This window comes from Lotus japonicus, chromosome 4, assembly GCF_012489685.1.
Source record: "Lotus japonicus ecotype B-129 chromosome 4, LjGifu_v1.2".
Taxonomy (NCBI): domain Eukaryota; kingdom Viridiplantae; phylum Streptophyta; class Magnoliopsida; order Fabales; family Fabaceae; genus Lotus; species Lotus japonicus.
Genome location: NC_080044.1, coordinates 79,649,164 through 79,702,729, shown reverse-complemented (window position 1 = coordinate 79,702,729; position 53,566 = coordinate 79,649,164). Strand labels below are relative to the sequence as shown.

At 36.8% G+C, this 53,566-nt stretch overlaps 4 protein-coding genes across 7 annotated transcripts; 3 read left to right on the top strand and 1 right to left on the bottom strand.

The window, feature by feature from the left end:
- The first annotated feature begins 3,321 nt into the window (after window positions 1-3,321).
- Window positions 3,322-12,110, top strand: LOC130711676 (ADP-ribosylation factor GTPase-activating protein AGD3-like). 4 transcript variants are annotated; one of them, XM_057561387.1, is made up of 20 exons: window positions 3,326-3,530; window positions 3,666-3,736; window positions 3,837-3,937; window positions 4,050-4,120; window positions 4,187-4,249; window positions 4,715-4,759; window positions 5,198-5,263; window positions 5,373-5,420; window positions 5,507-5,602; window positions 5,679-5,720; window positions 6,493-6,711; window positions 6,856-6,987; window positions 7,075-7,299; window positions 7,379-7,465; window positions 7,549-7,872; window positions 8,801-8,946; window positions 9,013-9,106; window positions 10,594-10,744; window positions 10,845-11,094; window positions 11,625-12,110. In XM_057561387.1, exons 1-20 carry the CDS (start codon window positions 3,486-3,488, stop codon window positions 11,731-11,733), a joined length of 2,385 nt encoding a protein of 794 aa, XP_057417370.1. In that variant the 5' UTR covers window positions 3,326-3,485; the 3' UTR covers window positions 11,734-12,110. The 4 variants fall into 4 exon arrangements, with proteins under 4 accessions (XP_057417372.1, XP_057417370.1, XP_057417369.1 ...); XM_057561386.1 differs by having other exon boundaries at window positions 3,666-3,742; XM_057561389.1 differs by lacking the exons at window positions 10,845-11,094; window positions 11,625-12,110 and adding an exon at window positions 10,386-10,487 and having other exon boundaries at window positions 3,322-3,530; window positions 3,666-3,742; window positions 10,594-10,732.
- A 9,594-nt stretch (window positions 12,111-21,704) lies between these two features.
- Window positions 21,705-24,279, top strand: LOC130713429 (protein FAR1-RELATED SEQUENCE 5-like). Its single transcript, XM_057563197.1, has 3 exons — window positions 21,705-21,758; window positions 21,847-22,072; window positions 22,187-24,279. The coding sequence occupies exons 1-3, from the start codon at window positions 21,705-21,707 to the stop codon at window positions 24,277-24,279; spliced, it is 2,373 nt and encodes a 790-aa protein (XP_057419180.1).
- Window positions 24,280-36,674: 12,395 nt separating this feature from the next.
- On the top strand, window positions 36,675-41,571 carry LOC130710185 (auxin response factor 2A-like). Its single transcript, XM_057559366.1, has 15 exons — window positions 36,675-37,102; window positions 37,183-37,295; window positions 37,449-37,544; window positions 37,632-37,688; window positions 37,801-37,956; window positions 38,052-38,136; window positions 38,265-38,355; window positions 38,448-38,612; window positions 38,809-38,928; window positions 39,031-39,106; window positions 39,200-39,371; window positions 39,462-40,393; window positions 40,474-40,664; window positions 40,767-40,967; window positions 41,070-41,571. Exons 1-14 carry the CDS (start codon window positions 36,964-36,966, stop codon window positions 40,933-40,935), a joined length of 2,562 nt encoding a protein of 853 aa, XP_057415349.1. The 5' UTR covers window positions 36,675-36,963; the 3' UTR covers window positions 40,936-40,967; window positions 41,070-41,571.
- Window positions 41,572-44,070: 2,499 nt separating this feature from the next.
- LOC130715457 (benzyl alcohol O-benzoyltransferase-like) lies at window positions 44,071-52,547 on the bottom strand. Its single transcript, XM_057565555.1, has 3 exons — window positions 51,946-52,547; window positions 49,490-49,917; window positions 44,071-44,704 (listed from the first exon to the last, which is right to left on the bottom strand). The coding sequence occupies exons 1-3, from the start codon at window positions 52,486-52,488 to the stop codon at window positions 44,266-44,268; spliced, it is 1,410 nt and encodes a 469-aa protein (XP_057421538.1). The 5' UTR covers window positions 52,489-52,547; the 3' UTR covers window positions 44,071-44,265.
- Window positions 52,548-53,566: the final 1,019 nt, after the last annotated feature.

Sequence of the window (53,566 nt, the reverse complement as noted above, 5' to 3'; positions counted from 1 at the left end):
ATGACTTCCTCCTGCGAAATTCCCAGCAGCGGTTAGCATCGTGGAAAGCATCTTCCTTGAGCCTGGCAGGTCGGGTAACGCTGACTCAATCAGTCGTGGCAGCTCTCCCAACTTACTGTATGCAGACCATGCTCCTACCAAAGTATGTGTGTGATCGGCTTGAAAGAGATCAGAAGCGTTTCATCTGGGGCGCGGATGCGGGTGGTCGCAGCTATAGCCATGTCTCTTGGAATCGGGTGTGCTCTCCAAAGTCAGTGGGGGGCCTTGGTCTTAGACGTCTTCATGAGTTTAACCAGGCTTTGTTTATGAAGATTAATTAGGGTCTGATTACAGCGCTAAACGCCCTATGGGTTCGGGTTTTGAAGCACAAGTATGGTTGTGGGGAAGGGGTTATGCCTTGGGTTACTCGTAGAAGCCCTGAGTCCTCCATTTGGCATGGTGTCCGCAACACCTGGACAGAGTTTAATCGTGGAATTCGATGGCAGATTGGGAATGGCCAAGCGACTCGCGTTTGGACTGATCGGTGGCTTGTTTCCGGTATCTCCCTAGAGGAAGTAGCTCTCGAACCCGTACCACCTTTAATGCTTGACTGTGTAATTGCTGACTTATACCACGGTACTGGTTTGTGTGACTTGGAGAGGATCAGGGAGTTGGTGCCCGATGTGATCTTTCAGGAGGTTATGTTGGCTCTTCCAACTCACCTTTCCGAGGAACCTGATCGGCCCATTTGGGGTCGCACCAGCAATGGAGTCTTCACCACGAGTTCTGCTTATGAGCTTTTGACAGAAGATATGGAACATGCTGCAGCTGATCCCTTATGGAGGTTGATTTGGAGGTGGAAGGGAGCACCACGGTTTCGGTTCTTTCTTTGGAAGGTCGTTAATGGCGGGTTAATGGTGAATGCCAAGCGGGTTGCCAATCACTTGACGGAGGATGATATCTGCCCAGTTTGTGGCACCTTTTCTGAGACAGTTCTTCATGCTTTGAGAGACTGTTCGTTTGCGAGATCGTGCTGGAACGCATCCCTCCCTGGTACCCTGGATAGCTCGTTTTTCTCTTTGGAGATAGAGGAGTGGCTGCGGTGGAATATGGGAGGTGGCCCTGTTCATAGTGATTCCAACACATGGACCCAGAGATTTGTGATTAGTCTCTCTTGTTTGTGGCGCATGCGGAATGAGGTTGTGTTCAACCATACTCCTTGGGATTTCAGCCAGGTGATTGCGTGGATTAACTCCTGCATCCACGACGAGCGTGCTGCAGCATCCTTTGATGGTTTTACTGGTCCTCAGAGTGAAACGAGTACAGTTTGGCTTTTTCCATCGATTGGGTGGGTGAAATATAACGTCGATGGCTCGGTTTGGGATACTGGAGAGGCTGCATGTGGTGGTGTTCTCAGGAACAGTTCTGGTCACTGGGTACAAGGTTTCTGTAGACGGCTGGGAACGTCGAACCCTTTGATGGCTGAGCTTTGGGCCATCCGATCAGCTGTTGAAGCCATGCCGTGGCCAACATATCCACGCGTGATTGTTGAAAGCGACTCGGCTGAGGCGGTTGAAGCGATCACGGCGTCGAACACTTTCGCAGAACCGTTCTCAGGAATGGTGCGGGCAATTCGGCGTGCGATCCCTAGAGGTGTCGAGGTTAAGTTCCGGTATGCTCCAAGGGAAGCGAATCTTGTGGCGGATAGCCTTGCTAAGGCAGCCCATGTCTTTGGTTTTGGGATTCACTTGTTGCAAACTCCTTTGGCAGAATGTCGCCACTTTCTGTGCCAGGATATGGGTGAAGCGTTGGCTTCTCTCCGTGTTCCTGTTTCTTAGCGTTTTTTCGCTTTTCGGGGCCTTGCCCCTCCATGTAACCAAAAAAAAATATCTTAAAAAAAAATAATATCAATATCAATATCAAATATTAATATTATCGATATCCATATCAATATCAACAATCAACAATATATATTATAAAAGAATAACGACTGATTTGGTGAGGTGATAGCTCCCAGTTCAATCTCATCAAAAAAATTTCACATGTCAATTTGTCACATAGAAAATTCAACTTGTCAATTTATTAGATATTTCTTTTTAACTTTAGAGATTTCTTTATGTATATGTAACGTGAGATTTTGTTTTATATAAAAATATCATTATATTTTTTTAAGCAATCATTAAATAAAATTAAATGGGATAACAACCGAATGTATTCCGGTATTAATGGACAAGAGAAATTTATGCACCTAAAATTTACTAAAAGCCACGTGTCTCTTCCTCATTATAATAAACAGAAATATAATAAATATTATAATTTTTTACGGGAATAAATATTATAATAAATACCATTCAGACTTGAGCGAGATTTTTTGAGTTAATAATATACTACTACTTTGCACTATTTAATTAGGGAGTAATCTTTTTTTACTCCGTAAAAATATATTTCTATAATATATTGGTTCAATAATTAATCGATATATTTGTAGATTTGGTAAAGGTATTACACACCCACAAAACCCTATTTTTAAATAATACTATAACTCAATTATTTTTAAAGGAATAATTAACTCAACATTTTCAAAAAATCTTGAAATTTTTTCTTGAGCGTCCTAACATTTATTAATTCAAAGCAATTATATTTTTTTTAAAAAATAAAACTTGATAGACTCATGTCTTATTTAAGAAAAGGGAAAATATTCGGTGCTTCTGATCCAAGGTATGTCGTATTCACGATTTTTAGACCTCAAATTTTCAATTAACAATTTTACTAATAACATTTGAGCTTTGTAGATAATGAGCTGTTTTTGAGATTTTATATTTTTTTTCCCAAGAATGTACACCATAGAGTTCCAAAAAAGGGGTTTGCCACACGCACATATCCTTTTGTGGCTGAAATCACAACATAAAATCAAAACAAGAGATGACATAGACACATATAAGCATAACTTCCTGACCCGAAACTATATCCAAAGCTATACAAGGCGGTTTTGTCTTACATGATTCACGGGCCATGTGGTGTCATTGATCCGAAATCTGTTTGCATGGTAGATGGCAAGTGTTCTAAGTATTTTTCAAAAATATTCCAGAATTGCACCACTATTGATGACGATTGATTCCCTATATATAAGGAAAACGAGAATTACTATCTCGAAAAAAGGTGTTTCTCTTGACAATGAATTTGTTGTTTCGTAAAATCCTCGAATTTTAATGAAATACCGAGGTCGCATCAATGTTAAGTACTGCAATAATCTAAAGTATAGGACAAGGATAATGCTATGAAGTTCAAAAATAGTGATCGGACATAATAAAATTTTAGATAAAGTATTAGGATAACAATTCCCAACGACTAAGATTATTTGGAGCGAGCGAGAGACATGAAATATCGCAATTCGCAAGAAGCGTTAACTGCGAGCGAGCGACATCAATTAATATACATATACATATACATATACATTCCTTTCCTTTCCCTGCGAAACAGAAGAAGAAGAAGAAGAAATTGGAAAAATGCATTTCGCAAATCTCGATGACACTCCCATGTTCCGCCAACAGGTTCGGTTCTCCATCATCGGTGTTGTTTTGATTCTCGATTTGTTTGTACATATATATTCTGCATATCAAATGTGCGTTTAATTTGTTTGTGGTTGCTTAATTTAAGAAATCATGAATGAATGCTTGTGCTTGCAGCTCCAGTGCTTGGAGGAAAGTGCAGAATCATTGCGCACCAGATGCACCAAGCTTTACAAAGGATGTCGAAAGTATACGTGAGCAGCTTTCCTTATATATATCCAATTATCCACAGATCCACTCCACTCTTAATTAATTTCAATTTCGTAATTTCCTCACTTGTTATGTTAGGGAAGGGCTTGGAGACTCATATCATGGGGACATTGCATTTGCAACTACCCTTGAAAATTTTGGAGGAGGGTATGCCGATCCTCATTTTGTTGCTTTGGGAGGTAAAGCTAAATCTAAATCTAAATCTAAATCACTTCACTTCCTTTCTTATATATATGCTTAGTAAGAAATATGCTTACTTCAATTCAACATTGTACGTTTTCCTATTCCTAGGACCTGTTATGACCAACTTCACTATTGCTCTCAGAGAAATCGCTACATACAAACAACTTCTTCGCTCACAGGTAAACACATTTGAATGTTGGTGAAACTTGCTATATATGCTGACTATAATTGGTAATGCTTCTTAGGTAGAGCACATGCTCGATGAACGGTTACAACACATCGTTAATGTTGACATCAATGAAGTCAAGGTATACTGTGACTAGTAGATATTGACCATATTCCTTTCTCTTTAGGTGTCAAATTTTAGTTGAACAAATTATCTGCAATAATGTAGTCTTGACCATATTCCAAATGCCGCTCATAGTCTTTTAGCATCCATCTTATATGAAGAAAATGAATAATGCTTTACTTCCAGTTCCTAGACTTACAAGGGAAATCACTGTTCTCTGTTAATTTCAATCTAAATGATCAAAACATGTCTTCTCTTTTTGCTTGATAACTGCAATTTCATTTTCGAAATGAGACAGTGGGGAGAAGAGTTGAAATAATGACTGCTCTAAAAACTCTGATTAAATAACTCCGTGATAAGAATATCGCCACAGTTCAGTTTAAAAACTGTGCAGTCCACTATTTAACCTAAGGCTTGATTTTTATATCCAATAACACAGTTATATGTTATTATTTTCATCTAATGCTTCAAGCAATGCTTGCAGGAAGCTCGTAAGTGTTTTGACAAAGCTTCACTTGTATACGACCAGGTACTTCACACTACAACAGTTGCATAGTGTAATGAACCATCCATAGATTTTCCTTACTTCTGCTACATGCTTTTGTGCTTCAAATGTTAACTGGGACTAATATAATTTATTTTCACAATTCACTGTTCCACAAATATTTGTATTGCAAGATGTTTTTTGGTTAATGAACATCAATCTGCATGTCAAATTGCTGAAGATTATTTTGATATGTCAGTTATTCTCATTTGATAGAATTAAGTACTTACAATTTTTTTTTGGTAAACCAACTGTTCATGCAATTCCTGAAGTTGCTACTTTCAGGAAGTATGACAAGTGCACTGCCACAAGTGTACATTTGTGTGTGTGTGACTGTGTGTGTATTTATAGATAGTTTTGAGGAAAGTTCACCTGCATATCTCTTGATCATAACATAAAAGCAATGTGGATTTTGTGCTACAGGCACGGGATAAGTTTATGTCACTGAGAAAAAGCACTAAGATTGATATCGCCTCTGTCATAGAAGAGGTATTTCCAGTAATTTTTCTGTGGCATTTTTCATTCATAAATGAGTGCAATATTGTGTCATGAGTTACTGTGATCCTTTGAAATCTAATTTGGTATAGAAATATTCCAGGAATTGCAAAATGCAAGAACGTCATTTGAGGAGGCCCGTTTCAATCTGGTAATTTAAGTTGCACGAGATATGGTACTTTGAATCGAAGGTGTATATCATTGAGTCTTAACTACGTGACACATTTCATCGTCAAGGTTGGTGCTCTCAATAACATTGAGGTCAAGAAGAGATTTGAGTTTTTAGAGGTTGTTGCTGGAATTATGGATGCTCATCTTCGATACTTTCAACAGGTATATGACATATCACATATATGGCACTTTTTTTCAATATTAGTATTGTACTTTCTGAAAAGTGTTTCTCTTGCAGGGATATCATCTATTAACTCAGATGGGACCTTTCATTAACGAGGTTTTTCTATTCAGACTGTATTTTTTCTTTAACTCCCCCACTTATAGAGTTATTATACACAATTCTTTTCAACAGACAAGCAGATTAATTTTCTTTTTGATTTTTGTAAAATCATAAGAGGAATGATTGGTTTATATGTTAAAAACTCAATACAATCTCTCATAAATTAATAAATTTGTTTTTAAAAAATGTGTCGACATTTTAAGGAATGGATCAACTATGAAGTGTTAAAGAGTGTATCAGAAAGAGAGTACTGCTAGCATTCTTAAAATTATAAACCAAAGGGGATTATGGAGCTGCAACACACAGTTAATGCATATGCCGTCTGACTCTTAGGTTATAAGACTTGTAGAATTGTTAGCATAGTGTACTTAAAAACTCAAAAACATGAATAATTGAAGGGTCATCCAGATGTGAAATCCACCAGTTGGTCACAGTGGAATATATATTTCCAAGTATGGAGTAAAATTTATGGATTGAAATTACGATAGGTGTCCCCTATATGTTTTCTGAATGGATGATTTTCTTTCCTGTATCTGAGGCGCCCTTTTTGTTCTAGATATTATTTTCAATAGCATTAATTAAAATCTTAAAAGTAATTCACTATCATTTTCCTGGCTAAGATAGATATATAAGACCTAATAGTCCTTCATGGGAAGTTCCAAGTTTGGGCATTACGAAACGATTACTGAAATATGTCGACTTTTTCCCTCAACTTGATCCTTCAGAGGTAAGGGTAGAATGGAAAATGTTTGACTCAGCTATGTGGTAGGTATTGGATTTTGTACACCAGTCAAGAGAAAGATACGATACAGAGCAGATTTCACTTTATAAAAGAATGGAAGACTACAAAAGACAAGTTTATCAAGAAAGTAGATTGTCCTTGAATGGCCCTTATGGTGGTTCTCCTAGTGGAGACTCTCGGCATCCTTTTTCTAAAACATCAAATGAAGTGGCAGATGTTGTAATGGAATCAGCTGCAAATGGAAAGGTATTCATAACATTTTTCTCTTTCTCTAAGCTTATGTATTAATTCATTTTACAACTTTTCAATTCTGAGTCCTGTTACTGGCCCAACAAAAAATCTTTTCTAGTTCCTGCTCATTGACATCTTTTCATCTCATACAACATTTAGGTTCAAATCATTCGACAAGGATATCTTTCAAAACGATCCTCCAATTTGAGAGCTGACTGGAAAAGAAGGTATTTTGTCCTTGATAGTCGAGGAATGCTGTACTATTACCGCAAACCATGGCACGTGTCATATGTAAGTCACCATCTAAAACTTGTGTTTGGATACACTGAGCTAGGTAGTGTGCATTCTGCATAATAAATGCTGAGCATACTGTTTCAGGGCAGCAATCAACTATCTCCAAGGAGGAACAGTGCCTCTGAAAATGGTTCTGGGCTACTGAGTCGATGGCTTTCTTCTCATTACCATGGGGGTGTCCATGATGAAAGTTCTGTAGCACGTCATACAGTAAATTTGCTGACATCAACAATCAAGGTTGATGCTGATCAGTCAGATTTAAGATTCTGCTTCAGGATTATTTCGCCATCGAAAAACTATACATTGCAGGTATTTATTCTGAAAGTTTATCAATATATAGTGTGGACTATATGTACTAATGCTGACGATACTAAGGAAAGAAATGCAGGCAGAAAATGCGGTGGACCAGATGGATTGGATGGAAAAGATAAATGGAGTGATTGCCTCCTTGTTGAGTGTCCAGACACTGGGAACGGTGCGTAGTATTTTTTTTAAGCACATGTTTTGATGCCCATATCGATTTTGATTACTATGATTGATAAGACAATCCTGTGGCAGCCTCTTTCAGCTGACTCAGAAAACGATGACTCTTACTCTGCTGACGAGAGTGATATGTTAAAAGATTCTCCATCTGGGACTGAGAAACTTACATCCAAGAATTTCACCCCACATAACCACTTACGTCCGTCTAAAAGTTTGCACGTGCGTAAACACAGTCTAAGAAGTGAAAAGCCAATTGATATTCTTAGAAAGGTGAGCGGGAATGACAAATGTGCTGATTGTGGTAAACCTGAACCAGACTGGGCATCCTTAAACCTTGGCATCCTTATATGCATTGAATGTTCTGGTATTCATCGTAATCTTGGTGTACATATATCAAAAGTAAGTATTTGACATTTAACCTTGCCCTTAATATTGTACATGGTTCATGTCTCGTCAACTTTTACTGAGTAAAAACTACACGCGGGGGGTTAAAGGACCTATGATCTGCTACGTCAAAGCCCTCACCTCTAGCTAATGATGACTACTCATCAGAAAACTAAAAAGAATCAAATCTCATATTTGAAGTTTTTTAGTGTCTTACTAACATTTCTCAACATTTAAATGTAGAAAGATAATGGTAGTTGTCATTCTAGTAAAAGGAAAAAGTAGGTGCAAGTCTTAGACCCATATTTGGACACATTTAGTATTTCGCAATGCTGCCAAATGTGAAACAAGTAGACTATGGGTGTGTTTAGGTAAGTAGTTTAATTGTGCGTTTGTTCATAAGTTTTTTTAGAGAAATTTATTAAAATAAGCTTCAAATAGTTTATAAGTGGGTATAAGTGATTTTTCATAAACTAATATCATAAGCTTGAGAAAATAAGCTCAAAAGAGCTTATAGGTAGGTCATAAGCTATTTTTGTAAGTTTATCCGAACACTTGCTTAAATGTTTATGATATAAGGTAAGCTCAAATAAGCTCTTCTAAACTCATGCAGGAAAGGGTTTGAAGAATGAATGTTACAGTATTAATTTATCATTATGTGAGTAGTAAAAAGTATACTTCAAGAAAAAGCTGATTAATGATTCATCAGATCAGTAAATAGAAATCCTACAAGCAGTTTTACCCATTAATTATAGATTTATTTTAAAATGTTAGTCTACGATTGCTTGCTTTTTGTTTTCTGTCTTTTTCTTTTTTGTTCCCTCTTTTTCAATAGTATCCGTTGCTAATTTCAGTGATTTTATATTGTTAAAAGAGAAAACAAAACCATTTCGTTTTAATTCTCACTCCTGCAGCTAATTAAGGTGGGAAACTTTTTTTGCAGGTAAGATCACTGACACTTGATGTGAAAGTCTGGGATGCTTCTGTCTTAAGTATGTTTAAGTCACTCGGCAACGTTTTTGCAAACTCAGTTTGGGAGGAGCTGTTACATTCAAGGAGTAGTTTGCAAACTGTGGACACTGCTGTTGGGTAAGTATTGCAAAAATTGATGGTATTATCTCTTTGAAGTTAGACTAATAAGCACCTGCAATGTAGTTCATCCAAGGCCAACAGAGTCAAGCTATTTGATGCAAGAAAACCAAAACACGATGATTCTATTTCGTTGAAGGAGAGGTTCATTCACGCAAAGGTAATCTCAGAAAGCCTTTAAGTTTCTTTTATTTTCTGTTTGGTGTTAGAAAGCTTGAACTCTTCAAATAAATGAATAATCCTAAGCCTATTTTTGCAAGTTAAAATGGCAGTAAATAAATATATTTTGTTGTAGTACCTAGGAAGTTTGAAATGCCTAAACATCTACTGGGAAATCTACCCTTGATTATCTATATCAACAGTAACTTCTCTTAGAAGTTGGGCATCCAAGCTCTGCAGCATATATGGTTTGCTGAGATCCTGTTTTGTGACCTATAGTTATAACTTTCAGTTGAGTTCTTAGTTCATTAAAGAAATGAACCACTATGTACTTGTTAAAGGTGTTTAAAATCAGGTGAATCTTCACCTTTTAGAAGAGTTCTTGCATAATGTTAGCCTCTATGATCAACAGGTCAAAATTTTAATTCTCACATCTCTCATTCTCCTGGATAAAAGTTGAATACCATATAAGTGTAAAAAGGGGTTTGAGCATTGTGCACGAAGGGATGTCAGCTGTTCAATAATGTCATTAATACGTTTTCACATAATAGCTTAGAGTTTTTAGGAGGAGTTGGTTCTTACTTCTTAGCAAATTTGTTATATTCATTGATAGAGTAAATGATCACATTGTACTATTTTTGTTCATACTGCCGCTTTGGTCAATAGTAATGCGTTTTGGAGTTGCATACTTCCTTTTCGCCAAAAAAATGAAACAGTAAGACTTATTTTTATAGATTTGACCATGTAAGCTCTACCAATTTACTACTGTCGCCATTTGCTAACTCAAGTTCTCAATCTCTCCTGCTTAAAGTCTCAACTCTTGTATCATATTGTCCCGTGTTAAGTCACTGTAATAGGGGGTGGAGCGGAGAATAGATGCCCGAAAGTGGACCATTTATTCATTATCAGTTTATTTTAGAGAATGTTTGCCCATTGCAGACGCACAGAAAAATGACATCTACCCATCTGTTCCTCTTCTGTTTCTAGAATGTGAAACTAGTGGATGGGTTTGGATAGTTTTTGCACAATTACTTTTGAGAATAATTAGTTTTTGAAGAATTAGTTTATGTTTCAATAGATAATGGCGATATTTGAGATACAAATGAATATGTTTCGTCAATGATATTTAAAATCACTTTTAAATGTGATATTACCTAAATGGATTTGAGTTAGTTGTTAATGAGTACAAAGTAAAGGCGAAAAGTTTTAATGATTAGCCAGTAACTATCTTACTTTTTTGTTTATGGCTCTATGTTTTTATTGCTTTGATTGTATTTCAGATCAAATCCCAGCCAAGCCAACTTTCCTGGATTTTAGACTATCATCCCCCCCTTCCTATAGTGCAAAATGATATTTGAAACTCCAAATGCATTTCCATGATGGTATAAAAAATGCACTTATTGAATATTTGGTAACTGTATTCTTTGAAGTATTACATGACAGAAATTTAATATAAGGGAGATAGAACTTAGTGGTTTCTTATTGCAGTACTCTGAGAAAATATTTGTTTGCCGGACAAAGAAAGACGGCTCTGTCCTTTCACTGGCACAACAGGTGTTAGAAAGCATCTGTGCCAATGATATGAAAGCAGTGTACCAGCATATTGTCAAGTCGTGTGCGGATGTCAAAGCATTATCAGGTATGCCTTCTTATCACAAAGTCTCAAAGTCTCAACTGCAGGAAAGTTTTTTGGTGTTGAAAATTCATTAGTCCCGGGCGAATAATTAGTTGCTGTGCAGGCAACTCTTCCAACGTGGCTTCTTCAGGTAATTTAAATATTTCATCTCAAAGTGAAAAGCAGCTGATTGAGGACATGCAAGATGCTTCTAGTGTGCTTCACATGGCATGCCTAAATAGTGACGTTGGCATGGTGGAGCTGCTCCTCCAGCACGGGGCAGACATTAATGCTTGTGATTCAAGAGGTCGGACACCACTACATTACTGCATTATCAGAGGGAATACAAAAGCTGCAAAAGCGCTTATTATAAGGTACATTGGACACTTTCTTAGATTTTCTAAACATTTTCAATCATTGTATTATATACCCGTATTCACCTTACATTGATCAAATGATCAAATCATACATTTATGCAATGCTGCCAACACAAGAGAAATTATGCTTGGATTCAAAGGAAGAGATGGGATGAAGCAGAATGAAATAGAATCATAATAAGTTCCATTATTTGGATTGTTTAAAATAAAATAAAATGGAATAGAATTAGAATGTATTCCATCCTATTACATTCAATGCCCCAACCTTTTTTCCTCTTCGATATGGGGAAAATGAGATGGAACAAGTTTTTTTCAATTCCATCCTTAAAATATCCAAACAATGAAATAATAAGATTTAAGTTTGAACGTAAAGACCCTTATCACGGTGCCGTGATAAATGCTGCATTTCAATTTCAAACTTCAGTTCCATGGAAAATTTTCTCATATATTATCTCAGATATGCTGTTTCATGATTGATATGTTTTGGTTTTCTTTGGAAAATTCACTGAGATGCCAATCATTTACAGGGGGGCTAATTCACGTGTCGCGGATAAAGAAGGCAACACTCCTCTTAAGCTTGCATCAGAATCTGGCTCTGTTGGCAAAGAAGTCCTCGCTCTCTTGGCCAGCAGATGACACTTTCTATAAGCACCTAAGCTCTGATTAAATACATTTCTCAGGGTGAAAACCAGTGGTAAGTGTCTTCTCGATAAAATTGAGGACCTCCTAGCCAAGTAGCCACGCATGGAGAGAAGCAAGTACCCGTTTGGAACCAAAGAGCACTTATTGGAGCTTATTTAGTGCATTTTCTAGTAGATAATATAAGTTCCAATAAACTAAAGTAAACCCGTATCCAAACGGGCTACAAGTAGCGCAAGGGGGGTTGAAGCTCGTGGGTTGGTTTTTGGGATCATGTTTTTCAATTTTACAGCCTCAATCCTCTTAAAAATTTTGGGACTGGAATCAAAGCCTTGATTAAATATATAAGTTGCAGGTGTCTTATTATTCAACAATGTGTAAGTTTCTTTCCAAAATGAATAAAAAAATTAATATGAGAAGGGAGAGGCTAGTGGAAAAAGAAGAATAAACGGAAATGTATGATTGTTTTAGGAAAATGATTTTATTTTTATTTTCTATTTCTATTCATGATTACAAAATTAATAAACTATTATTACTTTTTTTATTTTAAAGAACTTAAATACGAAATTGTAGATGTAATCTTTTTAATGGCTTTAATATTTTTGGTATTAATTTTTGAAAACAATATAAAATTCAAATTACAATTTTTTAATTATTGATAAAAGACATTTTCTAAATGAAAGATGGTTAAGTTTTTGTTTTGATTATTCAAATTAAGGGACAAAATTACAATAATGTAAGGCTCAATTACATAAGAGAAACGTGTTATTGTATTAATATAACAAAGGGTGTACAATGTTCTGCACGTGACTGGTTGATTTGTATTATTAAGCACTGCCCAAATTAGGGTAGTTGTCTGACTAACAATAGTTGCTTGATATGTTCCCTCATATGTGATTCTACTGTCATTCACCCACCTCTTGCTACCCTCTTGGTCTCAGTCAAAGCTGCATTTCACTTTCAAACTTTTATGTTGTTTACTAGGGATATTGGATATTCATGACTTGAAATTTGAAGCAAAACCTTGACTAGTTCAATACTCCGTTAAGAGCCATCGCAATGGACGTATGAAGGGAATAATATCAACATATTCTTCAGCATACTTATTCTAATTATTTTATAGGGATAAATATTTTCCAAATCCCTTACTTATAGTGTCACATTCAAATAGGTCCTTAAAAAAATTCCATGCCTTTTGTTACTTGAAAAAACTAAAAATCAAATTAGGTAAAGTCACTACTTCAAAGTAGTGACTTATGTCACTAAGTTTTACTCAATTATTATTTTAAGTGTTATTACACGTTTTCACCTCATTTCGAATATTTCACTTTTAAACCGATACAAAAACTAAAAAATGATATAGCGTCTTTTTTTTGCGCGAGTCTATTATCATTGAAGTTACGCTAAACATTCTAAAAATATATCTTAATTTTCACATTTTTCTCTAATCTTACTTTCTACTTATTTTCTCTCAAATTTTGTTCACTCCTTGACTAAACTAAGCCTTTGTCCATATAACTAGTGAGCAGGGCCGGCCCTGAACCTGTGCAAGCAGACCCACAGCCCAGGACCTCCAAAAAGAAGGGGCCCAAAAAAAATCCATTAAACTTTCCCCTGAAATAAAATTTAGTTATAATAATTAATGTTCAAGATGTTAATAATGACTTGAGCTGGTCTAGTGGCTAGTAACTATGTATGTTACTTTTATGTATCGGGACATTTTGACTTTTGACATGTTATTTGTTAATTAATTTGAATTGAAAGAATTCAAAAATTAAAGCAAAATGTCACGTTGCTTGAATTCGAACACGCGACCTCTGGGCGGGTTGCAAGAGGTCAGTTGCCAAACGAACCAACATAATGGTTCGAGTAATGATATATACACACCTCATTTTTAAAACACTTCATTTTCACCTCTTTTTGTTTCTATCTCTCCCCTCTTATCATCTATCACATCTCATACTTTCTCTCCCTTACTTTTTCTTTTCTTCTTATCTCTCTCATCATTCCACCTCACACACCTCAAAAGAGAGGTGTGTGAGTAACATTATTCTAATGGTTCTGATGAAACTTCAAACATTAAAATTATTAGGGGTCCATTTTTATTATTTTCTCAGGACCTCCAAAATGTCGGGACCGGCCCTGCTAGTGAGCTATATAATTAACTTGTGTTAAGTAGAGAAGGAATGTGAAAAGTAGAGAGGGGTTGGCATAGCAATCACATGGGTGGGTTAGTGACGTAACGCTGCCCCATCTCTACCCAACCAAACACACGCAACCAGGCTCAGTGGTTAGATTAGGATGTAACCAATTCAGTTCTGCCACGCACGCCAACTCAAATATTAAAATAATTAAAACAGCATTCATTCATTCTTGTACCATACCACCACCTATCCGGCCACTATTCTCAACCATAACACAAAATCAATCAACGCCAACAAACATTATCACACACAAATAGAATTCTATTCAAACCCCGTTTCAACTCCGTAGCCGTCCGTTCTTATCGTAATAACGGAGGGAGGACCATTTCTCAAATCACCAATAATAAATTCATGTCAACATGTGTCAATCAGCAACGGGCCGGGCTTGTTAGATATGTAATGAAGAAAATTTTAGGTCACAGCATGCATAGTAGATCAAATATATCATTCATTTTAATACAAAGAAAGCAGAAATCAAATACGTCTTTTTTTAAAGAAAGTGGTGTGCGGATCCAGAAATTTGATGTAATAGGGCAATATATATATATAAATTCATAACAAAAAAATAGCATATGCTATTAAAAGTGATAACATTTTTAACCAGAGAGGACACAAGTGAGCTTTTTTTATCAAAGAGACCATAAAAAAATCACATATTCTTACTAGTTACTACTCAGATGAAGGTATTAAATAATGCATACAAGTGATGACATTTAGTAATGTGAGACATAAGTGAGACATTTTTTATCAAGGAGATAATACAAAACCACATACTTTTACTACTTAATTTTTTTTTCTAATGTTTATTTCCAAAATTAAGTGAGGGCACTCACCCTCATACAATTACACATGGATCCGTCACTGAATCCATAATAAATAAATACCGTGAATATTTTTTAATAAAACAAATTATGAGTCAGACATGCCTATCTAATCGTTTATTAACGCAACTTTTATATCAACACTAAAAGTCAAACACAGTTGTTCTTAACAACTACAACATCAGCCGGTATAAATATTAGATAGGCATGATGTAGGGCATGCATAAATATGGATCATATATTTTAATTATGAACATGTTAACATAACAATAAGAAATGATTATATAGTGAAGATGTCCCATTTCCATCGTGGTTGGTACATTGTAGGATTGGGATTAGTATAATTAGGATTAGCAAGCCAACGCAAGATTTAAAAAGGGAGAGATTAAATGAAATTAGAATTAAATAATGGGAGATTTGGTCTGCAGGTTAGGGGTCAAAGAGGAGAGTTAGGTTAAGGTATTGTCGAAATTGTTATTGCTGATTAGAGAGGAGACACAAATTGATAGGGCCCACAACTTAGATTAGTTCAGCTGTAACGTGTAAGCCAAATAGGTAACATACAGTGGGGCCTACTTCAGCCTTAGTAGCCACAAGCACTGTAGCTACTCATCCGGGGATCTAAATAAAAGCCGTGAAATATGATTTTAGTTTCTCACAGAATTAAAATTTGAAATTCATCATTCCATGTGTTTATAAAAATTTAAATACACCTATTTTGATTAAATTTTGTTATAAAATGTGGATCTAACGACCTTGTCATGTACAATAGTTATGACATGACAGGGCACATGTATTAATACTCTCTAGTTCCAAAATAACTGACACTATTTCTAGCTGAATTTTGTTCATAATTATTTGTCACTTTACAAAGTTTAAGATAGTATTAATTATACTTTACCAATTGTATCATTCATTTATTGGTGGTGAGAAAATTGAAAAGTTAGAATTAATAAGAGAGATAAAAAGTATAATAGGAAGTTACATATAATAATTTTAATAAAACAAGAACATTAATTGTTATTTCTTAATACTTGTGCAACTTGCAAAACTTTAAAGTGTCAGTTATATAGGAAGGGGTAGTAAGAGATTAAAATCTTTTTTTTCGAACATGAATTTTATTAACCCATCATCTCTTTTGTAACAACACTTCTATTAGTAATTTTTAATTAAAACATTTATAATGAAAAAAAGTTAATAAAGAAACACTTTCTAATATATATTCATTTTTATTATATGTGCATGTGCATGAAGAGTAGAAAATTAAAGAATATTCTTCTCTTCGTTGTTGATTTGGACCACACAAAGCTGATGTTGTGATATCAGACAACAACGCGGGTCCCATACTCTGGTCTCTAGTCCGTGTCTCCACGTGATTCGCTTCACTTTCCCACTCTGTCTCCATTTTACTGCGTCTCATATGCCATTCTGACAATTAACCAGTATAATACACACATTTTTACTTTCTAAATTTTGTTTTCCTAATATTAGAAAAAAATGTTTATGCATAAAAGCAAAGAATATTTAACGTTAAATTACATGTATATAGCTAAAACCTAAAATGTAAGTGTATATTTATAAATAAAATTGGACTCTATATAATATATATATTCACCTATTGAAAATAAAAGCAAGATAATCAGTTAAATGTTACAGGTTGTTGGCTGCCTGCTTTCCATTCTCTGGAGCAATTTGCCCTTAAGAACCTCTCGGCTGATGATAGACTCTGCAAGTGCAGAGATTTTGTTGGAGCCTCAGGTTCTTGGGACAGAGGCAAATTGCGAGAATGGCTCCCTAGCTGTGTGGTGGACCATATCACGACAGTGGTCCCTCCAAAAGCTTCTGGCTCAAGAGACTGGATAGCTTGGAATGGAGATGTTGATGGTGTCTTTACCATTAAATCTGCTTATACAGCGATCACTGAGACCCCTCAAGGAGGGAGGGATAAACTCTTTCACCTTGCCTGGAAGTGGAAAGGACCACAGCGGATCAGAATCCTGTTGTGGAAAGTTGCTTCCAACATCCTGTTAACGAATGAACAAAGAGTTCATAGGCATATTGCAGAGGATTTCTCTTGCCCGAGATGCCCCTTCATCTGCGAATCTATCCTCCATGTGCTTCGAGACTGTGTCTTTGCAGAGGAGATTTGGTTACAAATCCTCCCCCAAGAGCTGACCCAATCCTTCTTCAATTTGGGAAGAGAGAACTGGCTTACAACGAACCTGGATAACCATGGCTATTTCCAGTTTCAGGTCCCTTGGAGCACAGTGTTTGGGGTTGCCTTGGAAGCCATCTGGAGAGCTAGGAACGAACTGGTGTTTGAGAATTTGGGAAACTCTCCCTCTGCCACCTGTATCAGAATCCGAAGCTTGTTAATGGATATTAGAGTTGCTTCCTTTGATGATAGCTTGAGCATCACTGCATCTCGCGTCAGTGAATCAACAACCATGAGATGGGCTTCTCCTCCTACCTCTTGGATTAAAATCAATTCTGATGGATCTCTCATTATGGATGATCACCGTGCTGCTTGTGGTGGTATCCTAAGGGATCACGATGGCCAATTTTTGGTGGGATACTCAGTTAATCTAGGCAACTGTTCTATCGTCCAAGCAGAGCTTTGGGGGATCCTTCATGGGGTTGAGCTTGCTCTGGCTAGAGGTTTTTCCAAAATCCTCATTGAATCTGACTCTAAAATAGCAATCAGCCTGCTGGATAAGGGATGTCCAAACTCTCACAGCAGTGCTCCTCTTGTGGACCAGATCAAGTCCCTCACCTCCCGCTGCTCCAACTTTCACTGGAAGCATGTTTTTCGCGAAGCTAACTCTGTAGCCGACGCTTTTGCTAAGAATGAGCTATCCTTGCTCATGCCTATGAGGATCTATGATAGTTTACCTCCTTTTGCTTTCGTTCCTTTTAGGTTTGACTCTTGTAATACTCTCTATGAGAGAGGTTAGTTTGGCGCTTTAAGTCCCGAAATTAATCAAAAAAAAAAAAAGTAAATCTGTCTCATATGCATATGTTTATTCAAACTCCTTTTGTTGCTTAAGAATGATAAATCGCATACTTCAATGGGAAAAACGTGGAAATAGCTAGCGAAGATGTTGTAAAGACAAATTAAACTCGCATAATATTCAAAAAAAATTAAAAATATTGGTCAATTAAATGGGTCAAATCCATTTTAAACTTGTAAGTTATCGTCAACCACCTAACCAACTCTTATGATTGGTGAGCATATACTAATTAGCATCGGTTCAACCAGCGCTGGCTACCTATATTAGAATATTATATGACATAATATTAACTTGGAATTTGAACTCGCTTGTGGTGGAGGGGAGGAGGGCACGGTGGAGGAGAGGAGGGCGTGTTGAGCGGAGAGAGAATAATGAATTTGTTAGCGAAGAGTGAATGAATCTATATGAGTCTTAACGGCGGTGAGGTTGATACCGCCATTAATATCTTTTTTTTAAATGTTAATTTAACGTTGGTTGAAACAGATGTCAATCGTAAAAAACCGTCACAAAACACTTTTTCCTTAGCTTTGTAGATTCTGACTAACGTCAAGACTTAATTTTACAAGTGGTTAGTACCAACCGTCATTAGTCCACCGACGCTAAGCCTCCCATTATTTTAGTAGTGTTTGTGTAGACTAGCAATTGCCATGCTGCTAATCGACAAGAATTAGCTTAGCATCGAGACTAACACAGGGACAGATCCAAAATGTCTTAGAAATGGGGCACTTCGAAGAGAACAAATTTTCTTACTAGCATGTATATTGATGTTATATTCGTCCCCTAGAAATTTATAACAAAACCAACATTTCATTTATGTTACTTTTGTTATATATGAATATGAAATTAATTGGAATGTATAACGTGCACGTTACAAACAAATCACCCTTAATTTTGTTTATATAAGGGAACGACTGAGAAAAATACTAAGAATCTAGGGTAAAACTAGCTACAATCTCAATCGTATTTAGTTTTTTAAATAATTATTTCGATCCTTGTTGACTCTAGCACGATGCTTGCCACGTACGTACGTATTCCGATTTGCATGGTCGCAAATATACAAAACAACAAGGCATTAATAAATTCACATTGACTATTCTGTCCATACATATACCATAAAATTGGCAAGACGTGTACGTAGAGCCGTAGAAAACGACTAGAATTAAAATGGAATTAGTAGACATAAATTTTTTTTTTTGAAAAGTAGCAGACATAATTAGTAAAATAAAAAAATACTAATTGTTGTTTTCATGTGAGGCTGCATGGGTTAGAATGTTTATTTAATGTGAAAATGCTAACCAAATAATAAGAAGAAGAAGAATAAGGTGAATTGTGGTGGGAAGAAGAGGGATAAGGAGGAGGTGGGGTGAGTGTGGGATGAAGAAGATGAAGATTGATGAGCGTGATGAATATGCTGATTTTTTTAATTAACTTAGTCGTTAAATATTGGACGGAAGTTGATGAAAAACTAAAACCGCAACTTCGTTTAAATGTGAGGGACGCTTCAATCTAATAAATTCTAAAAGGGACTAAAGTTGTCAAATCATGACAATTAGTTAAGGACCAAAAATGCTATTAAGCCATAAAAATACATTTTTTTTTGAGATATGGCGGTGGTTCTAACCGCTATGAATTACGATCATGGAAGAAAGGTATACACATATAGCTTTCTAAATTTTCAGTGGTTTAGACCGGCCCCAAATTTCAATTAATTTTGCGATGGTTTAAAATGTTGGGAAAGCCTAAGATTGAATATGTTCATGTGGTGACTTTGAAGACGGTTGGACGAAGTGTTAATTATCTTGCATCAGTTTGGGTGATAGTTCTTTCATTTGCCAATAAATGTTTTTGCGGTAGTCTATTTTACGACGATTTCTAACTACTTACACAATCTTTTAGTGGTGGTGTGAACCGTCGTCGTTCAACTTTAAACCTAACACTCTTCTGTTGTTGTGACTTTATAAGAAAATAGTATATTTAGCTCTACAAGAAATCAAATTGAGAAATATTCTAATTTGTTTTCGTTAATGTTCTAGTTTAAAAAAGGAAATCATAGTTCATTGAACGAGTATATGCAATTATATTTGCGTGAATGAACTATATTCTGGATAAATTAACTTTCTTGAGCTTAGTTAATTAAATTGGCTTTTAATTTGATGAAAGAGCTGGCAACTTCTCGACTCAAGTAGACTTTGTAAAAGGAAGCATGATTGTCAACGCCAAAACTTTGAATTTTAATGATTGTCTCCGAAGAAGGACACATGTCCTACACCATGAAAGAGTCTTCTACCTTAATTTGAATGACAAAATTAATTAATTGACTCTAATTCTCAATTTCGTTTCTCAGCTGCACAATAGAATTTCCTTTTAAAAATCTGTGGTTAATATAACTGAATGTATGAGGCATTTAAATTTGTGTCTTTCATGCAATTAATTACTGACTATAAGTAATTAATTATAACATGGGTTAATATATGGTCATGATTAATTACGTGATCTAAGTAACAATTTTATAGTAGCATATCAAATTTTAATTTTTTTTACGGTGTATTAAAGATTAGTTTGTTTCAAAAAAAAAATAGTTGCAATGAAGTCTGGTGTTTTTTTTTTTTGAAAGCAATGAAGTCTGGTGTTATTTCCAAAGATTTACGTATTTTTTCAATGTTCTGTTGGTTCCAACTTGCGTCCTGTTTTAGTGGAATAGATATTCTCGAAAATTCCACTCAAGTAACCGGGCATAGGTTTACCCTACTTTTAATTGAGAATATGAAATTAAAGTAGTGGAACAAAATCAAGTGACATGTATAGCTATTATAAAAGTAAGTGGAACAAAATCAAGTGTATTTGTGCAAATGTTAAGAAATAATAACACGAGCAAATGCATGGATATCTTGTCACTGTTGTCCATGCCTGATATATGATTTATTGTAAGTATTTTCTATCTGATCTTATTCTCTGTCATATACATCTATGTTGACATATTTTATTTTCACATTAAACATTCCTATAAAAATTACTATAAATAATTTACTCTCCCTACTTAAAAGTTTATTGAATTTCTAAGCGTACATACATCTCATTAGAGAATCGAATACATGTTTAGGTATAAGCTACAATTTGAAATTTTATTAAGATTCACAACCTTTAAGTTGAGACGTTGTTCTAATCAAGCACTAAAATACTTGTATGTTCATATCATCTTACTAAACCACAGCCATTGAACATGCTTCGTTTGGATTGAAAGCGCATTCACTTCACTTGGAAGATGAGGTCCTACTCTATCAATAACAAAATGTGAAAATAAGGATTTTGGGGAGTTGAAATCAGAGATATACCTGGAAGTTTTTCCATTTAGGGGGGCAAAATATGCACAAATTTTTTGGGGGTGAAGTCTAAGAATAATATATATAATTGGCGAAATCTAATATGCACAAAGAAACTTTTGTGTAACTTTGCACAAGGGTTATCTCACCCCCCATGGGGGGTTTCCCGGTATTTAGAATTATTTATTTTTAAAAATAAAATAATCCCACATTTCCCCACCAGTTTTGGAATATATAGTTTGGCCGTTTTATTATTTGTGATTTTGCCCCGTAGCTGTGGTAATTCTATGTTTGGTCAGACAGTAAAATAAATGTTACTGTTCATTAGCAAATTTAAAGTAGAGTTTTATTAAATCTTTGTTTGGTCATGATTGGTCATTAGTGCATTTAATCACCCCATCCGTAAAATCTTTGTCTGCTAATTAATGGATTTAATGAATTTCATGTCACTTGCGTTCATAAGCTTAGATTTGAGATCCTGAGAGATTTAGGGTTCGTGCGGTTCAGAAGCGGTGTATTTCCCCTTTTCTCTGTGGTGTCTCTGTGTGGTATCTCCCCTTAGCTCTGAATCGGGTTCTTCCATTTTAGCCTCCTATTTCTCTTACCTGATTGATGACGTCTGAGTCGGTAGAGTCTCGTTCAAACTCTCGAAGTGAACTGATGGAGGTATGTTTTTTATGGGTATCAATTTCCATAATTTCATCCCATTCCTAGTTTCTGGAACCATATTTTGAGCTTGATTTGATTTTTTCAGGAAGTACAACAGATGATACCAGGGATTGAAGAAATTGATGTGCTCGACTCGTGTTCGAATGAAGATGTTCAAGATAAGCAGGAGAAAGAGCTGGGCCGCGTAGAAGAAGAGGATGAAGATTGTTCTTGTTCAGTCGATGAAGATGGTTTTGGCTCAATCGATGAAGATGGTTCTGGCTCAGAGGAAGAAGGAGATGGTTCTGGCTCAGAAGAAGTGGAAGGAGATAGTGATAGAGAAGAAGAAGAAGAAGAAGAAGAAGAAGAAGAAGAGGAAGGAGATGGGGAGGGTGAAGAAGGTGACCATGGTGAAGAGATTGTTGAAATTCCAATCAATGGTGTAGAAGACATGGGCGGAGTCAATTTTAAGGAGTTAACAGTGAATGAACTAATTGGATTTCACTTTCCGAATCGCGAGGTGGGATTCATGTTCTACAGTTGGTATGCAAGGATGCATGGTTTTGCTGCTCGTAAGTCCAGGACATTCAAAAACACAAAGGGTGATGTTCTTCAACAGTCATTTGTGTGTTTTAGGGAAGGTAAAAGGAAAGAGACTTCTGGAGATTGTTTGAAGCGGAAGCGTTTTCCTAGAAAAGAAACAAGATGTGGTTGCCATGCGCATTTGCAGTTGCACATTGACATTGAAGACAAACGATGGTATGTTAGATCTATTTATGATGAACACAATCACAAGCTGGTTGATCTTAGTTTGGTCGGTTTGTTACCTTCACATAGGAGGATGAATGACGGTGATATCTTGCAAATGAACAACATGACCAAAGTAGGTGTTAGTACTCCACTATCATATGGTGTTTTTGCTAATCAGATGGGTGGGTATGAAAATGTCTCATTTAGTAAGAACAATATGTATTTCCAGCAAGATAAGCAAAGGAGGAAAGATGTTGTTGATGCTAGAGGTGAGCTTAGCTACTTACGTTTGTTGAAACAGTCCGATCCCAACATGTTTTGGCGTCACACTGCTGATGAGGATGGAAGGCTTGACAAACTGTTTTGGTGTGATGGATGCAGCAAGGCCAATTATTCGATATTTGGCGATGTTTTGGCATTTGACGCAACATACAAGAAGAATGAATATAGGCGTCCGTTGGTGATTTTTTCCGGTGTGAATCATCATAATCAGACTATTGTCTTTGCTTCTGCTCTAGTGTCAAATGAGAAAGAAGAGACTTATGTTTGGCTGCTTGAACAGTTCATGACAGCTATGAATGGAAAAGCACCAACTTCTGTTATCACTGATGGTCATTTGCCAATGAAGCACGCTATCCAGAAAGTGTTCCCGAGAGCGCATCATAGGTTATGCGCATGGCATCTTTTGAGGAATGCTAACAGCAATGTTCCAGATCCTAATTTTATTTCAAAGCTTACTAGGTGTATGCTATGGGATTTTGAAATTGGAGAGTTTGAGGAAAAGTGGACTGAGATGGTTGCTGATTGTGGACTAGAAGACAATGAGTGGGTTAGGGACTTGTATGAGAGGAAGAATATGTGGGCGGCTGCTCATATGCGGGGTGATTTTTTTGGAGGGTTTAGGACTACATCAAGAGTGGAGGGCCTACATGCACAAGTTGGTAGGTTTGTTAACTCTTGGAACAACCTTACGGATTTTATGCATAATTTTAACCGGTACCTTAGTTATCAACGTTTTAGAGAGCTTGAAGCTGATTTCGCCTCCCTTCATGGTGATCATGTACCACAAACCCAATTGAGAAAACTAGAAAGGTCAGCGGCTAACTATTACACAAATAACATTTTCAAATTAGTTGCAAGAGGTCTTCACCGTTCGTTGGTACTAAGGGTCACTGTGTACAAGGAGACATCGACGTGCATGATTTACTTTGTGACAAAGTATTGTATTTCCGGGAAGAAGTGGACTGTTTCTTGGTGGCGTTCAGGAATGGAATTTAAGTGCTCATGTTTGAGAATGGAATCACACGGTATTCCATGTGATCACATTCTGGCTGTGTTAACCTTTCTAGATTTGGTTGAAATACCAAAATCTCTAGTGCTGGATAGGTGGACAAAATTTGCGAAGGAATCAATTGCTGCCTTTCGAACGCAACCACGGCCATGGGACCCGTTGATTTTGTGCAGATTCTTTGCTTTGACTGAAAGTTGTGGGCGTATGTCCAAGGCAGCTTGCATTAGTCCTGAAGCATTCATTGAGACAAAAGCTATTGTCTTGGCTCAATGCTTGAAGCTTGAAGGCAATAGGGAATCGGAGCCAAATGTGAACAATTCAAGTGAGCAGAATGAAGGTGAGGAAGGTGAAAGATATTTACAGAACCCACCAATGCCTAGTAGGATCCTAAATAGTGGTGCAATGAATGGAAGAGGAAGAGGGCGTCGTAGCAATCGCTGTGGTATTTGCGGAGTTGCAGGACACAATCGAACATCTTGCAATAGGCATACACAGTGAGGTATCTTGAACTTTTGCTTTGTAAGTTTTTAGTTCTGTTAATTCTACAACTGAGATTTCAGTGTATCCTCATATGCTCTGTACATATGCTCTGTACACTTGGTTCTAATTCAAAAAAAAAAAAAAATTCAGGGGTAATCTGCGGATGACCGTGTATCCAGTACTTCAATGAGGATTTGATTATTGAGTGCGGTTGATGTGGAGGCGGTCCTATCCTGAGTAGTAGTAGTTGATCATATGTGTAATTCGGGTCCCCTCAAGTGTTATTGTAATTGTAGAAACCAGAAACCACTGTGTTGGTTTGCCTGTACTATGTGTTGTGTCCCTATGTTATGTTCTGAATTCATGTTATAGACTTGTGAAGTGTGTTACACTTGGGTTTGTGTGGATTTGAATTTATGTTTAAACGTGTAATGTCTCGTACAGTTATGTTTAATCAGTGTTTAAGTTGATTTTCCATTATGATGAATACCTGAATTTGATGTTTGTTGTAGGAATCATGATTTATGTTTAATCATTGTTAATTGAGGTTCAAAAGTGTAATGTCTTGCACTGCATACATTGTTGAAAGTCATGCTAGTATGTCATCCATGGTTTGGCATGGTTTGTGTCATGAGTTGTGCTTGACCTGCATAGTAGCGATGCTGTTATATTTTAACCTCATTAGTAGGTAAAAGATACAAGATCTGGTACCAAGCACATTTGTTTATTTTATGGCTAACCTAGGTGGATGGGCATACATTTCATAATACAGAAACTGTAATTTAAGTATCTAACCCAGAAACTTAGGAGTTGAACGTAGACATAGGATAAGAAGGTTGACTAAATCCACCCAAGTCTTTCATAATTAAACAACATTGTTCTACAGTACTTTTTGCGAAATAAGAAAATCCGCATTCGCATTCTGGGTCAATGATTAGTACAAATGAAACCAACATTACTGGTCAAGGTTATCCAGTACAAAATACACAAAATACACTTCATTCATAGAAGGACAAAAGTCATGGTAGGGCTTAGGAGCACTGATGAACTTAAGCAATCTGCCTCCTGATGAACTTCCAATATGAGATGCTCTTCAGGATTACTGCAAGTCTTTCCTCATTGTGGTATCCGGTCAGTAGCTTGATAAGAGTATTCATCCTTGTTTTGTCTACGTTCAACTGTAAGAAATATAATAAATGATATTAGTAGTGAATAAAGGTTGAAGTTAATAATTGCTAAACAAGTTAAATGTTCTTACATCGCAAGTAATGAGTGGATTAAAGTCTGCTTCCATCTGAAGCCAATCCATCACATAAACTGCAGAGTTGTCACTGCATAAATTAACATGATTTCAATGAGGATGAAGAAGAGGTTTCACAAATGGCACTTAACATATCAGGGTATTCAAATTAATTGAATTAACATTGCATTTACCTTGTACCGCAGTTAGGTATTCCTGTTGGCTCTTTGATCTCCCATGTCTTGAACTTTGATGCAATATTTAGCAAATGCCTCGAGTATGTGCCAGTGGTAACAATTTCTGATATGACAGCAGTCTTGCAGTAAATAGAAATTGGTCAATTTCGGGAAAGGCTTAAAGTTGTGGCATGAAGCTTAACATAAGGTTCCTTGGGACAGTAAATATAAAATATGTACCATAATTTTAATAGTCTCCTTCCTCTTCACATTATCCATATGACCTACATAACTATCAAGGTGGTAGACAGCTTCATCTTCAAGGTTGATCACCATCAAAAACCAATGCCCATGTTCATCTCTAATTGGCACATACACCTAATTTATGTGTGGAGAGTTATTAATTAACGTGCTGATTGGATGATATGAGAATAACTAAGAGAAGGGCATCTAAATTCATATTGACATTCAAATGGACAAATTTGTAGATTTAATAATCTTACGTATTTAAGGTAGTCCATAGACTTCATCCAAATATCAGCATATGTAAAGCTAAGTTCACTAATTGTGTGTCCATCCAACACATCATCCTGTTTGTAATGTAAAAAAAAAATAGTCAAATCTAACTGTCCCCAAACTGTCACACGTTTTCTATCATATATCCTGGATAATGTTCAACAAACATACCACGAAAGAGGGTGGTAATGCCCATACTGTCTGAAATGTGGCATGATGTTGGTTGTGTGTTGTTTTCATTGCCAACAAGGTCATTATCTGCATGACATGAGTATAATGTATGTCTCAGGGAATGAATAATAAATTAAAATATGGAGAAAGGTACCTCCACATGGGCAAAATCCAGTGTTACAATTTTATTAATACCTCAGGTGATATTTCCATCCTAGGGCAAAGGCAATGGAGTTCCAATCTGTTGACTTTCATATTTCCAATTCGAAGTAAGACTTCCCTGCGTAATTGATAGTGTAGTAGCATCATCAGGTACAAGTTTGATGTAATGCAAGTAGTAAGCCAATAAAAATGCTTACATGGAGTCAAGATCTGGATGAAAGACATAGCAAGCCAATATAACCTCAGACCTCAGTAATAGCATATCTCCGGTGGGCGGGAAATTGGAGAGGATACCCTTGACAAAATATTGGAAAGAATATGAAGTTAAAAAACAATAAAAGCAAACAGATTGAGGACACATCATGAATTTACAAAACAAGATCCATTAAAAATAACCTCTAGTAAAGTTTCTCCAGAGGGAGGTTGTGGAGACTTGATTACTCCAACGGGTGTCATTGGGGTATTTGCAGCCTGATTACTTTGATCTGGGCTACTAAAAAGCTTCTTCCTGTTTGAACTAGTAGCATCTTCCTTCCGATATGCCCCTATCATGGCCTGTACATGCAACAAATGGGAAAATGTGCTTCAACACCTCCTTCAATTAACTCATAATAATTTAAAAGTAGTGAACAACGGCATGAGTTACCTGGGTAGGGCTAGGACAATGTGAAGTCTTAGCTGCCTTGGTACCCCATTTTAGTGGTGGTGTTCCGTCACCAATTTCCTCAACTTTGCAAGCAACATTGTCGGTTCCAACATTTTCATCAGCAGTATTAGAAAATGAATTTTTCTGTAACGACAAGAGCAAGAGTTGCATGTCTCCAAACCGTTTCTCCAGTGCCTCAATATTAGCTTTCATGGCCTACATATTAATCAACGAATTAATTTTTTTGATCTGCATGAAAATGATATAATAAATATAATGCCCTACAGATCTGTACCATACCTTGTTCTGTAACAAGCTTTCGCCCACTACATCTGCAAGTGCCTTGAATGCAACATTAATTTGTTTGACTTCGTGCTTCAAGTCAAGCTCCTCCACTGGGTTGAGATGCTTCATTTTGTCTCTACTGGTGTTTGCAGCCATTTGGGAAAAGGGTTTGAGTTGGGGCCTTTCAGTAGAGAGAGATTGGTAAACTGCAAAACACACTTACACAAGAGTCAAAGTGAAGGCCCCCCCTAAAGTGAAGCCCCTTTTTTATTTTCCATCAGTACCATATCTTCATATCTTCATGGTGGGGTCTTCGGTGGTACTTTCTTAACATGTGATGGGTACCTTTTCTGAAAGTGTACCCCACTTGGCTTTGGCCTCACACTAGGGCTTGTCATTGTCATGTCGTAGTCGAGAAAGTTTGGCACGTGATAGACAACACTAGACTTAGCTCTCAAATCCATCACGCGTGGTACTTGGAAAAGTGGTTGGCTCCAATAAATTTCGCAAAGGTCAAATCCTACCGCCTATTTCCAATTTAATTAATCTAATTAAATTTATTATTAAATCGTAGTTTTACCTTTTAATTAATGAAAGATTAATTGTTCATCTGGGCTTTCGTTGTTCATCTGGGATTGTATTTTCTGCAGTTTTGAACAAAAAAGTGAGATAGTGGTATAGATTTGTGGATGTTGAACACAACAGCATGAAAACACTTGATTGGAAGACTAGGGATCCATTACATTGTGAAGCATGAAAACAGCAAGTCATAAATTACAACTGGGGGTCCATTACAATGGTTCTGTTAAACACAATAAAGTTTATAAGCTACCACTTGCCCCACTTGAAAAACCATTGTTGAAAAAGCACAACATTGAATGTCCACGAAATTAGTAACAGGAGGTTCTTTTGTTTTACAATCTTCCTTTCTTCATCCAACATCTTTTCTGCCTCTTCAATCTTCTTAGTTAACTTCTGAACTGCAATGTCAGAGCATGTACATGGACCACTAGTGGAACCAGATGCAGGGACAGCAGATGAAACAGATCCATTGAAGGTTGCAGCCGAGGTCGAGCCAATAATTTCTTCGCATTCGATCCATTGAAAGTAACCACAATCTCCATCCTACCAGAATAAATACCCACATGTAAAAGACGATTAACGATGAGATCCAGATGTAAAATACGAAAAAACCAAAATTAAACCGATGCCCAGATCCAAGGTTCACTTACCTTCCAATGAGGACAACGATGAAACCATTTGCCAGGATTTTTGTCAGTCCCAGATTTGTAGATTTTGACAAAATCACCGCACTTGCATCTTTGTCTACCTCGTTGCCCACCCTTTGAGTTTGAAGCGATTGCACTGGGAGTAGCCATGAGACTTCACAGTAGTGTAGATGATGTCAAGGTAAGTGACGGTATGAGATGTTTTGTGGTGGATGTGGAGATAATATCCTGAAGCAGGTTTAGGTGCTCCCCAGGTTTAGTGAGTGTATTAAGAATATGGGTCCACCAAAATTAATTATAAAAAAGGTTGGGTCTTGGGATATTATAAATGGCCGGTCAACCCTAACCCAAGCTTCCAAACGATGTTTCCGGTGTCCTAACGACTCTTAGTTGCAATAAGGTTGGGTCTTGGGATATTATAAATGCCGGTCAACCCTAACCCAAGCTTCCAAACGATGTTTCCGGTGTCCTAACGACTCTTAGTTGCAATAAGGTTGGGTCTTGGGATATTATAAATGCCGGTCAACCCTAACCCAAGCTTCCAAACGATGTTTCCGGTGTCCTAACGACTCTTAGTTGCAATAAGGTTGGGTCTTGGGATATTATAAATGCCGGTCAACCCTAACCCAAGCTTCCAAACGATGTTTCCGGTGTCCTAACGACTCTTAGTTGCAATAAGGTTGGGTCTTGGGATATTATAAATGCCGGTCAACCCTAACCCAAGCTTCCAAACGATGTTTCCGGTGTCCTAACGACTCTTAGTTGCAATAAGGTTGGGTCTTGGGATATTATAAATGCCGGTCAACCCTAACCCTAGCTTCCAAACGATGTTTCCGGTGTCCTAACGACTCTTAGTTGCAATAAGGTTGGGTCTTGGGATATTATAAATGCCGGTCAACCCTAACCCAAGCTTCCAAACGATGTTTCCGGTGTCCTAACGACTCTTAGTTGCAGAAAGGTTGGGTCTTAGCCTCACAACAGTTTTCCAATAATTAAATAATAACGGGCCATGGTTATGACAAAAATGAATACTTGTCCCCACGGATATGTTGTAGCTCCTTACCTTCGCGTCCAAGGTTCAAAACCCCCTGGACACATTCTTTTTTGTTTTTATTGATAATATAACATGCTAAATTCTATTCTTTTAATATTTGTAATATGCATACCAATCATAAAGAAATGTCACCCGTCCCAGTGGTGCGTCACTTGCAATTTAAAGACTACGTCCCAGGTTCGATTCCATTCGGGATCGTTTTTTCTACTTTTTATTGTAATGAGTTCAACAACTGTGGGACGACCCTACAACAACAACCAGTCTTTTATGAATTTATTTTTTTTCCACTTGGTTTCTAATATAACCTAACCAGACCATTTTATTAGATCAATTGAATACCAATTTATAATTTTTTGGATGCAAAAATATATTTAATCAAAAAAATTCACAAACAACGATAATAAGTCATTCTTATTCAAGCTTAACACAAAGATGGGAGGTTTTGCATGCAACAAGGAAACAGGAAACATTCAGCAAACATGACAAACTATTGTTTCTAATGCCAAGATCTGGATACATGGTTCTTCAAACAGGACACCTAGAATCGATTCACAGCGCGTGACACCGTAATAGCAAACACATCTTCAAAGACAGAAGGCATGACAATAACATTGTCTCCAGCTTGAAGTCTGCTCTTAACAACAAAATCATACCACCCTAGTCCAAAAGAACACTGGTTTGGATTGTCATAATGCCAGATGAGTTTAACTTCATACAGCTTCACAGCCCTATAGACCAAGATGCACTTGCTATACTTCCTATCCAACCACATCTCCACAAACCATGAAGGTATGGCCTGAAATGGCAAATAAAACACAATTACTCGAGAAAGAATATTAGAGTGGAAAGTAGTATCTGTGGAATTTACAATAGCTCACCAAACACTGGTCACCACCAGCCTGAGACACAGTAATGTCCTTGTTAAATCCGGGACCAAAGGGGAGGCGGCCTGGACGAGTGATCTTCCCTGCAAAGCGTGGATCAGATCGTTTAATCCATTCATGCGGGTAGTCTTCCTCATCAGAAGAATCAGGTGGAGGTACACGGTTATAACGAGCCATAATGGAAAGGATGAGAAAAGGAAAATAACAAAGTAGTAGTGAAGAAAGCTGGTTTTGGGTTCTCTTTATAGAAAAATGGGGGCCTTCTTGTGGGTTGTGTGTAAAGGTAAAAGGCATTGGGAATCAAAAGTTGCTATCTGAAATGACCATTCAAAGGGGTGCTTAGACCGTAACGGTCAAATGGCCAGTAATTACTGCTGACAATTTGCCTTACCACATGCATTTTCATTGGTTACTTTACCTTCTTTATTTAATAACAATCAATGCACTATTTAATGAAAAAGTTGAACTGAAAATCAATTTGAATTCCATGGGAATTAGAGTTTAATTTAATTAACAAACCCAACCATTATAAGTCTATAACAGGGGCCCCTATACTGAGGGATTCATTACAATGTACAAAAAAAATGGTTTGGCTTAGGTATGCACCTTATGCACAGCAAAACAACCATATTAATTGTGGTTTCTTCATTCTGCTTGTATTAAGCAGACCAAAATAATTACTTCCCATTACACCAGCAAGGGTCCTAGACACTCTTAGAGAATAAACGTGCCTTCTCCTCCACACTTCTCCGCAACTCATTGTGGTCACCACACAATAGCCCAAGAACAGTATTCATCTTCACAAGGTCAAAATCGGGCTGTACCAAAATGATCAAACACACAAGGTATCAAAAAGGGAACACAAATGTCATGATAACACGGGCAAGCACAGTTGGGAGTATTCAATTACCTTTCCAATTTTATTATGCTGAAAGCCACATTCCATTTCCAGCCAAGATAACACCCATACAGCAGAGTTGTCACTGCAATTTCATGACATACCAAATTTAACACCGATTATATTATAATTATACAATACTTCCTTCCTACATATAAATACATTTACTTTACCTTGTTCCGTTGTTTGGAATTCCAGTTGCTTGCTTGGCTTTCCATGCATCAAAATTAACCATCTTTCGAAAGAAATCTGTCTCATGATGCTCAGAGGTGCCCATCATGTCAACAATAACTTCACACTACAATATAATTGACAACTCATCAAAACAATTTCAAAAATGGAAAACAGAAATAATAAATCAATGTTCTAAACTATAACAGTACCAGTTTCCTCATTGTCCCATTTCTAATGGTGATATCTTCTGCATTATAGTGGGTATCAAAGTGATACACGACATGATCCTTAAGTTCAATAACCATCAGAAACCAATGGCCTGCTTCATTCACTATGGGTACATAAATCTGATTAGATCAAAAAGGTAATCAGTTAACAGTATAAGGCAATTCATTATAAGACAGTGTAAAGATCTCATCAGTAAATCATACAAATTTCAGTGTACGGAATGGGAACATCCACCCTTTCAAGTAAAGCCTAGACAGTTCAGCAGTAGATTTACCCTTGTAGACATCGTCCTGAAAATTCGAATTCCCACAGATTATTCTAGGATGGGTTTTTAATGTATAGTCTAACTGCAACTACCATTTTCATTTTCACCATAATACGTACCACAAATGATGGGGGCAGACACCATACAGTTTCTGGAATATTACAAGATTGTGATAATGATATCTTCTTAGCAACTAGAGTCATTATCTGATGGGGGACAAAATAATATTTCAAATTCAAGTTACTAAAAACAGGAACAGTGTATGCGGATAGAAATAATTTAATCTACCTTTTGGCTAATTGTCTGGCCTGGCATGAAGCAATAAAAGTCCTTTCTCAAGGCACTCAAGTCATCCATGTGAACCAAACACTCCCTATTGCATAATATCAAACATACACAGTAATCCATTAACTGACCACTGACTAAAGACCGCAAAAACTAATATAACAGTAACTAACTACATTCACTCACTCTGGATCTTTACCCTCATCAAACAGGTAGGAAGCAACTTGAGTCTCGTACAGTGTCAATGACATTTTTCCCCAAGCCATCAATTTCGTCTTAGCACCCTGTTAACAAAACCAATGTTGCTTAGTATTATTCAAGGCAGTCAATAAGGGAGTCAATTAAGCTAACAAATCAGTTAAAAGTTTCTTCTGTAACTGCGTTCGGCACCACAGTAGAAGGCGCATCACTATTGTGCACATTAGTAACCACCATGGAGCTACCAATATTCAAATCAGGTGTTGTAACATTCTTCTTCAAAGGTTCAGTACTGGTGGAGGTTTTTCCATCACTAGTAAGGCCGCCAATAGGATCAACCTTACGGGCCTTTGAATATCTTTTGGTTGAAGGTGGAATTTGATTTTTGCAAGACTTGTCCTGGTCAACCTCAGCAAATGCTCCAGAAATACCCTACAACATATGACCCATTAAATGCATGGCTATTACAAATGATAGACAGTTGACCTAAATATAATTTCCATTCACCTTCACAGAAGGAACACTGCGCAAGGTTTTGGTAAACCGTGGATTCATTACACCCTTCTTTGCTTTTCCAACCCTTGATGTCTTTAGAGTGGAGATATCAAGTTGGGGAGGTTCCACTGGTTGTTTCCCGGAGGAAACATTGGTTTTCGCTGAAGCACCTCCCTTCTCTTCACCAGCATCTTCATTTTCCACTTGACAGTCAAACTCAATGTTCATAATATCATTTCCAAGAATATGACCTATGCCTTTGCCCACCTTGCGGCCTCGTTTTTTTGGCTCAGGAATTCCATCCACATGCCCACTGCTTCCACTTCCAGTCCTGGCACATTTTTTAACCTCACAGGGTTTGTCAGACTGTGGGATAAATTTCTCAATAAGTTCCAACTTAGCAACAATCCCTTTTTGAGCAGTATGAAGGTCTCCTATGCTAGTGTCAACATCTCTGAACTTCAATAAGGCAGTTTCAACCGTACTAGCAAGTGTTTTTACCACATTTCCAATCTCCTTCACCTCCAAACACAAAAGTCTTGCATCAACAGTAGCTGGGTCTTGTGTTAAGCCTTCATGTCCCAGCTGTGTTAAAGTGTCGATGCTGCATGTAGTGGTCAAAAGATGTTTTAAAATAATGTTTGATGAAACAACAAATAAAAAATTTCTTAATACAGATGGCAAACACTTTGTACCTTGCTTCACCTCCATCCAAGGGCGTGTTCAAGCTTGATTCTTCTTCAACCATTTTTGCATCCTCTTTGTCTTCAAGCATGGCTTCCAACTTCCCAACTAAGTGAGCTTCCGACGGTGTGTTCAATCTTGCTTCTTTTACATTTAGGTTTAGGTTATGGGAGCTAACGCACAATAGCTGGGGACCCCAATACCTGTCCCCAATAGGTGTCCAAATCAAACACTTCTAATTCGTCAACAAGTACATTGTCTGAAAATATGTCTTCATGTGACAGTGACTTGACTATATGAGACCCATTGTTCCAAGCTTGTGGTAAGGTAAGTGGGCTAAGTGCCACCACAAGAAGTACAAAATAACACCAACCCAAAAAAACAACTGTGCACCAAAAAAGCCCAAATATTTTTTCAGACTACAAAAAAAAATGAAAAACAGCTCTTCCTGGGATACCTGCAGCTCATGTGAAAGACCCACGAGCTTCTTCAACAACAAAGGCCGCTCACCAACAAGGGCAACAATCCAGGTAGATACGCCGCTTGCGCCCTTCAATTGACGACGTTAGTCCACGCTGGAGCTCAACAATGATGTGCTTCCACCATTCCAACCGGCACATCAACAAGAACAGGCAGAATCAGGGGCAAATCCAACAAATTACTAAATTGAACAGGGTTATTCTGTATGCATGCCTTACTGAAGGAGCTTTTCGTATCCAAGGAGTTTGCTTCAACCCCAAAACGAAAAACAACAAAAGCAATCACTAACCCAGACAACCCACCGTTAGAGCCGCCACTCATGACATTTACAACGGTCGACACGAACGAGGTATGAGATGGAGGATACCAAGAATTGATTCACAGAACGCGAAATAGAGAAATCAACAATGGAGGATGGTAAAATTGATTCCGATTTCCCCCTTTTAACAATGGAGAAATCAACAAGGGAGGATGGCAAAATTTATTCAACGGAGGATACTACGATTTGATTCAGATTTCCCCCTTTCATATTTTCCAATAGGGGTGTTAACCTTTCAGATTACTAATTAAATAATTTTGTTAAACATAATGTTTAGCATGGTAATACATTTTATTTAAACACTGGTAAAATTACTAATACAAATTACCAAAAGGACTTATTTTAAGCACTTAAAAGTTTTCAGGGATATTCACCGACTATATAAAAGAGTGGGGACCAAAACTGTGAAAACATATTATTTTATTTATTAAAATAATTCAAAATACTGCCTACCTGTTCTACCCTTAGTTGTGCAATGTTACACAAAAAAATCTTTGACCATATTAGATGCGCCCTATATAATTGTAGTGATATTAAAATTCTTCCTAGCTACTGGCCTCCCTTTCGATACACCTCGGGTTGAAGTTGAATGTGTGATAGTATATTAAAGCTGACATACCCATTAATTAATGCACATGATAGTAATATTTAGTTATTTACTATACTCTCAATCTCATGAGTACATTTAGTATCATGTATCAACTAATTTGTATCTGGATCTTCTTAGGTAAAAATAAAATACTGGATCTGTCTCACTTTCTATATAACTGTTCAATGGAGTATCTAAGAGTAGATATGATCAAGAAAGAGATAATATATAATTTTAGCATCATAAATGTAGTTTTATCGTGAAAACATAGTGATCCAATTAAAATTCAAATGAATATAAATAGTGTTGAATTAAGAAAGTTCACTTGTGAAAGCAAGAAGAAGAAAGGAGAAAGAAAATATCTCCAGTCCAAATCAATATTGATAATTTGCAATAATGCAGGGGCAATATTTAGACGATTTAGATAAGAAAGGAAAAGGATCGCAAATGGGGGGCGACAACTTCTGTTCACTCTTCACAGTTGTGTGGTGCCCTACTTACCCTCACCCATCAATTTTCTTATCACAATCAAAGTACTAAAATTAAAAAAACTATTACTATTATTTTATTCCATTTAATTCAATGCTAAAATAAATTTGAGTAGATAGTTAAAATTGGTTTATGAAAGTGTTTAATAATAATAGAAGAAAATACACTTATAGTATGAAATTGTGTAAAATGTGGATATTAGCCATTAGAACTAACTTTACCGAGATTTTATTTGGTCACATCAACTAATTTAACCGGCATTTTACACGAAATAGAAACTATAATAAGAATTTTCTACATCCAACGTTAAATTTACTTGAGTCCAACACTTTTAAAGATCAATTTGAACAATCACAAGGGGTGACACAAATGGTGAATGTGCATTTTTTTAAGAGATTTCGCCTAGGCTTCTAGCCCGGATTCGATCCTCGCTGAGGTAAAAAATAATACTTTTGTGACCAGAGATATCATTACCGTATCCCGAGCCAGATTAGTCACGTGGGGTCCCTTTCCCCATGGAGACCGGTGGCCAAAGGAAAAAAAAAATATCAATTTCAACACTCATTCAATCAATTTAAATAAAAAAAAACATGGTAATAAGTTAACCATGGTTAAGTTGCGCGGGTGTGGAGTTAAATGCGTAGTTTCTCTCTCTACCCATTGATTACACTTTCACATTCCTGCCCGTCCACACCACGACAACGCCATTTCCCAATGAAATAAAAACACGGCAACTTTCCCGCCACCGTCAAAATTAACGCCGTTAGTAACTGCCTCTCCGTTACCGTGGAGCCGTCTTTTCATTTATTTCAAGGGGTGGGGGACATGGGCGTTGTTTGCGTTTCCCTAGCATCTTCACCGGTTTCTCCCGGTGTAAAATGACCCCATCACCGGTAAACCCCGGTTTCAACCACGGTTGAAATCACGCTGTTCTTGACCACTCTGGTTAAGTTAAGTCCTTCTCTTCCGACACTACCTCTGGTTCTGGTTCTGGTTCTGGTTCTGGTTCGTTCTGCAACCATTCATCACTAGAGAGAGAAAGTAGAGAGAGAAAGCGAGAGAGTTTTCGGGTTTGGGAATTGGTGCTGCTCTGAGCTTGTTGAATTTCCTTGGGAGGATTGAGAATTTGGATTTCGGATCGGAGATTGCGTTGTTCTGCTTCTGCTGATTCTGTTGAGGAGAAGGTTGTATGGGATGTGAATGAGACGCAGGGAATTTGTGAAGATCTGTGAGAAATGGCGACATCGGAGGTAACGAACAAGGGAAATTCTGTGAACGGAATGGGTGACACCAACTACAACAACAACAACAACGATGGTAGTAGAAACGGTGCAGGAGAGGGTCAGAGTGGTTCATCATCGTCACCGACGAGAGGTAACAGTTTTTATTCGAAGAATGTGAGTTGGAGTGATGATAAAGGTGCTGATGATGAGTTTTTTGTTCTTGTTTCACAGATGCGGAAACTGCACTTTACAGGGAGCTATGGCATGCTTGTGCTGGTCCTCTGGTTACTGTGCCAAGAGAAGGAGAGCGCGTCTTCTATTTTCCTCAGGGACACATTGAACAGGTAATTCTTCAGAGCCTCCATGGTGAAATTTTGTGAGTTTGAGCTCAGATTCATCATTGAAATTTTGGGTTATTTGGGTTACTTTCTATATTTGGGGGGTTGGTGTTTGTGAACGGAGGGGCTAATTTTGATGGCACATATTCATGTATTTAGGTGGAGGCATCGACGAATCAGGTAGCGGAACTACACATGCCTGTTTACGATCTCCCACCCAAGATCTTGTGTCGGGTCATCAACGTGATGCTCAAGGTAGTGTTGCTCTCAATCTCAAGTTGGTATGTGTAGTTATTATGAGATTGTTACATTTTGTATTCAATTTTTTGGACAATTTTTCAGGCGGAGCCAGACACAGATGAGGTGTTTGCTCAGGTGACCTTACTTCCAGAACCAAATGTGAGTTTGTTTGTCCTCTTTTTTGTCTTTAATTTTTTGTGGCGTGGAGTGAGTGAGCTGTGTTATTTGTTTTGCTTTAATTGTTGTTTTGGAATATGGATCTGAATGATAGCAAGATGAGAATGCGGTGGAGAAAGAGGCTAGGCTGCCGCCGCCACCACGATTTCACGTGCATTCGTTCTGTAAAACGCTCACAGCGTCGGATACCAGTACACACGGTGGGTTTTCAGTGCTGAGACGACATGCTGATGAATGCCTCCCTCCGCTGGTTTGGCCTCTTATTTCCTTTTCCTCTTCATTGTGCCTTTGATTATGCTGAAGTTGGAGGAGTCCTCTCATTCTCTGTTTCTTGTTTGCTGACAGGACATGTCAAAACAGCCACCTACCCAGGAATTGGTAGCCAAGGACCTCCATGGGAGCGAGTGGCGATTCAGGCATATCTTTCGCGGTAATTACTAACCCATCATTTTGTGTCTTCAAGTTATGTGATGGTTTTACCATTTTTTTTTTTTTTTTTTACATTTTACAATTTTGTGATCATTCTTCTGTGTGACTGATGGATGAAGTTAATTTCAGGTCAACCACGTAGACACTTATTGCAAAGCGGTTGGAGTGTTTTTGTCAGCTCTAAGAGGCTAGTTGCTGGGGATGCATTTATTTTCCTAAGGTTTGTTGAATCCGTGAATTGGGTTTTAGATTTCACTGGTTTTGTCCCTTTTGGTATTCTATTTTACACCGGACTAATTTTGGAACTTCCAGAGGTGAGAATGGGGAACTTCGAGTGGGTGTCAGGCGTGCCATGAGACAGCAGGGTAATGTTTCATCTTCAGTTATCTCAAGCCACAGCATGCATCTCGGTGTCCTTGCAACTGCTTGGCATGCCAACTTGACCGGGACCATGTTTACTGTTTATTACAAACCTAGGTTTGTACTTCTTGAAACTGTACCTATTCATTATGTTATCTTGGAAATTGCAGACTTATCTTGCATCCTGTAGTCTTGGTGTGTGTTTTTTTGGGGAGGGGAGGTTTTACCTGCCTGCAGCCACGCACACGTGATTCAAGTTTTTTTTATTCTTCACTGTAGGATATTTAGCAATTTTTTGAATACCGTTTTGCAGGACCAGTCCAGCTGAATTTATTGTTCCTTATGATCAATACATGGAGTCCCTTAAAAATAATTATACCATAGGTATGCGGTTCAAAATGAGGTTCGAGGGTGAAGAGGCTCCCGAGCAAAGGTATGCATTGGTAATTTGTTTTTTTCTCTGATTAAATTGTGGTCGTGTATGGTGGATTTTTCCTTTCTTTGCTCTTCTTTGACCTGGCATATAAATTTCTAGGTTTACTGGTACCATCGTTGGAATTGAAGATGCTGATTCCAAAAGTTGGCCAAAATCTAAATGGAGATGTCTCAAGGTTGCATTTACGTTTATATGGTAGTATGGCAATGTACAAGTGTTGAGTGAGTTTTGTTATAATTGAGCTTGTCATGTGTGATGTGTCTTCCAGGTGAGATGGGATGAAACATCTAACATACCACGTCCTGAGAGGGTTTCCCCATGGAAAATAGAGCCTGCTCTCGCTCCTCCAGCAATGAATCCTCTTATAATGCCCAGACCCAAAAGGCCTCGGTCTAATGTGGTTCCATCATCCCCCGATTCTTCGATTCTTACTCGAGAAGGTCTTAGATATTTATTTGATCTTTTGAAGAGTTCCATCTTTGTGAAATATTTGTGGTTGTGAAGCCTGATATGTTTTTGGTGATTAACAGCATCTTCTAAAGTAAACGCAGACCCTTTGCCCGCCAGTGGGTTCCCAAGGGTCTTGCAAGGTCAAGAATCATCGACCTTGAGAGGTAATTTTGCTGAGAGCATTGAGTCTAATACTGCAGAGAAGTCTGTTCCGTGGCCACGTGCAGCAGATGATGAAAAGATTGACGCTGCTTCTACATCAAGAAGGTATGGATCAGAGAGCTGGATGTTAATGGCAAGGCAAGAGCCAACATATTCAGATCTTCTTTCAGGCTTTGGGGCCCGTGTAGATCATTCTTCCCATCCATCATTTGTCAATCAAACTGGTACTGTAGCTAACACTGGTAGGAAAAGTTTGATCCATCGCGAAGGGAAGCATAATGCGCTTACTCCGTGGACTGGAATGCCTTCTAGTCTATCACTCAACATCTCGGACTCTAAAACAAAAGGTTCGACACTAGGCAGTGATGTAGCTTATCAAGTTCAAGGGAACTCGAGGTATAGTGCATTCGGTGAATATCATGTCCTTCATGGACACAAGGTTGAACATCCACATGGAAACTTTTTGATGAAACAACCTGTTCCTACCCAATATGAGAGTCCTCATTCAAAAGAACTATTGCCCAGACAATTGTCAGGAAACAGTTGTGGGGTTGCAAAACCCAAAGATGGTGACTGTAAGCTATTCGGCATCTCTCTTAGTAGCTCCATTGTACCAGAGCCTGCTACATCACAAAGAGACGTTGAAAGTGAGCCAGTTAGTCACATGAATATTACATTACAACAACATCGTACATTTGAAAATGATCAGAAGTCTGGACATACAAGAGGCACAAAACCAGCAGATGGTCAAGTTGTAGCTGATGACCATGAGAGCCTACAAACTTCTCAGCCACTTGTTAAAGATGTTCAACTTAATTCCCATAGTGGTTCAGCTAGAAGCTGCACTAAAGTAAGTCCATGTGATGTTATATTTTAACGAAATAAACAGCTAGAACTTTGCTATAAAAATAATGAAATGCTGTTTATTAGGTTCACAAGAAGGGGATCGCGCTTGGTAGGTCAGTGGACCTTTCAAAGTTTAATGACTACGATGAATTGATTGCTGAGTTGGATCAGCTGTTTGAATTTGGAGGTGAATTAACTTCTCCACATAAGGATTGGCTTGTTGTCTACACTGATAATGAGGGGGACATGATGCTTGTTGGGGATGATCCGTGGCAGTAAGGATCTCTAATTATACCTCCTCAATTAATCTGTTATATTGAATTTCATTCTTTTCCTGAGAATGGCATATAATTTGCACAATTCCATCTGTAATTCAGGGAGTTTTGTGCCATGGTCCGCAAGATATATATCTACCCTAAGGAGGAGATTCAGAAAATGAGCCCCGGTACTTTGAGTTCAAAAAATGAAGAGAATCATTCAGCTAGTGAAGGTGCAGATGCACAAGAAATTAAATGCCAGCCGCCACAATCAGCTTCAGATGCCTGATAATTCGTTGATTTTGTTTCCGTAGCTTCCAGGTGACTTTACTCCCTCATTCAATGATATTTACCCATTTGGTTTCATTGCCATGTATGAATTTTGAGAAGAAACTCATACTAAAACGTTTTACTTTGATCCAGATTCCAGACTGGTGTGGAAAGTAGTAGTGGACTGTCTTAAAGGCTTCCCCAATTAGAGAACATTACCTGAACAAGAAACTTTCTTATCCTGAATATGACTGCTCCTCAAGTGAATTTTGGTGTCTGGAATCAGTACATGGATGGTATGAATACTCCATCCAATTTTGGACCATGTCGTGGAATTATTAGTATTGGTATATATATATATATATGCCTTCTCAGTTATATATACTCCTAATATAGTATGTAGTCAGTGCCTTGAGCGAGGTGATAAGGGTGTATCAACCTTGCATTTTTCAGCTATCCTACCTTGTACATAGTTAGTCTCCCGTCCTTAGAACCCCAATAACCCCATTAATGTAATTAAGTTCTATCTGATTTTAACTTTGGTCTTTTCTTATTTTAGTAGTTGTTTGTGCTAGTATGGAGAACTCGTAGGGAATGATTGTGGATAATATATGCATTTTGATATGTGTATGATTAAATTTTGCACTAGTTTCTACATTGGTGTGTTGTTTGGTGAGTGCGGTCATTACCATCATATTATGCGGTAATTGGGTGTTTCTAGATGGAAGTTGAAGTCATGTCATGTCACAAGAGAAGAAAGTGGACACTTGGGTCTGCAAGTCTTGATGGTGGATTTGAAAGTTAGTGAAATGTGTTTGTGGTTAAATTGCTGTGATGACACACTTGTTGTGGTGTGGTCCTTCTCTGCTGTGAGATATTTGCAACAGGGTTACGTGATGAAACTTGATTCCATGAAAGCACCACCGTTGAATGTCTCTATTGGTTATTGTACTGCTCAGTCAAAACTCAAAAAGAGAAAACACACTGTGTGCGCACGTTGTGGACCTCATTATTTTCTGGTTCTGTCCTTTATGTCTATTGAGATTTGGCCCATGGAGTGCATTATTTGTTTAGATTAAAAGTAGGATGCAGTGGGGACTGTGGTTGGCGAAGCCTTTAATCCATGCTTCAGATGCGTGGTGCCCCATTTCTCTTAGCCTCTTCAGAAGCCAGCATTGACTTTCCAGTTTTGTCTGGTGATGACCTTTTTACTATTTTCCCTTTTTATCTTCATCTATGAAATGGAAGATGAATGAATTTTTGTGAGCACGATTAGATTGAGAGAAAAAAGAAATTAGAAAAAGCTTTAGGCCCCATTTGGAAAAAAAGCTTAATTAAGTGTTTATGGTCATAAGCGTCATAAGTGCTTATTCATAAGTTATTTTTAAAAAAATTATTGAAATAAATTGAAAATAAGATATAATATATATATATAAGCATAAGCTCTTTTTCATAAGCTATCATAAGTAGCTTATGAAAATAAGCTTATGCAAGCTGTTTGCATAAGCTCTTCTAAACATTGACATAAGAGCTTATGCTATCAGATAAGTTCAAATAAACTTTTTCAAACTGGGTCTTATTCCAACTAAATTTATAAGAGAAATTTAACAATGATGCCTGACATCAACTTGCATCTACAAAATGTTTTAGGTCCAATTTTGCACCAGTGAACAATATAAAGAGTGAAGGAATACAGTGGTTATGGTAGTTTTTTAGGGTTCAAAGCTAGGCATCATAACTGGATTGAGATCCTCCCCATGGTAGTTTTTTAGGGTTCAAAGCTAGGTATCATAACTGGATTGAGATCCTCCCCAGCTTCTTCTCCAACAGTGCACAAGATCCATTTATGCTGGAGAGAAACACCTTGCAGGAGAGGATCCAAACTCCTCCATAACTCTGATTATGATTGATTCCGTCCGTTGAGGAATAAACTACATTTTGACATAGGTATAGAATTTACCTTGAATAACATGATAATAATCTATAGAATTACTTAATGGGGTACTATACCCCAAAATATTTGAGGGTACTACAGAATTTACCTTTTCAGTTTTCATTTTAGAACCTTTAATTTCAAAGCAAAAGTAAAAAATTTAAGAAGAAAAAAAATCAATAAACTACAGAGATTTTGAATATAATCCCACAAGTTTTAAATGGGAATTCTAGTGATTCCTCATTCGAAGCTGCCAAAACTGTTGGAAGAATGAGCAAAGCAATCAAAAGTGCGTTTGAAATTGCCGTAAGTCGTGCATGTTAACCGTTGTGCAGTATAGCAATGCTCATTTAACTCCCCTTTAAGTTGATTGTATTCCACTCTTAAAGAAGTCAATTGGCGAAACACTTATTATTATTATTATTATTATTATTATTATTATTATTTGAAATGGTAAATGATTGAAGAATTATTTGAATTTTATCTACTCCCTCCGTTCCTATTTAACTGTCAAGGAAGAGAAGAAACACACATATTAAAGAGTGCAATTAATTTTGTTATTTTTCATAAAAGTATGATTTGATTTCCTATTTCACCCTTTAAAATGTATATTATATTTCCTCATTTATTGTTTCTGCATTGACATTTCTTGGAAAAACATCATTTAATACTCTCTTGAAACTCTAAGTGAACAAATATATAAGAACAATTTTTTTTCTTAAAAGCGGACAGTTAATAAGGAACGGAAGGAGTATTATATTTCTAATAAGAAAAATATTTTTATATTAAAATGTGACAATAAATCACGACCGTTAGATCTAATCATGAATGGTCAAGATTAAAACATGAAGTCTTGTGATTTTTTAAAAAATTCACATGATATTTTTAAGTGGTCATGTTGTAATATAAAGTCTAAACAAGAGAATAAGTAATAGCATCATCTTCCAGCACTAAGAGAGATAGCTACACATAATGAAAGACATGGAACTGATAAACCAAAGGGGTTGAAAGGGGGTGAATGGTCTTCAAGAGAGGATTCCTCTACTTTTATAACTTCAAAGCTCTACTTTCATACCTTTAATGTATGCCTAATCTTGTGGGGCAATTTTTAGAACCGATTGGGAATAATGAGCGTGAGGTGGAGGTAGTAATTGTTCAAAGGGAGGAAAGTGGGATTACAAATGAAGTGGGGTGAATAGGTCGCAGATGGACCAAAAGTAATGAAACGGGTCCAAACAAAAACCATTTCTTTAAAACGTAGTTTAACAATGCAATTCCAAATATAAATTCCACCTCTCAAATCTAAACATAGAAATTAGAAAACAAAACTTAACATAATCAAACTTAATTCCACTACAGTTTAAAACAAAGTATCCTAGTGAGAAATAATAAGCTAGAACCACTCTTGGTTTTAGTTCACACAATCATGTTATTCAACTCTTTTGCAAACCTCTTCATATTCTCGACAGGCAAGCAAATTACCAAAACTCTACCGTCTTCCCCTTTTGCATTCTTACAAGCTATAATATATGATGCTCCACCATAAAGCCCTGCCCCACCTTTGGCCACTCCGCCACACACTGGCTCGCCCCACCCAAAGTCTGTTTCATGGAGCTTAAATCGTGTCAAATCTGATACAATACAAGACCTTACTGTTGTAAATAAACATCGCCGGTTAGCCACCAAAAAATCTGCCATAGAATGCATGTACTCTTCGGTGGCCTGGGCTTTTGCTTTCCTTACTAATTCCACAGCATAGCCAAATGAGTTTCCACAAAGCTTCCCGACTGTGGTGACAACCGCCGGATATGTAAAACAATTGCCGTAATAACCAACAGGTATCGGAGGGTTGAACCTGTTAGAAATAAAGAAAATATTGATTAAAAGATAATATGATGCATCGTTAAAAGAAATTGAAAGTTTGTGAGTAATTATGCATTAAGGCCTATTTTTCATAGAATCTCAACAAAGGGTAATATATGAGATGAGCCATTTTACAGTCCAATCAATCTCTTTGTGCAGCTTGTGAAGATAAAGTATCCTTACTTATTTTACATGTAATGTGATGTATGGTGTTTGGTCTAATGTGTTACAACGGCTAGGTCATTATTCTATCTACTTTACATTATTTACTTGAGAGCATTTTACCCAATTTTAAGGTATCCATTCATCACTTTCAAAAAAGGTATCCATTCATCTCCAAGGAAGTGGCATGCAATAATTTGGCCCATTCGGATTGCTAGGAATGAGTAGATTTTTAAATATTTTACAAGGTTATATTCTTTAGATGTTTTCAGTTCTATACATCTTTCCTATTTTATATATTGGTAGTAGTTTACGAAGATGATGTGAAGGATAAGATTGTGATCTATTGGAGTATTCAGTTTTATTTTAATTAGGTACACCTTGTATTCAAATATTAATACAATTTTCTGGCTTTTAAAAACAAAATAAAATAGGGAGCATTATTTTAATTCAAGGTCTATTTTCCTTTCTGCATGTAACCGAAAAAATTCAAGGTCTATTTATTTTCAGTGACCACTAAATATTTATCATTAGATTTATATGAGGGAGGACTCACTGTACAAACTTACTCCAAATCTTAGCCCTTGATTTTATTAAAAAATAAAGGTTGAGATTAAAACTTAAATATCTCTCACGTGATCTCCTCTATCAAGATTTCTCATTCTTCATTTTGTGAAAACTAGGGGTGTACAAGACCCGACCCTACCCGCCAACCCGTCCCGGCCCAAGCCTTTAGGGCCGGGTTCAACCCGGCCCGATCATTAAAATAGACCGGGTTCGGGTTGATCTTCGAGTTACCCGACTTCGGGTAGGGTCGGGTTCGGGTTGACACTCGGGTCACCCGGCCCGTCCCACATATATATTTTATAAAATTTTAATTTGTTATAATGATTAAAATGTGATACATGGTGCTCAAAGTTATCTTATACCATGTAGATGAGATTAAAATGTTTAACATCTACCTTATGAATTAAATAAACGTTGGTCAAACTATGGACACTTTCATGCTCTAACAAGAGAAAATCATGTGTGTGTATTATGCATATGTGAGACAAGTGAAGAAATGATCAAACAAAATGTAAACATCTCAAGTGCAATAGATTATGAAAGAATTGGATCCTTTCAAGTTATTTCTTCTAAAAAATAGTTCCAACTTATAACTCTTTTAGTATGTTATTATCTTTAAATTTTACAATTAGTATCAAATAGTCTTAAACTTATTGTCCCTCGGGCCAACCCGGTCCCGTCCTACATAGACCCGTCCTAAATTGGACCCGCATAATGTCGGGTTGCTTCGGGTCTAGGGACGGGTTAGGGTCTATGAATTGGCCCGATCAACATTTAGGGCCGGGTTAGGGTTAACCAAAACCCGTCCCAACCCGTCCCTTGTACACCCCTAGTGAAAACCTAGAGGAAACGTAAAAACTCATTTTCTTCTGGTTCTCGTCGTATTCTTAATCAATCATGTCTCATGTTTCTCCTGTATTCATGAATCAAGATTACAATCCTATTATTGGTCACAATTTTAATCTGCTATGAATCAATTCTATAATTGGTCAAAATTTTAAGCTTCTTTGGATCCAATCCTATTACTTTTGTGTCAGAAACATTGTGAATTAAACTTTGAATCCAATTCACCCTTGTCATACATTTATCCATTAATTGTGGAATTCTTGTGTCATTGCCGTGGAGGTTACTCCCAACCCTGAAAGTTGCTCCTAGAAGTGTCGTTGCCATTGCTCCAGAGTCCAGATTAAGGAGAATTTATAATTTATAATTAGGATTAAGAACAAGGGTGGTGTTTCCTCTAGTTTTTCACAAAAAGGAGTAATCTGGGCAGAGGAGATCACGTGAGAGGTTTCTAAATTTTAATCTCAACCTTTATTTTTTAATAAAATCAAGGCCAAGATTTGGATTAGAGTGAGTTTTTTTTTTTTTGAAAGATGGATTAGAGTGAGTTATTTATCTTACTTCTGGAGTAAATGGAGCCCTCCTCAATTTATATATGTATATTTAGTATTTTAATTGGGAAATTGTGTAATAATTATTGATTAACTTAATGTAAATATTAACATTAATCTTTTGAGTTTCACATGCACCCTAATTATTTTTCGGCTTAAAGGGTCAAATGGCCCCCGGAATTACAAAGGGAATTAGTTCCAGGACCTAGAAAATTTTTACATCAAATTGGGTCCCTAGAATTTTTTTTTTTAAATTCAATTAAGGTCAAATGTTGCCACCTCTCAATTTTGTCATAGTCACCAATTCCACGTGTCATTTTTTTTTAAATTGAAAAATTATAAAACTTTATTTTTTAATTCCAACTCATATTAGTTAAATTTTTCTAAAAACCTTTATTCTATTTCTAAATCATAATCTTTCATCTTCATCCTCTTAATTGTCATCAAGAAAAACCCAGAATGCAAAAAAAGTAAACCAAAAAATTAACATTATCATATTCACCAAAAAATTATAACAATAAGCCAAAAGAACTCATTCACAACCAAATATATTCATCTTCATCTTTTGAACTCACATGAAAATAACCCAGTAAGAAACTAAAAATCCAGCAACATCAACCTAAATCCCAACCCTCCCTCACGTTCCCCAACCCCAAATCCAACCTCTGAAAACCCGAAAGGCAAACTCTCTTCCCCCATCACCAATCTCCCTCAACCTTCATCTTCTTCTTGCACAGTTCAGCCTCCATATCATAAAACCCTCATATCAGAAATAAGGAAGAAGGGAAATGAAGGAGATGGTGCAGATCGAGGCCAGAAACTTGGAAGAACATAAACAGATTGGCTGGGTCACCTCGGCGGCGTTTTCCATCCGCGATTTCTCTTTCAGATCGCTCGCCTCTTCTCCCAGCCGCCTCTTTTTCTCCTCACCCTGTGTTTTGATATTTTCCCAATGGATTTCATTGTTGCTGGTGGTGGGGTTGGTGAAACGTTGTCGTTTGGATCTCATTCTTCCTGGGTTTCCCTTTTCATTATTCTTGTGGCTTTGATTTGTGGATTTTATGTGTTCACGTGTTTGTGTTTTTGTTTGGGGTGAGATTTCTGGCTTTGATTATGGTTCAGAGGCTTTGAAGGGATGAAGAAGAACAATGTTTGATGTGGGGGTTTGAGAGCTTGAAGACCAGATCTGAAAAATTTGAGTGTTGCTGGGTTGATATTTTAGGTTTGCATTGGTGTTTTCAATAGAAATTTGGGTCATTAATTGAAAAAACAATATATGAAAAGAAAATAAATAAATCCTGAAAAACATTGTTGAATTTCTAATTAGAAATTGAGGTAGGCTTCAATTTAGGGATTTGTTATTAGATTAGGTTAGGGATTAATTAGATTTAGGTTTTTGTTTAGGTTATTATTAGATTATGATTTTATTAAGTTTTTTTTTTCTGCTTATATAATTGAGTTGGATTTTGAAAATAATTTTTAATTAAATTTTCTAATTAAAATAAATAAAAAAAGTCACGTGGTATTGCTGACTAGGACAAAATTGAGAGGTGGCAACATTTGGCCTTAATTGAATTAAAAAAAATTCTAGGGACCCAATTTGTGTAAAAATTTTCTAGGTCTTGAACTAATTCCCTTTGTAATCTCAGGGGTCATTTGACCCTTTAAGCCTTATTTTTCATCTTTTCCATCAACGTTTAGTCATTGACTTTATATATGTCTTCTTTTTCAATTACATTACTTACCATATTTCTAATTTCTCACTTCTCCCCTATGTGTTTTCCTCCTATTTCTATATCTATAAAGGTGGAGGCAAAATGAGAGTGAAGAAAACTATTTCATGTAGTATAAATAATTAAATATAGAACTAACTCTTGTGCCTTATTTGAGAAAGACTATGTTTGGCATGTCATTTTAGCTAGCTTATAACTTATTTGACTAGCTTAAAAGTTCTTTAAAAGTGTTTGGTAAATGAGCTTATTTCAGTAGCTTAAATCTTTTTTAATAAGCTACCTCAGATTTCTTATAGCTTAAAGCGTAAAGCTTAAAACTTATTGAATTTATTCTCTTTTTTATCCTTATTATCATTTTGATAAAATTCTATCATTACCCTTTTATATTTATAAAAATACTAAACTCTAATTATTTTTATTTTAAAATAATTACTATTCAATTGTTAATATAAAATTTTAAAAAATATTTTGTTAATTTAGACAAAAAGCTTACTTTATTAACTTAAAGAATAAAGTTATTTGTTTTATTATATTAAAATTAATAAAATAATAATATTAAATGTAAAAACATTTATACAAGTGTGTCACTTCATGTCATTTTACAATTTAAGCTTGCTCAAGAGGTAGTTTTACCAAACACTATTTTTTAGTGAGGTAGCTTTTCAGCTATTAGTTTTGAGTTTTCAGCTAGCTTATCAGATTTCAGCTTTCAGTTAGTTTTTCAGTTTTCAGCTAGCTTATCAGCTAGGCATACAGACATGGTCAAAATATTTGAATTTTCTGGTTTTTGATATCTTCACACCTAACTTTATTTTCCAGCTCAAATTTACTAAGTTATTTTTCCTATCTCTCTTTTCTTTGCTTATCACTACATCACACAACATTTAACTTATTTTTCTATATTCTATTCATATATTATACCTGTTACGTGTGTTGACAATGGTCATTAGACGAATATCGTCATGTGGTGCCAGTTGCAACGCTTTCGTGCGACAATACCAGAAGCATGCAGTAATGACATCAAATGTGCTGCAATGACGAAGGTCTAAGGGAACTAAGCGACGAAGTGCTGCTATCTCATTGGAACCAAAGAAGAAAGACCGCGTGATGGCCCCTTCCTCAGTGGAATCTGACGGTACTTGCTCAAATTCATAGTGGTTGCATGTGATGCGTGGTGGATCTCTTGCCATCAGAAGCTCTCTGCACCACACTGGTGGAGTTAAAGGTTGGGAAGCACCCTGAGCCATTTCTGCCAGGGCACTCAAGAATTGCTTTAAGCCAGCTCCATCGCTCATGGTATGGTTAAAGCGGAGGGCCATGATAAAACCACCACACTTGAGGCGTGTGACCTGTCATATAAAAGCTAATGTCAAGAAAAATATAAAGGAGTGAATTATATTGACAACCACTTTTACTTTTATTTCATTTATACTCACTTTTTCTTTTTTCATATAAAAGTTAATAGGTAATAGAAAAATAAGATAAAAATTTAAAAAAAAAAATGTAAAAATAAGTATGTCAAAGTTGTATAAGTAGTAAAAAGTTCGTGTGGAAAAATTGATCTAACCCTGCCTATATTGTTCTAGATTATGTTGTTGTTTAAAAAATCTATTTTAACATATGAAGATTTTATACAGAAAGTAAAATGCTAGTTAGACCACCAACAGGTGTAGAATCTAGAGTGGGAAAAAAAAGTAGTAAATGTGATATATTACCGTGAAACAATTTTATTTTATAAATCTAACATGTTTTAGACAACTTAATTTTCTTTTTACATCTCTCTTCCTATTGCATCAATCATTAAAATGTTTTGTTCACACCCTCTTGTAATGGAAAAAATGCGGATATAGGAGAAAGATAAAATATATATATATATATATATATATAAATAATACGATGGATGTGATATAATAAAAAATAGATTTAGTGAAATTTATTTCAATTATATCACGTGTAAATGAATGAAACTTCATGAGGATGGCTCAATTTACTCCAGGAGTAACTTTAATGAGTTACTCCCCATCCTAGCCCTCCATTCTATTTTAATTAATGGAAAATTAATTGCTCACGTGATCGGATACTATTCTCTCCTTCTTCAAAATTGAAATTGATTGCACCGCTTCACCTTACAACCTCATTTCTCAACTTTGTTGCGGGAGTTGGGTTTGGAGCCCCACCTCTTAGGTTTTTGCACCCCACTAAAGCAGATACGGAATTTAAATTTCCGTATCAATACGGAAAATAAAATTTCGTATCTGTTTTAGTATATAATGAGTGGTTGAAAATGTGACACGCATGCTTAAATACAGTACGGAATTTTAAGTTCCGTATTCAATATGGAGAATACGGAACTTTAAATTCCGTATTTGATAAAGTGGGGTGCCAAGCCCCATAGATGGGGTGCCAAACCCAACTCCCCTTTGCTGCTTCTACCTACTTCACTAGTGTACAACAATACAAAAAGCTTTGGGTATGAACGAAATCATGAGAGTCATGGTGGTGAATAATAATTGATATACACAAATTAATTCAAAAGCAAAATCTTTAACATCTAGGAATTATTAAAATTCTATGTGTCATATGATATTCTTCCCCATGCCTAATCAGATATTCTTTTGAGGTTTCACTTTGAGGATTTTTTTTTCATATATTTCTCCGTTGCAACATAAGTCACTGGTAGGGAGTCAATAAAAACTTCCATGGATGAACTCTGAGAATGTAAAACCCAAGAGATACAAAGGAGAACCAGAAAAAGAAAAGAGAGAAAAGAGCAAACTCACACCCGCACAGCAAGGCAAGCTCAAGAAGAGAACAAAGAAAAAAGAAAAAACAGAGACAGAGAACGGAAAAAACAGAGTCAAGCAGGGCTCTACCTACAAAAATGAATTTCAACCCAAGCCAAACCACCGGCCCAGATGGCTAACCGCCAGAGGCAGAGCCGCGCACCACCCTCAGAGCACAACGCAGACGAGAGAGTTTTCCCGATGCACAACAGAGCACGGGTCTAAGGGGCAAAAAAAGACAAATCTCCCACCACTGTTACAGACCTAATCGACCATAACCTATCGTCAGTGTGTGCCCAGAGATTCAGTAGTAGCACGACATCATCGGGGAATAATAGCAGGGAATTCCCTAATTTCAAATTATGAGATCACGTGAGCAATTAATTTCCCATTAGTCACAATGGTTTAATTAAAATAGAATGGAGGGCTAAAATGGGAAAGTTACTCCTGGAGTAAATTGAGCTCTCCTCAAAGTTCATATATTAAATTTGTAGTGAAAACAATGTTTTGCTAAAAGTGGAAACCAAGGCAAAAAGTAAACTATCTTAACTAGACTTATCAAGTATCAACTACACAAGTGTTTGATGTTGAAACCTGTATGAGTAGAAGGGGGCTATCAAGAACTTGTTCTGAGCCTGGAACATCATACAGAAGCTCTTCAAAGCAGGGGAATGGAGGCAAAGGTGTTTCCCCAAACTCAACAAGACTCACATCTGCATTAGCCTCAATGAACATCACACCCTCGCCAGTACAATCCACCATGAGTTTCCGGCCAGGACCTTCCTTGAGCCTACCGGCAAAGGGATAGTAATACACAAGTGTTCGTGAGAGCGCTTGTCGAATGGCTTGAACAGGGTCTTTGTCTGCCATTGATGGTTCGTGACGGTACATCATAATGAATGGAATATTGAAACGCAAACCATCTTGGTCGTCAATGTCAGATAGCAGTTTCACTTCGTGGGGAGTGGATGAAGCAGGAGGTACCAACTCTGGTTTGCACCTCTGCACTTTGAATGTTAGAGAGGGAGGTGATGAATCCATGAAAATGGGGATTGTTGATAAGTATATAACCAAAGAAAAGATGGCAGGTGTGCTATGTATGTAGTTTGAGTGAGGGCAACTATGGCTAGCTAGCATTTATATAGAGAAATGCTTAGTGGAAGAATAATATAATTAACAACGAGCAAGTGTAATAAGTAATAACCAATATAATGAATAACACTTTGTTCATTTGTCATTTCCACTTCTTTGGAAAATAGAGGGAAACGAATGATACGGTAGATAATCTTATAAGAAATATAAAGAGATAAAGAGAAATGTCTCATTTTTAAGTGTTGTTTTCGCATAAAGCTCTCAAACTAAGATTGTAGATTCTTTTTTTTTTCCGATTCTACCATCTCACTTCCAATCATAAAGTCATAATAAAACTCTCAAACCAAGATAGTAGCTAGATTGTTAGTTTTTTTTTCTACTTTCTCATATCATTGAACCATTTACAACTTTCACTCAATCATAAAGTCATAAAGCTCTTCGTTATGATATATACACACCCCTTCATTTTTTTTCACGTTCATTTTCTATTATTTCTCTTTTCTCTATCAGTCAAATCATTTGTCACATCTTTACTTTGTCTCTCCTTTCTTCCAATCTCTTTCTTCTCCACACCTCAAAAATGAGATGTGAAAATATAATTATTCTTTCATAATTATTAATTATTGCTTTCAATTGCTTTCAATATATACTTATCAGGATCGGAATATATTGCCACTGTTGAGAAATATGTGGTTTCAACAAAGAGCGGAGATCATCTGTCTCATATCTCTGTCTCCATCCTTTGTCTCTCCAATAAGAAAATAACACGTCATTTAATTTAACACATCATCTTTCACAGTTTTTTTCTGAATTGATTAACGCCGTTAAATCTCTCTCTTGTTCCTACTTCCTAATAATTTAATTCACTCACATCTGTGTTACTTTCTACTATATCATTTCCCAGATCTGAGTTTTTGAGAAGAAAAACAATAGAACGAGAAATCCAAGCCCCCAATTCTTAGAAGGGGATGCAAATTGGCCAGATCTGTTTTTCTTTTATGTCTGTCTCTGTCTCTAACATCTCTTCTATTTCCCTTACCCTTTTGTCTCTCTTTTCCTCTCCTTCTGCTGCTTTCCGCCACAGCATAGTTCATGGGTTTTAGTAGCCTCTGCCAGATGTGTT

Coding starts and splice junctions, on each gene's coding strand:
- LOC130711676 (XM_057561386.1), top strand. CDS start 3,486: ATGCATTTCGCAAATCTCGATGACACTCCCATGTTCCGCCAACAG. Junction 3,531..3,665: donor CTCCCATGTTCCGCCAACAG/GTTCGGTTCTCC, acceptor TTGTGCTTGCAG/CTCCAGTGCTTGGAGGAAAG. Junction 4,760..5,197: donor CTTCACTTGTATACGACCAG/GTACTTCACACT, acceptor TTTGTGCTACAG/GCACGGGATAAGTTTATGTC.
- LOC130713429 (XM_057563197.1), top strand. CDS start 21,705: ATGACGTCTGAGTCGGTAGAGTCTCGTTCAAACTCTCGAAGTGAACTG. Junction 21,759..21,846: donor CTCGAAGTGAACTGATGGAG/GTATGTTTTTTA, acceptor TGATTTTTTCAG/GAAGTACAACAGATGATACC. Junction 22,073..22,186: donor AGAAGAAGTGGAAGGAGATA/GTGATAGAGAAG, acceptor TCAATGGTGTAG/AAGACATGGGCGGAGTCAAT.
- LOC130710185 (XM_057559366.1), top strand. CDS start 36,964: ATGGCGACATCGGAGGTAACGAACAAGGGAAATTCTGTGAACGGAATG. Junction 37,545..37,631: donor TCATCAACGTGATGCTCAAG/GTAGTGTTGCTC, acceptor ACAATTTTTCAG/GCGGAGCCAGACACAGATGA. Junction 37,689..37,800: donor CCTTACTTCCAGAACCAAAT/GTGAGTTTGTTT, acceptor TCTGAATGATAG/CAAGATGAGAATGCGGTGGA.
- LOC130715457 (XM_057565555.1), bottom strand. CDS start 52,488: ATGCTAGCTAGCCATAGTTGCCCTCACTCAAACTACATACATAGCACA. Junction 49,918..51,945: donor GCCCCCTTCTACTCATACAG/GTTTCAACATCA, acceptor TTTATATGACAG/GTCACACGCCTCAAGTGTGG. Junction 44,705..49,489: donor ATTGTCAACACACGTAACAG/GTATAATATATG, acceptor TATTTCTAACAG/GTTCAACCCTCCGATACCTG.